This window comes from Pinus tabuliformis, chromosome 1_2 (genome assembly GCF_031772625.1).
Source record: "Pinus tabuliformis cultivar Carrire ecotype Pingquan chromosome 1_2, CPIR1, whole genome shotgun sequence".
Lineage (NCBI taxonomy): Eukaryota > Viridiplantae > Streptophyta > Pinopsida > Pinales > Pinaceae > Pinus > Pinus tabuliformis.
The window spans coordinates 1,097,173,510-1,097,245,598 of record NC_142298.1 but is presented as its reverse complement, the minus strand read 5'-3'; positions in this window follow the sequence as shown (position 1 = coordinate 1,097,245,598).

Here is a 72,089-nt window from a genome sequence, read left to right as displayed (position 1 = left end):
GAGGCATTATTACTTAAAACCTTTCTCTCTGTGTATCTAATCAATGGTTTTCTGTTAATCGAAATTATGTATGCATGTCTCGGCGAAACCCATTTTTCTGTGTTTCAAAGTTGATGAATTTTCCTTAATTTTACCGCATGGTGCTTGATTTAAGCATTTAGGGTCGTTTTCCCTTTCACTGCTGTTTCCGCAGGCTCTCTAGATCCTTTTATAAAGGCCAGTGGATATTTCTGTTTACATAGAGGATTAATGATATTTCCCTTAAGTGGGACAGTGTAGTGGACATGAATTCTTATTAATGTTGATTCTTACACTTATCGGTTCCGAATCAAATATCGTGTCGGAGGGCGAGAGGGCCTTTAAAGTGCGAAAGCTCTGACGTATCGGAGCTGAAACATTATACAACAGAGTATAACGGGTTTCAGGTCCGCAGGGCCTTAATTTGTGCGCTCCGATAGCCGGAGCCGAAATATTATAGAGAACAGTTGAAGGGGTCGTTGGGTCCACAAGACCCATTGCATTATAAACCCATTGATAGGGAACCACCGATAGGCCAGACCCGAAATCCATATAAAAGGGAGCATAAGGTGTGTCGGGTCCGCGCGGCATATTGTAGGCATTGGAATCATAGAATCCGCCGATAGCGATTGCCGATATCGCATCGGGGAAAAGGGAAAGGGATTGTATAAAGCGCCAATTGTATTATAAAGTAATTCTTTTAAGAATTACTGTCCCGATAGCATAAAGCCGCAATATTGGGTTTTGGGTGTATAATGCCTCTTAAAAGTCTCTGATAGTGTTTGGGGTAATTCTTTTAGAATTACTGCCCAATAGAATAGTAAAGCCATTTTTATATAAATTAACAAGGTTTGTGGGTTCAGAGGAATAAATGAAGCTATCAGTTAATGACTGATACGCAAAAAGGAGCAGAAAGGGAAATTGAGGCTGATGTAGAAGAACTTGCTGCCAGATTGGGAAGGTTATCCCTAACGCCTGCACCCACACCATCAAAGTCCCATTATGAAGATCATATATATAGAATTTGCCACGGTTTTGTTTTACCCGTCCATCAGGCCATATTCAACAGACCTGATCCTCGGTTATCCGATGAGGCCAGCATTGACCTAACATCAATCAGCAGTTGGTTCAGTAAAGAAAAGTTCACCTATGTCAGACTTTTTGGAAGCATCATAGATCCACATGTTCTCCCATTATTCATTCTTGATAAGCTATTGGCCAGAGAAATAGCTTACCAAACAATGGAGAAAGGAATGTCAAGGAATGTCAAAGAATCCAAGAAACAATTGTGGCCTACATTTCCCCTGTTCTGTGGCACTTACTCACCGCATGATTTCAAACATGCAGAGAAAGAGGCATAGAAGATAAAAATTCTAAAGTTAGCAGTCATCCCTAAGAGACAGTATGACCCAAACAAAGTGGCTTACAACTTTACCACTCAGGTGAAAGTTGCCAAATTTGAACATGAGGAAAATGACTATGATGACTTGTTCACTTCGGCTGAGTTGTTTTCACAGGTAAAACATCTAGCACAGATCAAATTGGAAGCAGGGAATATAAATAAGTTTATGCATTTCAGGACACAGTGGTTATAAACACTACCTCTGGATTTATTGAACACTACCCCTATGGTGCAGCAAGAAGGCCACAGTGAAGAACACACTACTAAGAAGATTACCGAAAATAAGTAGACAAATGAAAAGACCAGTGAGCTCCTAGATACCGATGTGCATATTGATTCTAACTTAATCAATGAATGGGAGCAATTCGATCAGCAGATCAAGAACTAGAATGACTCCCAAAACATCATTATACCAAAATTGCTCACAACACAGGAACCTATTGTTACTAGTATTACAATTGAAGGGCAGTCGGTACAGTTAACACTCAACATGATATTGAAATAATTCCAGAGAATCCTTCCAAAGATATTGTATTGAAGGTTGAGGAAATACCACCCCTGGATGTATTTTATAGTCCAAAGCATAGGGCTGTGGTCAAAAGACAGAGGAAAAAGAGGAAAATTGACCAGGGACCATTCTCAACTCCTCAAGCTGAACTTATGAATGTGGTATGGAAAGACTTAGAAGTCAATCCTTCTGAGGATTTAACTAAGTTATCTCAATATGCAAGTGCCTATATAGCTGCTACAATGGACAAGGCCTCTGAAGTTAGCCAATTGATCAAAGAAAGGGATATAATGATCACCCAGCTTGAAGATCAAACTATAGTGGAACAACAAAATATCGATCAGCTTGAGCGACAATAACGTATCAAAAACAACAAAATGAGAAATTGAAATAACTGTTAATTCTGGAGAAATAAAATATCGATCAGTAGGCTCTCCAGAAACAACAAAAGTTGTCTCAAGAACTCAGCAAGCTTCAAGTGGCACTTCAGTAGGAAAAGAAGGCCAAAGAAGAACAAATCACACAGCTGCAATTACCAGTAGAGAAATTCAAAGCTTATTCGAAGATTGATGAATTCAAGAAAGAAGCCCTGGAAATGAATAAATCCTTATCTTGGAAACTGAATATCCTTTGCCATAAAATATCATTGGTTTACCCATTATGCATCATCACTGCATCACTCATTGAACAGGTAGTTAACACTAGGTGTTATAGACATATTTGGGCACATCAACCACAAAATTATATGTCAATAAACTATGGCTCATCAACCCATAAAAGAGTTGTTTCATACCCTAAAAGAGCTTAGTCATCTAATTACATCATTCCACAAAAGTTCCACCTGAGAAACCATCCAGAAATGGCCTAAAACTGAACCGTACTGACTGTTCCACTGGCAAAGTACGATGCATACTGAGTGGTACACTGCCAGGGTGCGATGAAAACTATTTGGGCATTCTATAGGGTACGATAGGTGAGGATGGACAAATGTCTGAGACAATTTGCTAGGTGGTTTCTCATGGAATCTTCTAGAAACTTCTCCTATTACACTTGCTGAAATCTCCAAGTGGAACCAATTGTAACAATTAGAATGACACTAATCAAAACCCTAGAGATGACACACACCCTTGTACACATCTATAAATGGATCCGTCATGTAAGAGATTTGGAGGCTGGAGTATTACTAATTGCAAGGAACTGATGATAGTTTGTAATTGAGGAAAGAGCATTGTATTGTTGGTGTGATCTTGCTATTTCATGAGGTGAAGAGGGATTAAAGCTAGGAGGATGATGCTTGATCAGAAAACTGGGTTGTAATTCTCCCTTCTATTAATAAATTTCTTCAAGTTTTCTTCCATATCATTGTGCAATTGTGAATGCTATCATTTGTTCATTATATATAGGATTCTGTAATGTTTATGCTGTAATAGATCACGATGCTTTGACGGTTCCTTGTTGCTGTACCTGTGCAGGTACTCTCCAAGCAGGTTAAGTATGGGGAGGAGTTGCAAGCTCTGTCAAGGGGGAGAGAGATCAAGTAAGAGATTAAGCAGAAGTTCTAGGTTGGTCCCATTATCTTTCTCTTATCTATTACACATAGAGGAAATCGTTGAATTTCTTTAAACTGTTGTTTCTACGGTAGCTGCCAAACCTAGAGGGCTAGTCGTTTGACAAGACACTAGTCTTCCCAGAAACAAATTGGTGACTCTGCTGGGGAATGAATAGATGTTTGTCTTTTGTTATTTTTTATTTTATAAACTATAGACAGAACTTGAAGTCAACCAGGTAGCCTTCGAACTGCTCTTGCTCTGTAATTGCATAGTAGATGAATATTGCTTCAGTCAATCTTTGGTTTAGTTTATGAATTAAACTTTTGACTTGCAAGCACATCTAGATGCCCTTTTTGTAGCTCGGTAACCTCTCAAGACATTCCTCTATACTTTGCTCTTTACTGTCCATCAAAGCTCAGCTTAACTCATTGAAAACAGCTGCACATCTAAGGCAAAACCCACTTCAGTTGCGCTCTTTGGCCCATCGTACTGTCTATCACTGTAACCTAGTATGCATCGCACCTCCTGAGTGTAGTAAGTGCAATGCATCCCTATTTTTGTGAAGCCCAGGTGTGATGACTGACTGAATCCTTTTTCCATTCTAGAAATTGGGGGTTTTTGACCTTGTTTTCAGTTTTGTTTAGTTGTTTTGCTACTTATGAACAGTGCCTCCTTACTGAATCCTACTTGCATCACATAGATTAGCCTCCATTATATTAGGATTAGTGGATGTTTTTGTGTATTTGTCATCATTTACAATCCTTTGTTGAAAAGTTGCTTAAATCGATCTATCGCTTTGGTACAAAAAGTGTCATAATTGTCGTTTTGTGTCGAAAAGAGAAGTGTTGTGGATTCTTCCTTCCCTTGATAGTAAATTGAACTTTTCTTCATGTATTTGTTGTGATTTGTTTATATTCGAAGTGCAAAAAGAATCTTTATTCAAAATTGAAAAGTGTCGTTTAGTCTTCCTTTCTCTTTTGAGGAAGAAATTGTTGAAAATGTCGCTTTGAAAGAAATATTTCAGATCTTTGCTGCATTTAGTTTTCCTTTTGGGCATTTCTCACATTAAGTAGAATGAAAAGAAATACATGCATTTTCATTTAGCATTGTTTAGATTGGCGTACGAAAAATGATTTAGGAAAATGCACTAGTGTGTGCTCTTTGCTCTTTGTTTGAAAGAATTGTAATCCTCTTTCCCTAGTAGCTAGGATTTTTGTTGCTCAAAACAAACAAAGATTGTTTATCATTGTAGATTACATTTTAGGAATTTCAAAATCACCATCACGCAGTGAACCATTGAAAGGAAAACTTTAAACAAGATCAAATTTAAAATAAATTACAATGAACCTAGCAAAGCTTTGGAACTTAATGCAACATATCTAGAGGTCTAGCCTAGAGATGTGTTCTGACGTCGTAAAAAATAGTAACTATCAATTTCATTGAAGGTTGAGTGATTGCTCGTCCTTGATATGACACGTGTTAGCATGGACTTGTGCTCCCCATATCGTCGCGTATATATTGGGAGACCACAATAGGCTTATATCATTTATCCATAGGAAGCTGACTCTGCTGTCTTATTCATCGCAATGCACTGAACACAACATTCGGGAGATTGACTGCCGTACATAAGTCCTTGGTATTTTCTCTTTAATTTATCACCAAGGTGTATATTGCAGTTTTGCGATTGGTTTGGTAATCCCTCTATCTATGTTTTCCAGAGTAGTCACTCTCATTCCTTTTTGACTCTTTAAAAGAAAAGGTCCATCTAAGCACTTGTCACTTTAGGCTCATTAAAAATTGAAAGAGACTAGAGTCATCTTTAGCTTTTTCTCGACTCTGAAAAATTGAAAAGGCAAAGTTTTGTCAAAGCATCATTAAAATTAATTGAATCTGGAATAACATCCTTGTTCCTTAGTTGATCTTAGGTTGAGATATATGGAGACAAATCTAGAGTCCACCAATCAAGTAATCCCTTTTGAGGGGAATCCTAGTCCTTTTTCTTCTTGGGAAATACTGGTGCTCCTTATATGGCTACATTGTCCCATTTGAGATTTACCATTTCCCTACGAGTATGCTTGTTCTCAACCTCTGTGGTTCAAAATGCCACGATTCCTTTGCAATCGAATTGACCTCTAGTTGATACTGAAATTGACCCTTCGCCTTCTTCTTCATTTGTTTCTCCCTCCCCTTCTTCCTCTTCACTTTGGTGAAAGTAGTGATGCTAATAACTAGGTGGCTAAGAAGAAAAAAAAAGGAAAGGAGAAGAAGAAGAAGCCAATTCAGCAGGAGGAAACCAAGCAATCGTTGCTCTGAATGCATCATCTAGTGAAAATCTGCACATTAAACTTTCCAAAGCCAAATTCCCATGCATAATTTGTGCAGGTGACCATTTTTCTCGAGACTGTCCTTGCTTTCCTCAAATAATGAAAGAATGGTCTCCCCATTCATACCATCCTGTGTCATCAACTTCTAGAGATCATGTTGATAACACACCTTCAACTAGTGATAGTAAAGTTCATGGATAGAGGAGAAATGTTAGGTTTCCATGTAGGTTATGTGAAGGGAACCATGCCCTTCACCTTTGTCCCTTTTTGGATGAAGCGAAAAGAGTGTTGGATAACCATCTTGCTTCACTGCAACAACTTCCATCTAGCTATAGGAAACTCTCCCCATGTCCTTTACTAGTTGAAAAACTGTCTGACTTAAATAAACCATCAGTCGAAACCACTCTCTCTGAAAGTGAATCTTATGAGTCTATACCCGACCAAAGTCAATAGGTTGAGGTGACAGTTGACCCAGGTTCACCTTCAGATAGTCATACCCTTCCTGAAGAGAGTGAGAAAAATACCATTCAAATTCTTTTTGTTACTTCAGATTCTGATGAGCTTGGGAGAAATCCACCTGTTCCATCTAGACAAGAGGAAAACCCTCCAGCGCTCGTAACTCAAGGGGTTAATTCTCCCATTTTTTTGGTACCCCCTCCAAGTAGTCTAGTCACTTCCTTCGATTGGAATCAACTAGATGTTGGCATTATGATAGAAGTGTTGTCCTTGATGGCAAGATGACAGATTATAGTGCAGTAGGTCAGTAGCAAAGAATTGATGATCAGATTACACAAATGAAGAAAGAAGAGTATATACGCAGGTTCACTATATACCAAGTCACGTACATAGGCAGGTTATACGCAGGTTCACTATGTACCAAGTCATGTATATATGCAGGTTCACTATATACCAAGTAGGGTATACACACAAGTTATACTCATAGGTTCTCTATATACAAAGATGCGTATACACGTGGGATTGCCGATCAAAAGTCGCGTATGCATATGCACGCACTTTCATGCATGGAAAAACGCGTACATGTGGGAAAGATTATTTTTGGGTCCGTGGTATTTAGACCTATGGTTTTGGTCCTTGGTATTGCGTCCAAAGTGTTGAACCCAGGTATTGGGTCCCTAGTATTGGTTCTCAATGGTTTTGGACCATGGTATTGAGTAAGGTCTAAGACTATAAAAGGAGAAGAAGATCATTAGGCAATGGTATGAAGAAAGTCTTGAATATTTGATGAAGTAGGAGATCCAGTATGCAGGTTATGGGTTCATGATGCATTGTTTGATTTAAGCTAAGGAGGAATCTCAACGGTTGATGGAGAACAAGATCTAAGGATAGATCAGGATCTAATGGCTTGGAATGAATCATCTCTATATGGTTTGATCTTGTTTAGTCTAGATCTGTATACTGATGCATGTAATGTTTTGTAAATGTTATGATCTGGGTATGACTAATGTCTGGAATAGCTGCAAAGTTCTGAGTTAATATCTGCAGCTGTGTACGCGAGTTAGCTTTAGTAAAAGTGTGTATGTATGCCGGTTTGGTTCATCGTAGTAGTGTATACATTATGAAGCATGATATTTGAAGTTGCAATTGGGTTTGATTGTTATTGGAGAGTTCTGTGTTCTGGTGACTATGTTGTTGACAGGGTTTCAGTGTTTCAGTATTGGGTGATTTAGAGATTAATGATGCAAGTGTAGTTGATGGGTGTATTGCAGTGATGGTTAATTTTGTGCTTCAATGATATTAATGGGTCCAGTATGAAAATTGGATGAAACGTGGCTTCAGATTATGGTGTTGTGCTTCAGGAGTATCCAGTATGAAAATTTATGAAACGTGGTACCTGGAGGAAGAAAGAGAAGGTCGTAGCCTTCTGTAGGTCAACACCTACATACTAGTACATCAGCTAGTACAAGAGAAAATGGGGTGGTAGCTCCCTTCTAGTAGCAGTTGGAGAACAAGTAAAGGTTGGAGCATTTCAGTAGGCCGGCACCTACGTACTAGTAAATGGATCGGCTAGTACAAGAGCTAAGGGGGTTGTAGCTCCCTTCCAGGAGAGTCTGGAGAATGAGAGAAGGTTGTAGCCTTCTGCAGGTAGAAGCCTGTGTACTGGTATAAGACTGCACCAGTACAAAAATATTGTAAAATGAAGTTTCTTATTAAAAGAAGATAGAGACGACTTGCAGCAGGTGGTTTTCACCCACATTGGGTTTCCACCTTATATCATGGTGTTCATGTGTGCTTCTTGTGTGTGATGATCTGTTCTGTTTTACTGCACCTGCTTACTGTTCATATGGTTAATGAAGTTCTGATGCACTAACTAAAGATCAACATATAATGGATTAACTGAATCATAAGTATTCTGGATATACGCTAGTTGCATTAGACATAGTTGCGTATACATGCGGGTTCCATTAACTGAAGTAGCATATATGTATCTAAGTATGGAAATGAAAAAGTTTTATTGATTTGCTAATACAGATTCACCCCCCCCCCTCTCAGTATTATTTCCAACACTAGTAAGATATCGCCTTCCGTCTTATGTACCTTTTCGGATCATAGTACAAATTCATAAAATGATCATGTCTGGCACTATTATAGATGAAGGGGCATCAGTGAGTATCCTTTCCTCAACTGCTTGGAAAGTGCTTGGTTCACAATCACTTATGCCTATTACAAAGAATCTGTTAGGCTTTAACAAAGGAAGCAGTCGACCGTTAGGGATCCTTCCTAAGTTACCGATCACTCTGAGAAGGAAAATTGTTCATCTGAACGTGATGATAGTCCCAGGACCGTTAGATTATAATTTACTTCTTGGGTGTGACTATGTTTATAGCATGGAAGCTATTGTTTCAACACTCTTTCGAGTGATGCATTTCCTGCATGAAGGCAAGATTGTCACCACTGACCAGCTTTCATTTCCCGGTCCAAGCATAGCTCCAAGTCAATCATCATCCCTAAATGGTCCTTTTACATCAACGATATCACTTGAATCTTAATTCTATCGACCCGATCGCCATGAGTAGGCTGGTGAGTGTAACAAAGCTTAGCGGGCATGCACCCTTGTCTATTCTGGACACACCCAGTTGCAAAGTTAAGTTTCCCTGTAGGTTATGTGATTGGTCTAACCCATCATTCACCTTTCTCTATTCTAGATGAAGCCAAGGAGGTGTTTTGTCTATTCTAGACAAAACCATCATACCTAACCACAGTGATTTCCATCTGGTTACAGGAGACTCTCCTTTTCATCATGCTGGAGGCATGCAAACCATTTTTATTCCCATTTTTCAATTTCATTTTAATTTTTAATTTTTTCGTTTCTATCTTTTTAGTTTTGTCATTTCTAGCTTGTGTAAAAATGAAACTAAATCCAAGCATAGTTCCCCCATGGTTGAAGCTTGTCAAAAAATGAACCCACCAAGCATAGTTCTCCCATGGTTCAAGCTTCTCAAAAAATGAACCCACCAAGCAGAGTTCCCCCATGGTTCAAGCTTGTCAAAAAGAAAAATGAACCCACCTTCAACTAAATAACCTTTGTATTTTCCATTCTATCAGCCTTTTGAGCCCTGGTTGTGTACCTCTCATCACCACCATCCCTTTGGCTGATCATACGCTCTCACTTGGTTGTTTTACCCTTTTGAGGAACAGTTGCAATGAGTGGTCTTATTAGCTAGCCTCTTCTTAGAATTCGCCATGTTTTGAGAAGTTCCAAATTCACTAGAACAAGTTGCTACCCTAGACACCACTTGTTCCTCAAAATAGAGTCTCCTTTAAATCCTTTTAAGAATCGTTAAATATGAAAATATTGTCAAGAAATTGGTCGTTCTAGCTCATTAAAGTGATTGGAAATGTCATCCCTCCTGTACGATTTTATACTTTTTCAAGCCCGAGGGATTATCTTACGAATAAGTCGAGTTCTTGTCTTTTTCAGCTCATTAAAGTGATTGGAAAAGTCATCCCTTTGGTATTATTTTATCCTTTTTCTGACCTACGGGATTATTTTATGAAAAAACTAACTTACGGGCTTTTCTTTTCATCCCTTTTCAAACTCTCTAAAAATGAAAAGGACCAAGTTATCCTTGTCATTAAACTCGTTAAAACAATAGTGACAAACTTATCCATTCTAGACGAGACCAAGTTTCACTGTCACTAAACTCATTAAAACATAGCAATAGATTTTCTCAAAGGGCAAATTATAGAACAAGCATATGTTATCCTCCTCAAGCTTGAAAAAAATAAAGAGGTACTGGTCAGCAATAACTGGGGAAAAAGGGAAGAAAACTTGAAGAATTTATGGTAACAGGTCACTCTTGAACATGACACTTTCACTCCATCACGATTATTGAGTCGGGTTGGGTTATTCCGTTCACTGGTCATCTCACCATTGGTCTTTCACACCATCCATATTTTGGGGTTAACGCTACCAATCCATCTCAGTGTTGCCGACATGTTCAAGAGAAGTCATTTAGTTGAAAACCACAATCCAGTTAATGTCTCATCCACTGTAATACCTTCAACCTTCATCTTTCACGACCACCATTCCTGAACGTTGTGTCATCAGTCCATTTTCACCTCCAGAAATCATTTGTTTCGTTTCGTGTCGTAGATGTGGGATACATCAAGGACCTCATACGACGAGTCACTTCTTATCAACATCAGCTCATTATCCAAGAAGTTGACTTAGAAACACCTCTTTTAGTGCTTTGAAGCTTGGATACATCAATGGCAAGTTTCTCACTTCCGGCGACAGGTTGATATCAATGGCCTTCAACTGAAATATTTTGCATGGTGTTCAACATCAAATCATATATTCACACCACGTGAATTGTACTGTAGTACCTTGAGGGTCATTATCATTATCGGTGATTCCTCTCGCGTCTGTTAATAGCTTACATTATTGGCTGGTAATCAGGTGATGTCTTTTCATGTTCTACATCAGAACATCTCTTCACATGGATTGACTTGTACATCGAGCGAAGATTGAACGAGTTTGAAGACCCCAGATCTAGTTTCATCCATCCGGGCTATGAAATATTCAGGGATATAAAAACATCAAATGTACAAAGGTGCTACACAGATGGTCATCCTAACCATGGATGATGACTCTACATCTGAAGAATCACTAGTCTGCATCTACAGACGACTATCTGATCTATGTACATGAAATGAATTTATAAATCTCAGCATGGGAATGCCTATCTCAGCTAAATCACGAAAATTATATTATGATGATATAATGTATTGTAACATATGCAGGTCACCTTCCAGTTCGGAACCTCAAATCCTCATGATAAATCATTTCACCCGACATCAAGATTTACAACTTCGTGCTTTAGGGGGAAGCTGTTATAGACATATTTGGGCACATCAACCCCAAAATTATATGTCGATAAACTATGGCTCATCAACCCCTAAAAGAGTTGTTTCATACCCTAAAAGAGCTTAGTCATCTGATTACAACATTCCCAAAAAGTTCCACCTGAGAAACCATCTAGAAATGGCCTAAAATTGAACCATACTGACTGCTCCACTGGCGAAGTACGATGCATACTGAGTGGTACACTGCCAGGGTGCAATGCATACTATTTGGGCCTTTCTATAGGGTGTGATGGGTGAGGATGGACAAATGTCTGAGATAGTTCGCTAGGTGGTTGCTCATGGAATCCTCTAGAAACTTCTCCTATGCCACTTGCCTCTCTGAATTCACCTAGGGATGAGTAAGAGATCGAAGAAATCTCCAACTGGAACCAATTGTAACAAGTGGAATGAAACTAATCAAAACCCCAGAGATGATTCACACCCTTGCACACATCTATAAATGGATCCCTCACCTAAGAGATCTAGAGGCTGGAATATTGTGAATTGCAAGGAAGTGCTGATAGTCTGTAATTGAGGAAAGAGCATTGTATTGTTGGTGTGATATTGCTATTTCATGAGGTGAAGAGGTATTGAGGATGGGAGGATGATGCTAGATTAGACAACTGGGTTGTAATTCTCCATTCTATTAATGATGTTCTTCAAGTTTTCTTCCATATTATTGTGCAATTGGGAATGTTATCATTTGTTCACTATATATTTGATTCTGTAATGTTTATGTTGCAATAGATCATGATGCTTTGACGATTCTTTTTTGTTGTACTTGTGCAGGTACTCTTTGAGCGGGTTAAGTACAGGGAGGAGTTACAAGCTCTGTCAAGGGGGAGAGAGATCAAGTAAGGGATTAAGTGGAAGTTCCAGGTTGGTCCCATTATCTTTCTCTTATCTATTACACATAGAGGAAATCGTTGAATTTCTTTAAACTGTTGTTTCTAGGGTAGCTGCCAAACCTAGAGGGCTAATCATTCAAAGCATCATGATCTATTGCAACATAAACATTATAGAATCAGATATATAATGAAAAAATGATACCATTCACAAATCATAACATTCACAATTGCACAATCATATGGAAGAAAACTTGAAGAACTTTATTAATAGAAGGGAGAATTACAACCCAGTTGTCTGATCCAGCATCATCCTACCAGCTTTAATCCCTCATCACCTCATGAAATAGCAAGATCACACCAACAATACAATGCTCTTTCCTCAATTACAAACTATCAACACTTCCTTGCAATTCACAATATTCCAGCCTGTAGATCTCTTAGATGAGGGATCCATTTATAGATGTGTGCAAGGGTGTGAGTCATCTCTGGGGTTTTGATTAGTTTCATTCCACTTGTTACAATTGGTTCCACTTGGAGATTTCTTGGATCTCTTACTCATCCCTGGGTGAATTCAAAGAGGCAAGTGGCATAGGAGAAGTTTCTAGAAGATTCCATGAGTAGCCACCTAGCAAATTGTCTCAGACATTTGTCCATCCTCGCCCATCACACCCTATAAAAGGCCCAAACAGTATGCATCACACCCCGGTAGTATACTACTCAGTATGCATCGCACTTTGCCAGTGGAGCAGTCAGTATGGTTCAGTTTCAGGCCATTTCTGGATGGTTTCTCAGGTGGAACTTTTAGGGAATGATGTAATCAAATGACTAAGCTCTTTTAGGGTATGAAACAACTCTTTTAGGGGTTGATGAGCCCTAGTTTATCAACATATAAGTTTGGGGTTGATGTGCCCAAATGTGTCTATAACACCAAGTTAGAATTTTAAGACACAGATGATAAGGTCACAACATTTCTTTGTTGGCAAAGTACACAAGAAGGCATGGCTACTAATCTACCAAAAATCTAAGAATCGCACAAAAAAGTCTTGTTTTTGGAGTGGGAATCATAGTTAATAAAGGCCAAAAGAGCTACTTCCAGAGCTAGGGCTATAATGAATAGTGTGATCGAGTTGGTAAATGACAGCTTATATGGAGCTAACTTAACCTCCGATTTCTCCCCAGGAAAGCTCTCGAAGGCAAAAGTGCTGCAAAATCAATGGGGACAGGATCTAGCTAGAAGAGAAGAAAAAATTGGAAAATGTGAAAAACTTTACTTGGGATGCATTTTGGTTTTTCCTACTCAAGCTGCACAGACAGCAAATGGTCACCAAATGGCTTTCCGACACTGTTAATCACATGGTTCCCAAGCTTTCAGATGCCACATACACAGGTCAACTACATTACAGGCTGAATCATCCTCTGGAAGTTTAGGAAATGCTCTCAATTTTTCAGCTGCAAGTACAAGAGAAGAAGTAGATACAATGAATCAGTTCAAAGGCTATCGCACTGTTATTTTCATAAATCAAATCCCAAATTTTCATGTTGGTAGTTTCAATAGCTCAAAATGATTTTTATTGACAGTTAATTTTTATTTTATTATTGAAACCCTTTCATGTATTTCAGGAAATGTTCCTCAATTTGTATAAAACTTGACTTGAGGAGTTACACTTTTGTACTTCTGAATATATTTCTTATCAGTAGTGGACCAACGTTCTACATTTTTTGTGAAGAAACTTTTTCAAGACCTACACTTTTGCATCTCCTGGAAGTTTTCTCAAATAAGAAAGTGGAATTAGAGTGTTATTTACATTGGAAAGACTCAAATGCATGTGGTATTTCTATCACTATTCTTTTTTCTTGTTTCCTTATGTGATAAAGCATTCCTTTTAAAAGTTTTTATTGTATATATATGTATGCTCTTCAAACAATTCTTTATCATATCATTTCTGAAGATTTAGAATTGTTATACTTTAAAGATATATGTCAGCGATATAAATTGTTATGAATGTGATATGTTTTTATAATTACTTTGTTTAATTTCTTAAACAAAGTAATCATTATCTATGAATGCATATTTCTATCGATGAGTAATTTATCTATATGATTATTTGTTTGTTAGGAATAATTAGAATTCGCATTGTTAATACATTACCCAGGTTAGATAAGTATATTTGTATATTTTTGAGTTATAGATTAAAGCACTTATCATCTTTATTATACATTATAAAACAATCATCCATCAAAGCATTCATTATATGGGAAACTGATCCCATAATATCTAGTCGAAGCCACCATACCAAATGGAAAAGGAGTTGTACTAAGGTCTAGACCGGGTGGTTATCCCCAATGTTGGTGCTAGGATTTTAGAAGCATCAACATTTTTGGCGCTAGAAGGAGGGCATGAAATGTGAATGGTGAGAAAATCCAAATCCATAGGCCATTCTAAGAGTAAAACTCCCTCACCATCTCCTCCAAATTCTCCTTCGCATTCTAAATCTCTTATTTTTAAGTGAGAAGTTGTAAAGGAAAATACAAAATCCACTGTTGAAACCTTAAACACACCTGAAAATTCTTCTCTTGAACCCCCTGAAGTACAGTCCTTGATTCATAAACTCCAAGGGTTTTCGATATCCCAAGAACAATCTGAGTTATCCCAAGGCAGTGTGACTTCACAGTATATTCCATCCTAGCCTCTTACTAGAGCACAAAGTGAAAAGCTTGGTATTCCACCAACTGAATTTCCTCTGCCAAGTCTAAAAAGTGCTTGGAAGACACCTTTAGAGTCTGACAGTGAGACTCTTTCCTCATCATCATCCATTCCATCTAAACCATTGCAAATTCATCCTTCTATTTCGCAACTCCAAATCATAGTCCAAAAGGGTACAGGTACTCCAACATCCTCTACCCAATCACTTTCAACTACCTCCTCACCTTCTTGTACCATTAGCACAACAATGGCACAACCTCAACCAAGGCCATGGACCAATCCAGGAGTTGTCGCAATGCCTGCACCTTTGAGCCAATTACCAGCCCACCCTGAAAAATGGTTACTAAAATTTAATCATGATATTGGAATATTAGCAGAAGAACATATAAACAATTTCATGTTGTCAACAAACTTGAATGGAGTAACACAAGAATATGTTGTTGTTAGAATATTTCCATACACTTTGCAAGGAGCAGCTAGATTGTGGTATTTTTCGTTACCACTAGGATCCATCAATTGATGGGGTGCTTTTCAGGGGAAATTTTTAACCAAGTTTGGAGATGATAGATCCATAGTGACTTTGATTAATGATCTCTCCAATCTGAAATCTGAATCAAAGGAACCCATCAAAGACTTGAACTCCCAATTTAATAAACTATTGAATAAAATTCCTGTAACATCTAAGCCTAGTGAAGAAATCGGAAGCGAATGGTACATCTTTGCCTTGCCTTCAAACATAGCCATCTTCGTTGATAGGGCTGCAAAACCCACATTAGCAAAAAATATGAAGGAAGCAATCGCTATTGAAAAACGTATCATTTCTTTGGAAAAGAAAAACACTCTTGAAGAAAGAAAATCCAAAAAGGTTACTTTCAAAGATGATTCAAAAAAGAAAGAAGTTAAAGACCCATATGACATGGAAGGTTTACAAAAGATTCTGAAAAATATGTCCAATGAAATGGTGGAAATAAAAAAGCAGGTGGCTGAAACTTCTACTAAAAAACCATTTAGAAACTTGAGAAGAAATCAATCAACTGAACCTAAAACACCTAATGTTATATCTAATGCAGAATCAGATCTAGATGACGATGAAGATGAAGACATAGTTTATCATCAGAGGAAAGAGAAGAATATGAAATAGTTGAATGTCATGGAATGTGGGACTTTATCTTGCCCAACTCTGATAATGAAAGTGAACAAGAAACTCTCCAAGTAAATACCAGAAGTAAAAATGTAGCAGACCATATTCAATCAAATCCAAAGAAAAAAATTCAAGCCCTGTTACTAAAGATGAAGCTCCCATGAAGAAAACTCTAGTTGTGCCTACCCAAAATCAACCATCATCCTCTAATCCTCCCTCATCATCTAAAACTTTAGTAGTTTCTAACTCTATGGATTATAACATTGTGGAAGACATGAAATAGACTCTAGAAAATATTTCTTTACATGAACTTAGCAAGCTCAAACATCAAGAGAAGTTGTTACTAAAAGAATTGAATGTGGTACCTTCTTCTCCTCTTCCAACCAGTGTATTATCCAAGGCAGCTAAAGGATCAGGTAAGCCACCATTGGATAAAGTAGATGCTACTGATGTTGTTTTGATCAGAGATAGGTCTAATTCTCATACTCCTCCTTTTCTCTTGACTTATGAGATCTATAATAGAAACCTGCATAATTGCCTGATAGATTCGGGGGCTTCATCAAACATACTGCCAGCCTTAGTTTGCTCCAAGTTAAACATTGAGCCCCAGAAATTTGCAGTCCATATTGTTCAATTAGATCAGACTAAAGTGCAAGTTTTAGGAGAGATTAATTTAGTTATTATTAGGTTATCATCTGATCCCAGGGTAGTTCAAAGGATTGATATATTAATCATTGACATCCCTGAATTTTATGGATTGATTCTAAGTAGGGATTGGTTTGAGAAACTTCATTGTTACATTTCCACTGATTGGTCTCACATGTGGCTTCCCTATAAAGGGAAACCAGATCAAATCAAGATAGATCAGAAAAACATATGACTCATACAGTAACTGAGTTTGAATAAGAAAATCAACCCGTGGCTTTCAATAACAATATTCTCGGAAATTACTCAGCTGAGTCATTTTTGGAAATTTTAATGCTCAACAATTGCCTTTTCTTATTAATAGTTTCACATCACAAATTGAAAATTTCTCTTTGACTGATACCTCAAGATGTGTTAGTATTGTTGATGAACTTGTAAATAAATCTGCAGATAAGAATTTATTTTGGTCTTCATATTTTGATGGATCAAAATCCAATGACGGTGTAGGATTAGAATGTATTTTAGTTAGTCCAGAAGGGTAAAAACTATGCTATCATGTAGACTAGAATTTGAGTGTACCAATAACACTGCAGAATATGAGGCATTGATTCAAGGGCTCTATAAAGCAATAGGCTTGAATATACAATATCTGAAAGTTTTTCATGATTCCGAAATTGCCATCAAACAAGTAGGGAATACTATTTATTGTCTCTCATGTCATCTCAAACATTATTAATCCCTTGTTCAAGATCTGATAACTCATTTTCAGGCATTCAACATTTCTCCTATTCCTAGATCTCATAATGCAATAGCTGATTTATTGGCTAATGTTGCTTCTAAGCTCCTTCCATCTAAGGATTATAGTCCAGATAGGTTTTGAATTGAATTAATTTTTTAGTCATCTATCCCAGACAATGTCACCAATTGGCGGGTATTTAATCATGATGAAGACATCTTAAATTTCTTGACTTCTGAAAAATCTTATGATGATCAGATTATCAATGAAAGAAATAATGATCTTCAACTAAAACAAAGACTAAATGAAAAATATATTCCTAAATCTATGGTCAAGCTAGAAGATCTCTATGATATCAAAGATAGATTCAAAAAGGTCACTAATGCAAAACTTCAAAGTTATACTTTAAGGTTTGAATTAGTAAATCTTGGCACTGAGGCCAAACTGTAAAATGTCAATCTAGGACTTTAACTCACATCAAAAGAAAGATTTTATTTCATCAGATTATTAAACAAATACAAAAATGTTTTTTCTTGGAATTACGAAGATCTGAGAACTTATGATACTTCTATCATTCAACACACAATTCCAATGATTTTTTATGAGAAACATGTATAACAAAAGTTAAAGAAAATTCACCCAAATCTTGAAAGTCAAATCAAAGCAGAGTTGAATAAACTTCTGAAAGCCAAAACAATTTTACCAGTCAGACATTCTAAATGGGTTTCAAACTTGGTACCTGTAAGGAAAAAGAATGGTGATATTAGGATTTGCATAGATTTCCCATTACCAGCAATGGAACAGATAGTTCAATCAGTAGCTGGTTCAGAGTTAATGTCCTTTCTTGATGGTTTTTTAGGGTACAATCAGATACTGGTGCATCCAGATGATAGACTAAAAACTACATTCATAACTAAATGGGGAACATATGCTTATTAGAAAATTCCTTTTGGTTTGATAAATGTTGGAGCTACTTTCCAACAAGCCATGGATATAGCCTTCAAAGGTTTGATCAATAGGTCAGTTGTTGTTTACTTAGATGACATAACTGTCTTTTCGAAAAAATGGTCAATCATCTACATGATTTAAAAGAGATCTTTGAATGTTGTAAATAGTATGGGATATCTTTAAATCCCAAGAAATAATTCTTTACAGTTAATGAAGGCAAACTCTTAGTGTTTATTGTATCGAAAGATGGCATATATATTGATCCTAATAGGATAAAAGAGATTTCTAATATTCCTTTGCCACATAACAACAAATCAATGCAATCACTTTTGGGACAGATAAATTTTGTAAAAAGATTTGTTCCTGATTTTTCTCATACAGTCTTGCCTTTGCAAACTATGATTAAGAAAAATTCAGTTTTCAAAGGGGGACATAACAAAAAAGAAGCCTTTGACTCAATCAAAAAAACAATCATTAATTCTCCTCCATTGAATACTCTCAATTTTTCTAATCATTTTATTTTGTATACTTTGGCTAGTGAAACATATTATGTTATTGTTTGTTAACACAAACCAATGATCAGCAAATAGAAGCACCTATATCCTTCTTTAGTTCCAATTTGTAGGGTGTCGAGCTTAACTATTCTAAATTAGAAAAACAAGCTTTTTCTGTGTTTAAATCTATCAAAAACTTTAGACCATTTCTCCTAAAAATACACACAAAAGTAATAGTCCCATTCTCTGCAGTGAGGCAATTGCTAGTGCAAAGGGAAGTAGGAGAAAAGAGAGGCTAATTGGGTAACAACCTTACAAGAGTATGATATTGATATTAAACCAGCAAAAATTGTGAGAGGGCACGCTTTTTGCAGGTTATTAGCAGGAGCTTCTAAAATTCGAGAACATGAAGATTTAGATAAAACTCTTCAAGTGAACGAGATAAGTATCATAAATTTTGAATCTCAGTATGTTGATTTGATCTTTTACTTGAAAAATGGATATGCTCCCCGTGATTTCAATTAAAAAAACAAATGTGCCTTAATATTAAAATAAAAACATTTAGAAATCATTGATGGTTTGTTATTTAAAAGAAATTATGATTCAATTTTATTAATATGCCTTGAAAAAACTAAAAGGCAAAAGGTTTTGCAGGAATCCAGTAGGTGGACATTTTGGAGGAGATAGTATAGCTCATAAGATAATACATGCTGGATATTATTGGCCCACTTTGTTTAAAGATGCCCATGACTATGTAAGGCGATGCAAGATATTCCAAACTGCTAGTGGAAGACAAAGAAAACCAGTCTTTCTTTTACAACTAGTAAAAATTGAGCAACCATTTGAACAATGGGGGCTTGATATCATAGGAGAAATTGTTCCACATTCTTCCAAGCAACACAGATACATCCTTATAGCCATGGACTACTTCAAAAAGTGGGTAGAAGCAATTCCATTAAAGGTAGCCAATAATGATGCAATCATTAAACTCATTGATCAATTCATCATTACCAGGTTTGGTGTACCTAATGCCCTTATTTTTGATAATGCGTCTTATTTTTCTGGAAGTAGTATAGTTGAATTTTCTCTTAAGAGAGGTTTTAAATTAAAATATTTTGCAAATTGCTATCCTCAAGGTAATGGTTTGGCAGAGTCAACTAATTAGAATCTCATTAAGATTATTAAAGAATCGTTGATCAAAATCAAAAGAATTGGCATAAATATTTAATATTTTCAATATGGGCAGATCGCATAACTTAGAAGGCCTCAATAGGTACTTCTCCTTTTAACTTAGTGTATGGGAAAGAAGCTGTAATACCTTCAAATTTAGCACTCCCATCTCTAGCCCTAACACAATTCATAGAAGAAACTCCTACTTCCTCTATCCAATTAAGATTTGATAAAATCCTGAAATTAGATGAAGAAAGAGAAAAGGCCAAAATCACTCATGCTAAACATCAACAAATTATTAAATCTTCTTTTGACGCAAGTTCTGCTGGCTCAAAAAGATTACAAATTGGTGATCTCATATTGAAATGGGACAAAGCACATGAAGACAAAGGTAAACATACCAAATTTCAAAAGATGTGGCTTCGACCATTTGAAATCATTGAAAAGATAGGCTCATCAACATTCATACTGCAAGATTTAATAGGAAAGAGAGATTCTCTTCCTGTGAATGGGCTGAACTTAAAGAAATTATTCTCTTAAGGAGGTAACCCCTTCTTACCTGTATATATTATTTATGCAAGTTTGTTTATTTTAGAAAATAATGTTGTAAATAGTCTTCCATTTGGCCTTTTACTATTGAAAATCTCTTTGAGAGAATATTGTGAATACTTGCTTTCAATAGGTGGAAACTTTTAAGGAAATGATTACAGTTTTGGAAAGTTAAATAAAACATGAAACTTTGAGAACCTTTTTAAAGTTTGTAAAATCTTACAAAACCTTGAAAATACTGTAAATCATTCTAAGTTTTATAAAGTCGAGAAAGGTTATTCATAAAAAGTAAAGACTTTTCCAAGCTTAGCATCCATAACTCTAAAAATGTCATCCATAAACTCTTAAGGAGAAAGTCATTCACCCCATCCACTAAGTTTACAATTTTTCGGAGTTTAATTTTAAAATATGTCTGATATAAAAGATAAGAGGTCTCATCATGAGCCTGCTTACCATGATCATAGGGAACTAATTAAACTGACATTACCAATACTACATATCAAAACAGGGTAATGGCTTATAAACATAAGACAAGGCATCTCATTACGAGCTAGCATATTCAGTTCACTTAAAAACAATGAATGGGATTGTTATAAGCTGGCTCCCAAACCAGGAAAATGGATTTTTATCTTAAAAAATTAAAAGAATATAAAATCAAAAAATATATATGTAAATATATCTTTATGTATTTATCTTTCAAAAGTTATACTCTTATATGGATGGGACAATGAATGATTGCTGGTAAAAAGACAACCCTGTTGAGACTGTAGATGTTTGCTAGTAGCAGGGGCACTACTTGTGACAAAAGAGTAAATTTAAAAGCTAAGTTGGGGGATCCCCCTACTTCATATTTATCAACCAATCAAAGCTTGAAGAAACCAAAAATGCTTTTATTTTTAAGGGATTGTAAAAGAAATTGCAAAAAAAACTTATTTATTCAAATTTAATTTTTATCTAGATATTCTTAGATAGTTTTCTTTGCCCTCAATTGTTTCCAATTAAGAAAGTTTAAGATATTGGATTATTTTTCATAGGTAACTGTTTCTCCCAGTGAATCAACAATTGTTGTGCTATACAACAGCCCTACCCATTTCAAAAAGTTTGATATAAGACTTTAATAAGAAATGTGTCCCCTTTAGAAGATAAATAAAATCAACAAAATGTTTGAAAATAAATTTTGATAATAGGTCATATAAAAATTTTCTTGTAGGGTAGGTTAGATCGCAATCGCAATTTGCAAAACTTTTGAACCCATGGAAGTCCTTTTAAGAAAATCCGATCCGATTTGAGTCATAATAAAACCTTATCGTAAAAGGATTTATCAAATGAAATAATTATAAAGTGAATTGTCACATCACACACATCCTTTATCTCAACGGTGGACTTACAATGCTCCATTAAGATGCGCCAATGCAATAACTCTATCGGAAATCACATATCACTACTCCTTAAGAAACCGTCCCAAGTGTTCCATGGAAAACCTCCAATGCGATAAGCCGATCATAATCGCGCATCACTAAAATCACAAGACACATCCCAAAAGCTCCTTTAAAATCTTCCGATGCGATTTCATTATCGTATAGCATGCTTTCGATAAAGGAAAAACATGAAGTATTACGAACATGTGCGGTTTAAAGTGATAAATCAATTATAAAGGAAAATTTAGATGATTATCAATTTTAAAGCATGTTGCTTCCCATGCTAGCTCACCACTGATCGCAATCACAACCATGCAAAGGAACCATTTAAGAATGGCACTTGTAACTCCCGATCTGCGATATGCGATCATCGCTAATCGCAGATTGAGGAGTCATGACATCCGTTCTAAAAATGACCATTGTAAATTTGCAATGCGACATACCATTACGACATTAAAGTTTCACATTGGAAGTTATAGGGAAATCATTAAGGAGCAGTTATGGTTGAATCCTTCAAAGATTTCATCCGTGGTGGCTTAATATATCCTAGACTCGTAATATCTATTACACTTCATTGATGTTAGTCTTGTATGTTGTGTATTAGCTTTTAACAAGTTTTTCCACTGTTACACCCTTATGTTTCATTTTGCAGAGCTAATTTGAAATCGTCAGTCCAACAAAAATGTCTAAGAAATCTCAGAAAGTAAAGGTCCCCGTCATAGTGAAAGATGAACTAGCAAAGTTGGTGCTGATAGCTAATACTACCTATCTAGGCCTTAGCAAGACTTCATGGGAGGGCATATATAATCTACTCAAAGCCGAGGATCCAACCAAAATTCAAGAAGAAGGAGGAATGGCTGATTCAAGTGATAAATCAGAAAATACTCTTAAGGATTTAGCTAGCTCCTTCCTCCACAAAATAGCAGCCCGTGCAAAAAGGTTACCAGACAATGACCTAGCGAGATGGGTAATAGACAGTATCAACATAACTGATAGATCATTCTTTACGACCGATGGAAGGATGTTCAGGACATTCAAGGTAGAAGATGTCAAAAAGATTTATCATTTTCCAGAACCCCAGAAACATTACAAAAAGGAATTTTTAGAAGCTTTCGCCAAGGAGAACGAGGTAGAGTCATACCCTATCAAGCAATGGAGACATTTCCCAAACAAGAATAAGCACGAATCCTCTAGTATGTACTCCGTGGAATCCTTAGCATCTCCCTATTGTTATGCTAGTGCTATAATATGTAGACTCTTTAGAGCCTCTGATTCAGCTAGATTTTCCATAGAAATGTTGCCTTTAATGGAAGCAACAATTAATTCTTTTATCATGGATTGGGCAACAACTTTATTAGATAAAATGGCCAACCAAATACTTGATTATAGAAGAAATAGGCATGTAACTACCCGGATAGTACCCCCATTCTATATGAGCACCTACATTATGGATACCATCTGTTTCAATTCTGACTTCCCCATTCTAGGTTGGAAATGGACTCCTCAAGACCTAAATCCTATTCACATTTATCATAAGTATTTGTGGAAGACCCATTATAAATATCATATATATAGAATTTTCCATGGTTTTTGTTTACTCGTCCATCAGGCCATAATCAATAGACCTACTCCTCAGCTATCCGATGAGGCCAGCATTGACCTAACATCAATCGATGGTTGGTTCGGTGAAGAAAAGTTCACCTATGTTAGACTTTTTGGCAGCATCACAGATCCACATTTTCTCCCATTGTACATTCCTAATAAGCTATTGGACAGAGAAATAGCTTACCAAATAGTGGAGAAAGGAATGTCCAGGAAGCTCAAAGAGTACAAGAAACAAATGTGGCCTACATTTCCCCTCTGTTGTGGTACTTACTCATTGCATGATTTCAAACATGCCGAGAAAGAAGCAAAGAAGATAAAAATTTTGAAGTTAGCAGTCATCCCTAAGAGACAGTATGACCCAAACAAAGTGGCTTACAACCTTACCGCTCAGGTGAAAGTTGCCAAATTTGAACATGAGGAAGATGACTATGATGACTTGTTTGCTTCCACTGAGATTTTTTCATAGGTAAAACATCCAGCAGGGATCAAATTGGGGGCAATGGAGATAGATAATTTTATGCATTTTAGGACACAGAGGTTATAAACACTACCTCTGGATTTATTGAACACTACCCCTATGGTGCAGCAAGAAGGCCACAGTGAAGAACACACTATTGAGAAGATTCCCCAAAAGGAGCAGACAAATGAAAAGACTAGTGATCTCCTAGATGCCAATGTGCATATTGATTCCAACTTAATCAAGGAATGGGAGCAATTTGATCAGCAGATCAAGAACTAGAATGACTCCCAAAACATCATTATACCAAAATCGCCCGCAACACAGGAGCCTATTGTTACTAGTATTACAATTGAAGGGGCAGTCGGCACAGTTAACACTCAGCATGATATTGAAATAATTCCAAAGAATCCTTCCAAATAGATTGTATTGAAGGTTGAGGAAATACCACCCCTGGATGTATTTTACTGTCCAAAGCATAGGGATGTGGTCAAGATATAGAGAAAAAGGAGGAAAATTAACCAGTGACCATTCTCAACTCCTCAAGCTGAACTTATGAATGTGGTATGGAAAGACTCAGAAGTCAATCCTTGTGAGGATTTAACTAAGTTATCTCAATATGCAGGTGCCTATATAGCCGCTACTATGGACAAGGCCTCCGAAGTTAGCCAACTGATCAAAGAAAAGGATATAAGGATCACCCAGCTTGAAGAGAAAATGGCAGTGAAATAGAAGAAGATTGATCATCTTGAGCAATGGCTAGCAGAGAAAAAACTGCAGAATGAGCAATTGAAAGAATAGTTAAATCTGTAGAAACAAAATATCAATCAGTAGGCTCTCTAGAAAGAACAAAAGTTGTCTCAAGAACTTAGCAAGATTCAAGTGGCACTTTAGCAGGAAAAGAAGGCCAAATAAGAACAAATCACACAACTGCAATTACAGGTAGAGAAATTCAATGGTTATCCAAAGATTGATTAATTCAAGAAAGAAACCCTAAAAATGACTAAAGCCTTATCTCAGCAACTGAATATCCTTTGCCATAAAATATCATTGGTTGACCCATTGTGCATCATCACTACATCACTCATTGAATAGGTAATTAACACTAGATTAGAATTTGAAGACACAGACGATCAGGTCACAAGATGTCTCTCTTGGCAAAGTACACAAGAAGGCATGGCTGTTAATCTACAAAAAATCCAAGAATCGCACAAAGTAGTCTTATTTTCAGAATGGGAATCACAGTTAATAAAGGTCGAAAGAGCTACTTCCAGAGCCCGGGATACAATGAACAGTGTGATCGAGTTGGTAAATGATAGCTTATATGGAGCTAAATTGATCTCCGATTGCTCCCCAAGAAAGCTCCCGAAGGCAAAAGCTCTAAAAAATCAATGGAGACAGGATCTAGCTAGCAGAGAAGAACAAATTGGCAAAGTGAAAACTTGACTTGGGATGCATTTTGATTTTTCCTAGTCAAGCCTCATAGACAGTAGATGGCCACCAAATGCATTGCTGACGCTATCAATTGCATGGTTCCCGAGCTTTCAGATGCCACATACACAGGTCAACTACATTCCAGGCTAAGTCATCCTCCAGAAATTCAAGAAATGCTCTCAATTTGTCAATTGCGAGTGCAAGAGAAGAAGTAGATACAATGAATCAATTCAAGGGCTATCACACTGTTATTTTCATAAATCAAATCCTAGATTTTCATGTTTGCAGTTTCAACAGCTCAAAGTGATTTTTATTGACAGTTAGTTTTTATTTTATTATTTAAACCCTTTCATGTCTTTTAAGAATGGGTCCTCAATTTATATAAAACTTGACTTGAGAAGTTACACTTTTGTATTTATAAATATATTTTTTATCAATAGTGGATCAAGGTTCTACATATTTTGCGAAGAAACTTTTTCACGACCTGCACTTTTGTATCTCCTGGAAGTTTTCTCAGATAAGAAAGTGGAATCATAGTGTTATTTACATTGGAAAGACTGAAATGCATGTGGTATTTATATCATTGTTCTTTTGTCTTATTTCCTTGTGTGAGGAAGCATTACGTTTAAAAGTTTCTATTGTTGATATATGTATGCTCTTCAAACAATTCTTTATCATGTCATTTCTAAAGATTTAGAATTGTTATACTTTAAAGATATATGTCAGCGATATACATTGTTATGAATGCGATATGTTTTTATAATTACTTTGTTTAATTTCTTAAAAAAAGTAATCATTATCTATGAATGCATCTTTCTATTGATCAGTAATTCATCTATATGATTATTTATCTGTTAGGAATAATCAGAAATCGCATTGTTAATACATTACCCAGGTTAGATAAGTATATTTGTATATTTTTGAGTTATAGGTTAAAGCACTTATCATCTTTATTATATATTATAAAACAATCATCCATCAAACCATTCATTATATGGGAAACTAATCCCATAATATCCAGTCGGAGCCACCATACCAAACGGAAAAGGAGTTGTACTAAGGTCCGGACCGGGTGGTTATCCCTAATGTTGGTGCTAGGATTTTAGGGCCATCAACACATACCTACAACATTCAAGCATTTCGAAGTATTTGGAAGAAAATGATATATCAAAAGGAATGGTAACAAGTTTGGTAAGTTCACTACAAGGACTGATGAAGGTATTTTTATTGGATACTCTCATAATAGCAAGTGTTATAGACGCTACAATAAGAATACAAACAACATGATTGATTGCATTGATGTCAAAGTGGATGCGCACATTGAATCTGAAGTATATCAACTAGTAAATGCCAACTCAAATGATTCAGTCAACAATGATGATAATATTGATGAGCTAGTTTTAGATTAAGACTTTGAAGAAACTCTCATTCCTCAATCCAAGGATCCTACAAAATATGTGCAAAAACACCATCCATTTAACCAAATTGTTGGTAACTTAAATATAGTTGTAAAGAAAAGAAGAAGAATGTTAACCCCCCTAAAAAAGTGCATGTAGCTCTTCTATCTATGATGGAACCAAAGTATTTCTCCTAGGGAATCAAATATTATAATTCGTTAAAAGACTTTAATGATGAGCTTGAATGGATTGAGAAAAACCAAACATGGGATCTTTTTCTTAGACTAACAATCAAGAATGTTATTGGCATGAAGTGGGTTTTCAGGAATAAATTGAATAGGCATGGTTTAGTGGTAAGAAATAAGAGATATTAGTTTCCAAAGGCTATGCACAAATTGATGTTTTGGACTTAGATGAAACCTTTTCACCTGTTGCGTTACTAGAGGTGATTGGATTTTACTTTTTATTTTTCTAGTTTCAAGAAATTCAAGATATATCAAATTGATTTTAAAAATGTTTTCTTGAATGGAGAATTGTGGGAATAAGTCTTTATTGAGTAGCCTGATCATTTTAAATTGTTAGATTATCTTGATTACATTTGCAAGCTGAAGAAGGCCTTGTATGGTCTTTAAAAAGCCTCATGGGATTGGTATTCCAATTTGGATAGTTATTTGCTCAAGTTTGGTTTTAAAATAGGTGCATTTGATAGTAATTTGTAAGTGAAATCTAATGACGGAAATTTTTTAGTGGTGTTTTTCTATGTTGATAATATTATTTTTTATAGTGGTTCAGATCAACTAACTTGCTAGTTTGTAGCTGATATGAAGGTTGAAATTTAGATGTCTATGCTTGGATACATTTAATATTTCCTTGGCTTTCATATTGCACAATCTTCCAAATGAATATTTATCTCACAAAGAAAGTATATAATGGAAGTTCTGAAGAGATTTGGCATGGAGGAATGTTCATTGAAAAGAACTGCAATGATTACTGGATGTAAGCTGAGCAAGACTGGTGAATCACTAGAGGTGGATCCAACCTTATACATATCTATTATTGGTATCCTCCTATATTTAACAGCCTCAATATTTTCCATGACGCAATAAGTTGGTATTGTTGGAAGATTCCAAGAAGCCCCCAGACAAACCCATATTCTAGTAGCCAAGATGATTCTCAAATATCTTAGAGCCACAATGGAGTATGACCTATGGACTTTCGTACCGCAAAGGTGAATATTTTTCACTAATTATTCTTATTGATGCTAATTGGGAAGGTGATGTAGATGATCAAAAGAGAACTAGTGGTGTTTATTTCCTTCTTGGTGAATGTTTGGTTTCAAGGTTGAGAAAAAAACATGTTTCAAATTCCCTCCCTACTGCTGAAGTAGAATGCATAAGAACACCTTCTTGTGGCACTTAGATTTTATGGATGAAGCTTAATTTATAGGATGTACAAGTATACTATGATCATATTATCCCTATCATATATAATAATACAAGTTCCATGAACATGTCCAAGATCCCTATTTTCCATTCAAAGACAAAGCATATTCCAATTAAGTACCATTTCTTAAGAGAGAAAGTTGCAAATCAGATTGTCAAAATGGAGTACGTAACTAGAAAAATGTAGGTAGATGATATATTCACCAAACCTCTCAAAAAATATCAATTTAAGTATTTGAGGCACAGATTAGGAGTAGTTCCTCTTTCCTCCCTCCTTTAGATCTTCCTTAAGAGGAAGAAATATATCTAGTAAGAAATCAAAATATCATATGAAAGATGTCAGGTCCAAAGGATCAACAAGACATGGGGAGCATGCTAGTTTCTTCGCTATTGATATTAACAGGGGAGAGGGACCTCAAAAAACAAAAAAAGATAACAAGTACATAAAAGGAGAAGTGAATGATAGTGGGAGAAGCATTCATAAGGGGTGAATAAATAGAAGTAAGAAGTACATTTCTCTTTTGTTGGTACTTATGTTTGTTGTTGTTGCCATATGCCATATGTTTTAGGTGTTGCAATCAATGCCAAAGGGAGAGAATTTAAGATATATGTTGTAATCGATGATGGCGGTATGGAATATGATGGAAAAGGTGAAGAGAGTGATGGAAAAGGCATAGGTGGTTGCAAGAAGAATAGTCAAGGTGCGAAGACTTTAGAGCTAAATTCAGGTCAACAGATTGCCTTAAATGCTATTGAAAACTGCTTGAATGAGTATAGCTCTAAAAGTGATTTCCAGTGGTATAAAGAAGTTTCTAAATGACCTTTTAAATCAAAATTTATTTCCATTGAAAGATCAGAGACCAAAAGTCCAATAATATAGAGTTAAAGTTGCTTCCAGTTTGGTGTTTGGTCAAACATTGCAGATCAACTAATAGAGTAGTTGGTGGAGAATTCCATTTAAATCTTGTGAAAGTAAAAAAGAAGATGCACACCATATTTTAACTATCATAGCTATGTGTTAGGAGGAAATTACAAAATGATCGATCAGAGATTGATAGCCAATATCTCAGTGGGACCTCCTCCACCTTTTCCACAAACTAGACTTGGGAGGTTTGGGTAAAACCATGGCAGTTAAAAAAATTTACATCAAAGTGGTGTGGCGACCATTAATTGATAGGAGTTGGAGTTTTGTCAATGTTTCTATCCAGATATAGAAATATCAAAAGGAACTCATTGGATATTTCTATGAGATAAGCCTTGATATTTCATTAATATTTTTAGCAGGTCAACATATCAGGCTTAAATCCAATGGTTTTTTCATTAAACATAATGGAGAAATTCAGAGAAAAACCAAGGCAGGAGACCCTCTTTCTATCATACTGGTGACTTGTAGACTTGACAACATGGACCTATGCAGACAAGACATATGGAAGCTTTTTTATTGGCTCACAAAGATGACATGGAGACACAGTGTCACAATGACATTAACATGATACATGGCACCTATGAGAGAATGACATGTGGCATTTAGATTTTGAATTTTTGGGTGGCGAAGTGGGCCAAAAATGGGAAACATGTGGCATAATTATAGAGGTGGCAAAAAGAAGGAAGATACAAGGCATCGTTGTGGCAATGACACATCATCCCAAAAGAAACGACCACAGAAGAAATGAATCATGTAAGAAAATATCTCGAAATTTTTTCTAAGAATGCACAGGTAGAATGATCGGAGAACTAAAGTATGAGAAACTAGTTTTGAAACATGGTGGCATTGAGGTGGTTAGACACATCATATCATAAATTTTGAGATTGGTCCAGAGAAGACACGTAATATTGGAATAAATTACCCCAAAAGAAAATATCTTGGAATATTTCCATAAAGTTTCCATTAAAAAATTTCGAGAATATAGAAGCTGAGAGATTTGAAGGTTGATGACAAGAGACGACAATATTTATGTTCTAAGAATGATGTGGTTGATATATCATCATGGTGATTATTTGATTGGTGAAAGTGGAAGCATGGTGGACTTGTAGGAACAACCCCTTGGAGGAAATGATCTAGACGATAATGTAAGGGAGTACACTAAGATTTTTTCATGAGATGTTTTCCTGAGAAATAAAAATCAAGAGATAAAAACTATACATGGAAGCACTATGATAAACGCAGACATAAGACCACAAAAGAAAAATGTTTTCACTAGACGGTGGATAAGGCATTTAGGGCTGGAAAAAAGCACTCGGGCCTATATGATGTGTGAAAGAATCAATAGTGCATAAAATTTGTGTTTACGCCATATTTGGAGGTTTGGAACCAAAAGTGCATAAAATTTAAAAATGAAGGCATGAACGAGTTGGTAACTAGGATGGTAGAATGGAGAGGTTTCTAGGTTTCCTTGGGAAATTTGTTAAATTTGGAGTCAACCAAATTTAGAAGAAACATTGCTAAAACTTTTAAAACTCCATAATGGAGTAAGACAAAAATTAATATTAGGTTTTCTTACATAGAAAAAAGATCATAGATTGAATACTGATTGTCCACATCAAGAGGACATTCCTAAAACAGAAATTCAAGAAGTTAATGGTATCAAACCTCTGATAAGTGAATATCAAGTGCAAGTTCCTATAACTAAAAATATCACTACAAATTCTATATCAGCATAATAAAATTTACAAGAGGGTTGGTTGAAGAAAGAGTTGGTGCATTGGTTATGGATTGATGCTATTTGTGTGTATGGTTAATTGATAAATAATGAAAGATTCATAAAGGATATTTTATGATGTTTGTGGTTATTTTTATAGGATAGAAATTCATATGTTTGAGAAAGGAAGTGGCCTTCATGATTTGAGTTTGAAATTGGTATGAAATATGTATCAAGGAGGTCAAGCATGTAGTAACTTTCATATTAGGGGTTGTATCTCCTTCTAGTAGTGGTTGGAAAATAGTTAGGACTTGGAGCTATGTTTAGTGGTTGCTTATAAAGTAGAGTTTGTATCTCCTTTCAATTGTAGTTGATAAATTAGGGAGTTGCAGCTTCCTTCTGGTTGTAGGTATAGAACTTTGTAACGACAAGTAGAACTTTCCTTTATGGAAATAATTGAACATAAGTTTGAAGAATTTCTGAAATCTATTTTTCCTTTTAATGATTGATTCTTGTGATGCACATATAAGTTGTTATAGTTATATTCATTGGTGTCCTAGTATATTTTACAAGTAAAAGAAATTTTTTATATTCCTACAATATTAAAACACACCCATTAGTATTGTTTTGGTCTCTAACAAATGGTGCTCACCATGTCATAGTGCCATAGTCCCATTGTCCCCCTTCCGTTCTTCCAAAATTTACCCCTATCAACCTTTGTGACATGTCGAGTTTTGAACATTAAATTATGTAACGTAGAGGTTCACATTTTGTTGCTTTCATCTATCACTTTCTGATACAATATGCACTACAAAATACCACTGCGGCTCTAAGGGCCATGATAATGTGGCACCTAGCCATGCCTATGTCCACCTCAATACCATGTTGCATTCCCTAAGCTAGATGTTACAGTAAACTCAATCCAACATGTCTCTTAAGAGTCACATTAGCCTAACCTCCATGTCACCCACTCCTACTGAATCTTGTTGACATTAGGCTGACATCATCTTGCCATGTCGAATCATCTATTGGTACCATGTGTCATCCAAAAACTAGTCACATGGTCATCCCAAAAGGCCATTTTTCCTGCTACATGTCACACTGAAAATTTACCACATTATCAACCTCACCATGTCACATGTACATGTCATCCTATGTCATACGTGAGTTCCACAACCTTAGCTCAGGTTCGGGGTCACACTAGGTATCGGACCTCCATGCAAAACTATAATTCCCTATTTAAGGATAGAAAAGGTTTTCGGTGGCTCTCTCTATAAACAACGCCAATGTGTTATGCGTAAAGAAAATCACTTTCACAACTCGAAGGTGTGATGGAAGCACTTCAAAGAATATTATAAAAAATTTCCCACCCTGCTCCTTCTATTGATCATACCCACTTCCACAAAATCATCTTGGTACATAACATACCGCAATGGTTGAAAGTGGGTGAATTTCAAAGGAATGGCATGGGGCACAATGGTGCTATGGTATTATGATGTGGTAGGTGTGACATTAGATCTCTTGTGAAGTGGCAGTGTGATGTGGGTACAACATGGTATGCCCTTGCTAATGTGGCAGGCATTAAGGGGCCCAAATTTTGGCATAGATTTCAATACAAAGCGAATATTGAGGGAAAAAGTTTCATTGGAGAGCTCTACATGAGTTAAACATGATGGTATTATTTGAATTTAATTCTAATAAATTTGGGAAAGGAAATATTTTGTAACCCCATTTCCATAATGGGACCATTGAAGTTGGCTTAATTAAGAGTAACTTATCCCATTTAGCTGAGATTAGTTGATGCGGGAGCATCGGGACTAAGCTAGCAATGTGAAAACTTGTTCACATGTTGTGGCTAAAAGAGGTTGAAATTCATTGACCTGGTTGGTAAAAATCAGTTTTGACTGAGAGGGTTGGATCTCTCAAGAAATTTATTATAATTCATTATTATAATAAGTTAGAGACTATCTTATTTTAGATTCAGAGATAGATTTGTTAGCATAGGTGTGAAGAAGAGCTAGGAATTAGAAGATTTCTATTAGATCTATTAAAAATAGCGATTTGTTGTTAGATATTGTTAGAGTGTTTATCGATTGATAAAAGGAAGCAAAATGTAATGAGCAAGAGGTTGAGTGGAGCAGAGCATAGAGAGAGTGTTTGGAATGCATTTTTTTTGAGACAGAGGTCTCTTCCCCTATGTAATCTAGCCTAAGGCCGATACTTTGTTATTTTTATTTTGAAAAAAATAGTATTGTGTGCATCATTCTATAACTAGCCCGTGGAGGCCGCAAATGCTTGGTTTTCCTTTGAATTCAGATAATATTGATGCTGGCCTATGTTTTTCATATATTTTAATGGAGATCTTGTGTTAAAGGATCAATTGGTGAGCACATTACATCGTTTTGATTTTGTAGGTAGAAAAACCCAAATACACTAAGTATTGGGTCCAAAACGCATTTAAACAGAGAATCCGAACTTCAAGTCATTATAGACAGGAGTTTTATTACTATGGGGTCCATAGAACCCCAAATCACATCGCCCTATGTATTTCCTTGTCCCATTTTCAAAAGCCATTTATAAAGGGAAATCACACTAAAACACTTAGCGGATTCAAGAAACGGACTTGAAATATTATGCATTGGAGTTTTGGATCCTATCGGATCTGGGACATATATCGCATCAGTACATTAGGAGCGGAGTATATTAAGTGTTAAGCTCCCACTGCAAATCGCTGATAGTGATCAGTGATATCGCATCACACTGAGGGATAGCATTGATATAAGAGCCTTGCACCTGCCGATCACCGATATTGCGATTGGATCCTGACTGTCTAATCGGTCAGATCTGGATCTGCAATAAAAGTCAGATCTGGATCTGCAATAAAAGTCAGATCTGGATCTGCAATAAAAGCCCATATAACTATGTAAAAGGCGGAAAATTTTGGTTTTAACCTTTTCAAAGGTATTTTGGATCCCAAAAGCGAAAACCATTGTTTTTAAGCTTTTTCAAGGGTTTTCGGTTTCGATAGGAGAGAGGGATTATATTTGTGTGAAAGGGGCGATTGTTGGTTTTTATAGATCCACTTGTGGGTTTATATTAAAGCCATTGTTTTCGCTGCACCATTTTTGGTATCAGAGCAGAAGGAAGAGTTGTTTGCAACGAAGATGCCACCAAGGAGAGGAATTGGTTGACAAAGATCAGATCCAAATGCAATTATATTAGAAGAGGTGTAGAGTCTGCATGCACGAATGGAGACAATTGAGACTGCTCAGAGAAGAGTGCCTGATGAAGGAGCTAAGAGCTTTTCAGAAGAATCTGAGCAGAAGTGGAGGAGGCAGAGGAAGACAATGAGACTACCAAGGTCATCAAGATGCTGGCAAAAGTAGGAGGAAAACCCAAGGTGTAAATCCCTATGTATGAAGGGAGTCTGAACACAGACGAGCTTATCGATTGGATCATATCCATAGACTAGTACTTCGACTATGAAGAGGTTGAGGAGAAGAAGATGGTAAAGTTTGCAGTCACCAGATTGAAGGGTCATGCAGCCATCTGCTGGGACGAGGTACAAACATCAAGAACGAGGAAAGGGAAATCTAAGATCAAGAAATGGGAAAAAATGGTAAGCAAATTGAAAGCCAAGTTTTTACCTAAAGATTATCATTTGAATCTTTTTAAGTAATTTCAAAATTTAAAACAGAAAGGAATGTTTGTTAAGGAGTATACAGAAGAATTATATAGATTGAGTATTAGAGCAGGCCATGTAGAAGATGATGTGGAAAAGATAGCTAGATATATAAATGGTTTAAGGTATGATATACAAGATGAGATTAGCTTGTTAAGTCTGAAAACTATTGAGGATGCCTATCAAGCAAGTTTGAAGGCAAAAGAGAAAATCTTGAGGAAACAGAGTCAAAGGAACAAAGGAAAAATCTTAGCAAGAGGTCGAGGAGCTACCAGATCCAGAGGACAACAACATCAGCATGAAGTAGGAAGCTCAATTAGCAGACCACCACAGAGGGGTGAAGCTAACAGAGGAAGATTCATTCCCAAAGGAAGAGTGTGAGGAAGAGATGTTCGATGTTGTACATGTGGAGAATGAGAACATATGTCATGGGACTTTCCTCATAATAAACCAACAAATCAAAGGAATGCAAATGTGGTTGAGGCAAAGCCAGAACCACCTCGACTTGTGGAGAAAGAAGAACCCCCTGAAGAAGGTGAATCACTGTTATTAAGAAGAACTTTGCTGAGAGCAGAGAAGAAGACTCGAGAGCCTGCGCAGAGGAAGAACTTGTTTAGAACCACCTGTAAATCAAAAGGTAAGTGTTGTAAGGTAATAATTGATAGTGGAATCACTAACAATCTTGTGTCCACAGAGATGGTGGATAAGCTTGGGTTAGCAAAGACAATACATCCTGCACCCTACAGAGTGTCTTGGTTACAGAAGGGGCATCAAGTCATTGTGATAGAACAATGCAATGTTGAGATACAATTGGTATGTATAATTAGGTGATTTTATGTGATGCAATGCCCATGGATGTATGTCATATATTATTGGGGAGAGCATGGCAGTTTGATTGGAAAGTGTTGGCATTATGTTCTCTGGTATGGCTATATGTTACAGATGTTGTACTTGATGGCAACTCCCATGACAAGGCTCTCAATTTATTGAAAAATTAAGAAGGATGCAGGAAATCAGTTCAGAAGGTGCGTACCTGCAGGTACACCATGCAGTAGACGCGTCCAGAGACGCAGGCCAGCCATTCAGGAGGTGCGTCCACCCAGTGCACAGTTTTCAAGGTCACGTGGGGGTTTCTTGTGTTTTACTCTTGGTATCTAGCCGACGGTATTGTGTTATTATGGTGTCGGCTCGTGGTATTGTTCCATGATTTGAGGAGGAGCTTGCCTATATAAAGCAAAGGAGATCATTTGGTTTGGAATATCTTTGGTTGAATATCTTATGAGGTTAGATCTGGTCTAGATCTAAAAAGGTGAATCTTCTGAAAGACTGAGATCTCTTTGGCACATGATCAGATCTGTAGATCTGACTGTTTGGGTTACTCTTAAAGTCTTGAAATCATTCATACCCGAAGGTACGCAGGTTCAGTGAAAGGCAAGTGCGCCGGGACGCAGTGCAGTAAGAAGAGACCTGCGTGGGGACGCAGGGCAGAGCAAGATTTCGGTGCGTTCGGGACGCAGTACAGTAACAGGCGCACTGCGTGGGGACGCGAAGCATAATAAGGATCAGGTGCGTCTCTGAGCAAAAAGACGCGGCGCGATAGTATTTCTGGGTGCGTCCCTGCAGCAAAAGAACGCGGCGCGACAGTGTTTCTGGGTGCGTCCCTGCAGCAACAGGACGCAGTGCAGTTGAAGGAACAGTGCACGGGCACGCAGCGTAGCAGAAGGATCTCTACGTGTGGACGCAGGGGAGAAGAAGGTTAGCTGCGTCTGGTCACAGGCCACAGAAGGGAAAACTGTGTCTCTGTCTTAAGATGTTCTGTTGATTGAATTTCTCTGTTGATAAGGTGTTCTGGGTTAGTTCTGTTTTTACTGATCTGATAACTGTAGTGGACTGTAACTGTTATGTACTTGATGATCATTTGATGCTTTATGAAAAGAAGTAGGGGGTTGTAGCTCCCTTCCAGGAGAAGACTGGAAAACGAGAGAGAGAGTTGTAGCTCTCTGCAGGTTGCAGCCTGCGTATTGGTAAAGGACTGCACCAGTACAAAATCATTGTAAAAGGAGTTTCTAATTTGAAAGAAGATAGAGACATATTGCAGTAGGTGGTTTTCACCCACATTGGGTTTCCACCTTACATCTTGTGTTCTTTGGTGTGACTATCTGTTTTCTTTGTTCATGCTCATTATTTTATGGTACTGACATGCAAAAATAATTCAAAGATCAAATAAGGAAGATTTATTAAATTGCTAGATAATATTGATTCACCCCCCCTCTCAGTATTATTTCCAACAATTGGAATCAGAGCAGGTCCTTCGGAGAAGCTTGATCGCTTGAAGGTAGATCGTTCATCATGAGCAACTACGAGAGAGAAGCATCAATCAGGCCACCAGTTTTTGATGGGACAAACTTCAATTATTGGAAGGTAAGAGTTACTGCATATCTTCAATCTCTTGGTACAGAAGTTTGGGACATTGTAGAAACAGGCTACGCTTTTCCTTCAGCTACTCCTACAGATCCAGCAGAGAAAAAGAAGTATGAAACAAATGCAAAAGCAGTCAGTACTCTGTTAGGATGTATATCCCAAATGGAATTCATGAACGTAATGCACTACAAATCTGCAAAAGAGATATGGGACAAAATTGTCACAAGCTATGAAGGAGATGAACAGGTAAAGCGTGCTAAACTTCAAACTCTCAGGATTCAGTATGAGACTCTCAAGATGTATAATGATGAAAGTGTGGCTAACTATTTTCTTCGGGTAGATGAGATTGTTAATTGTATGAAAAATTTGGGTGAAGAAATAAGAGAGGCTATAGTGGTTGAAAAGGTTCTAAGATCATTGTCCCCCAAGTTTGAATCTAAAGTATCTGCTATAGAAGAAAAGGAAAATCTACGAATTCTCACTATGTCTCAGCTACATGGAATTCTAACTGCTTATGAAATGAGAAAGGGAGGTCCATCAGACAGAAGAGAAGCTGCTTTCAAGGCATTAGGTAAAGAAGATTATTATTGAGCAAGCCACGTCCCAGAAGAAGAGGAAGAAGAATCAAATTTTGTCAGAAATCTTCAAAGAGGTTCTGGAAGGTTCAGAGGTAAGTTACCTTTTAAATGCTTTGCTTGTGGAAGAGTAGGTCATTATGTTGCAAAATGTCCTTATAAGGATAAAGGAAAGGAACCTGCTAGATGGAACAAGAAACAAAGTGCAAATAAGAAAAGCTACTACACCCATGAAGATAGTGATGATCTATCAAACAGTGATGAAGATGAACAAGGTAATAAATATAAGTTGTTAATGGCATTTGAAGATGATGATTATATGGATGCTGTAGATGTGGATAACCTTTATGATGAAATTACTAGACTCAAGAGATGTATAGAAGAAAAGAACATGATCATTGATACTCTACATTTCAAATTGATGAAAAGGAAAAACATCTTGAAAAATTAGAAGGTGAAATTGTTGGTCTTAGAAAAGAGATTGAGAAAACAAAAGCTATTAATCTCAAGTTTGTCAAAGGATCTGAAACTTTGGATGAGATTATCAATGTGTAGCAATCTCCTCTAAACAAGACAGGTCTGGGATATAATGGAGAAACTTCTCAAGCATCCACCTCAAAAAGTTATCTTGATGCAGCAAGAAGAAATGAGCAAAAGCAAAATGAAGATCATCAGGTAAAGCAGGGACGAATTACAAACAGAAACTATCAGGGGCAATCCATCTTAAGGGTGAACAAAAGCTACAACCAGCCACAGGTAAAATCTTCTCAATTTGGTTCAAGAATGGATGACAATAGAAGTTACAATCATTTGGCTGGTAGATTTGATAACCGCAGAAGTTTCTTCAATGGACAATGCTTTTCTTGCCATAACTTTGGTCACAAAGCAGCTCAATGTGTTGCATATAAAACAATCATGACTAGGGAAGCTCAAAAACAAAGAAGTATGACAGGGATTACAAAAAGGACCTATAACAACTTTTCGGTTCTTGAAAATGAAGTTGAATGTTCTATTTGCAATAACTTTGGTCATGAAGACTCTGAATGCAGGAGCAGGTTCCAACAGAAAAAGGAACAAGCCTCAAGCACCAAAACATGGAGAATAAAGGAACCTCAAATAGAAAGATGTGGGATAGCATTTTATGCAGAGGGACAGGAAAATCTATGGTACATTGACAGTGGATGTTCGAAGCATATGACAGGTGATAAAGAAAAACTTGAATCTTATTCTGCTCTAGAAAACGGAAAGAAAGTCTCTTTTGGAAATGATACTCCTGCAACTATAAAAGGAAAAGGCATTGCTCAGTTAAAAGAAAAGGTCAAGGCTGGAAATGTTTTGTATGTTGATGGATTGAAGCATAATCTTCTAAGTGTCAGCCAGATGTGTGATCAAAGAACCGAGGTTATATTCAGATCGAATGGATGTCTTGTTCGTGATCTTGATACAGGTAAAACAGTGCTCAAAGGCAAAAGAACTCCAAATAATCTATACATATTTGAAGAAGGACAACAACAATGCTATCTGAGCAAGGATGAAGAGCACTGGTTATGGCATCGAAGGTTGGGACATCTAAGCTTCTCACAAATAAGGAAAGCATGCAAATATCAGGCAGTTCGCGATCTTCCAGATATCAAAATTCCTGACAACACCATATGCAAATCATGTCAGTTTGGAAAACAAACCAGAACTAACTTTCCAGAGAAAGAAGGATCAGCTAGCATGCCTCTTGAGCTAGTACATACAGATACATGTGGTCCATTCAGGAAAAGAACACCTAGAGGAGAGGAATACTTGATATTATTTATTGACGATTTCTCCAGGTTTGTCTGGTTAGGACTTATGAAGCACAAAGATGAAGCATTCAAAAAATTCAAATCCTTCAAAGCCTTGGTTGAAAATGAATCAGGTCAGAAAATTAAGTGCCTCAGATCCGACAGAGGTGGGGAATTTACTTCAAATGAATTTTTCGATTTCTGTGATGAACATGGGATAAGGAGAGAATTCTCTACAGCTAGAACTCCTCAGCAAAATGGAGTTGTTGAAAGAATGAACAGAACAATCCAACAAATGGCTCGTGCTATGCTTGATGAATCAGGAACTCCCGCAACTTTCTGGGGTGAAGCTGCACATGCTGCGGTTGTTATTCTCAACAAAACAAATGTCCGGGTGAACAACACTCAAACTCCTCATGAGCTTTGGAGTGGCAGGACTCCTTTGGTAAAGCACTTCAAAATCTTTGGGAGCAAATGCTATATCAAGAATAGTGATGAGCAGCTTGGCAAACTTGAACCTAGGGCAGATGAAGGCATTCTTCTTGGTTACTCTCCATATAGCAAAGCATACAAGTGCTACAATAAAAGACTTGGCAGAATTGTTGACAACATTGATATAGTGGTTGATGAGAAGGGATACATTCCTAGGCAAGTCCATCATGAAGACATCGAAGAAGATGAAGGCTACCCTCAAAGACAGAATGATGAAGAAGAAGAACCTCAAGAAGAACCTCAAGAAGAGCCAGAGGAGCAAACAAGAATAGAAGAAAAGACTCCATCCAGATATGTTCAGAAGAATCATCCAGAATCTCAGATTGTGGGGCAGAAAGAAGCAGGTGTACAAACAAGAAGAATAGTTGCAGAAGCCTCAAGCTATTTGGCATTACTCTCCTCTACTGAACCACAAAATGTGAAAGAAGCATGCAAAGATGAATGTTGGGTGAAAGCAATGGATGAAGAACTTGAGCAAATCGAAAAGAACAACACTTGGGAGCTGGTTCCTAGACCAAAGGATAAGAATGTTATCGGAACAAAATGGGTCTTCAAAAATAAATTGAATGAAAATGGAGAAGTAATTAGAAACAAAGCCAGACTTGTTTGTAAAGGGTATGCGCAGCAAGAAGGAATAGACTTTGAAGAAACCTTTGCTCCTGTTGCAAGACTTGAGGCCATCCGAATGTTCCTTGCTCTCTCAAGTTTTCAAAACTTCAAAGTATTTCAAATGGACTTGAAATCAGCCTTTCTGAATGGAGACTTGGAAGAAGAAGTGTACATTGAACAGCCAGATGGGTTCATTCTTGGAAATGATCCAAATCTTGTATGCAGATTGAAAAAGGCTCTCTATGGTCTCAAACAAGCTCCAAGGGCTTGGTACTACCGTTTGGACAAATATCTTCATCAACAAGGTTTTTCAAAAGGTTCAGCAGATAACAATCTTTACATGAAAGCTGAAAATGACAAATTGCTAATACTTGTTGTGTATGTAGATGACATTATTTTTGGCTGCAATGAAGAAGCTATGAGTCAAAGCTTTGCCTCGGTCATGCAGAAAGAATTTGAAATGTCCTTGCTAGGAGAACTGACATATTTCCTTGGTTTGCAAATCCAACAAAAAGAAGGAGGAATCTTCTTATCTCAAACCAAGTATCTCAAACAGATTTTGAAGAAATATGGCATGGAAGATGCAAAACCAGTATGTACACCCATGGTCACAGGATGTAGTCTCAGTGCAAATGATGAATCTGCAACAGTACATCAACCAACCTACAGATCTATGATTGGAAGTTTATTATATTTGACAGGTACCCGACCGGACATCATGCATGCAGTTGGAATAGTTGGAAGATTTCAGGCAAATCCGAAGGAGACTCATCTTCAGGCAGTGAAGAGAATTTTCAAATATATTCAAGGAACTCAAAATTATGGCTTATGGTATCCTAGAGATACGGATCTTACACTTCATGCTTATACAGATGCAGATTGGGCCAGAAGCGTGGATGACAGGAAAAGCACAAGTGGTGGTGCGTTCTTTATGGGTTCCAGACTGGTATCTTGGTTCAGCAAGAAACAGAGTTCGATTGCCTTGTCCACAGCTAAAACGGAATATGTTGCTGCTGCATCTTGTTGCACTCAACTTCTTTGGATGATGTAGACTTTGCAGGATTTTCAAATCACTTGTACACCACCTATCCCCATCTTATGTGATAACACAAGTGAAATCAGCATCTCAAAGAATCCGGTTATGCATTCAAAAACCAAGCACATACCAATCAAGTATCATTTTCTCCGGGAACAAGTGCTTGAACAGAAGGTCAAGTTGGAGTATGTTCCTTCTAAGGAACAAGTTGCTGATATTCTCACCAAACCATTGCCCAGGGACACTTTTGAATACCTCAGGCAAAAGCTGGGGGTTGTTGATGCATCATCCTATTATTGAATCTTTTCTGATTGATGGTACAGGTTCAGGGGGAGCATATAATGCATTGTTGGCATTATGGAGGATGGTCAGAAGGAGATCTTGGAAATAGCTGCAATATGTCTCTATCTCTTTCATGGTGGATTATGGTTCTTTGTTACAGATCTGGTTCTTTTTCAGGGGGAGCATGATCTTAGGGGGAGCATACCCCTTTGCCCTTGATGTCAAAGGGGGAGAATGAAGCTAAAGATTGTAAGGTTGCCATCAAGTCCAAAGGGGGAGATTGTTGGCATTATGTTCTCTGGTATGGCTATATGTTACAGATGTTGTACTTGATGGCAACTCCCATGACAAGGCTCTCAATTTATTGAAAAATTAAGAAGGATGCAGGAAATCAGTTCAGAAGGTGCGTACCTGCAGGTACACCATGCAGTAGACGCAGGCCAGCTGTTCAGGAGGTGCGTCCACCCAGTGCACACTTTTCAAGGTCACGTGGGGGTTTCTTGTGTTTTACTCTTGGTATCTAGCTGACGGTATTGTGTTATTATGGTGTCGGCTCGTGGTATTGTTCCATGATTTGAGGAGGAGCTTGCCTATATAAAGCAAAGGAGATCATTTGGTTTGGAATATCTTTGGTTGAATATCTTATGAGGTTAGATCTGGTCTAGATCTAAAAAGGTGAATCTTCTGAAAGACTGAGATCTCTTTGGCGCATGATCAGATCTGTAGATCTGACTGTTTGGGTTACTCTTAAAGTCTTGAAATCATTCATACCCGAAGGTACGCAGGTTCAGTGAAAGGCAAGTGCGCTGGGACGCAGTACAGTAAGAAGAGACCTGCGTGGGGACGCAGGGCAGAGCAAGATCCCGGTGCGTTCGGGACGCAGTATAGTAACAGGCGCACTGCATGGGGACGCGAAGCATAAAAAGGATCAGGTGTGTCTCTGAGCAAAAAGACGCGGCGTGATAGTATTTCTGGGTGCGTCCCTGCAGCAAAAGAACGCGACGCGACAGTGTTTATGGGTGCGTCCCTGCAGCAACAGGACGCAGTGCAGTTGAAGGAACAGTGCGCGGGCACGCAACGCAGCAGAAGGATCTCTGCGTGTGGACGCAGGGGAGAAGAAGGTTAGCTGCGTCTGGTCGCAAGCCACAGAAGGGAAAACTGCGTCTCTGTCTTAAGATGTTATGTTGATTGAATTTCTCTGTTGATAAGGTGTTCTGGGTTAGTTCTGTTATTACTGATCTAATAACTGTAGTGGACTGTAACTGTTATGTACTTGATGATCATTTGATGCTTTATGAAAAGAAGTAGGGGGTTGTAGCTCCCTTCCAGGAGAAGACTGGAAAACGAGAGAGAGAGTTGTAGCTCTCTGCAGGTTGCAGCCTGCGTATTGGTAAAGGACTGCACCAGTACAAAATCATTGTAAAAGGAGTTTCTAATTTGAAAGAAGATAGAGACATATTGCAGCAGGTGGTTTTCACCCACATTGGGTTTCCACCTTACATCTTGTGTTCTTTGGTGTGACTATCTGTTTTCTTTGTTCATGCTCATTATTTTATGGTACTGACATGCAAAAATAATTCAAAGATCAAATAAGGAAGATTTATTAAATTGCTAGATAATACTGATTCACCCCCCCTCTCAGTATTATTTCCAACATAAAGTTGTTCATGACGGGAGGAGAAACACCTATACCATAGAGAAGGATGGAAATAAGCACACATTGTTGCCATTGAAGAATGATGCTGATAAAGGAATGCCTGGAAATAGTATTATGTTGATAAGTGGGAAAGAATTGCTACAGGAGGTAGTGAAAAGCAAGGAGTTGTATTTTGCTATTGTAGGAAGGCCAAGGTGATCTTAACCTCCACAGATTTAGATGATCTTCCTGAAGAAGTTAAAGTTCTGTTAGATGAATTTGTTAATATCATTGTGGATGAATTGTCGAATACCTTACCACCGATTAGAAGTATTAGCCATCACATCGATCTAATACCAGGGGCATGTTTACCAAATAAAGTTGTGTATATACTAACTCCTCAAGAAAATGCAGAAGTTGGATGGCAAGTATAGGAGCTGATGGATAAGGGGCTGATCAGAGAAAGTCTTAGCCCATGTGATGCACCAACAGTACTCAGTCCGAAGAAAGGAGGAGAATGGTGAATGTGCACAGATTCCAAAGCTATCAACAAGATCACAATCAGGTACAAATTTCCTTTTCCAAGAATGGATGAGTTTATGGACTGTCTGAGTGGATCAAAATACTTTACTAAAATAGACTTGAAAAGTGGATATCATCAAACAAGGATTCAGGAAGGTGATGAATGAAAATCTGCATTGAAAACAAATAGTGGACTGTATGAGTTGTTAGTGATGCCTTTTGGGCTCACTAATGCACCCATCACATTTATGAGGTTAATGAATGAATTTTAAATGAGTATGTAGGTAAATTTTCTAATGTGTACCTTGATGATATTATGGTTTTTAGTAAAAGTGAAGAGGAGCATTTGGAGCATCTTAAGTTGGTTCTAAGAACTCTACATAAGGAGAAACTACTAATCAATTTGAAGAAGTGTAGTTTCATTCAGGAGGAGATGGTGTACTTGGGATTTGTAGTTTCCAAAGAGGGCATGAGGATGGATCTAGAAAAGGTCCAAGCAATCTGGAACTAGCCTACTCCCAGAAGTATATTTGAGGTAAGAAGCTTCCATGGACTTGCAAGTTTTTACAGAAAGTTTATAAGAGGTTTTAGTCAAGTTTGTGCACCAATCCTTGAGACAATCAAGGAGATCAATCAGCCATTTCAATGGACAAAAGCAGCAGATAAAAAGTTTAATTTGCTAAAGAAGAAGATCACAGAGGAGCCAATTTTAGCATTGCCTAATTTTAAGAAAGTCTTCCAAGTAGAAACAGATGCAAGTGGGGTAGTAGTTAGCACAGTTCTGAGTCAGGAGAAAAGGCCAATAGCATATTTCAGTGAGAAACCAAATGATTCAAAGAAGAAATATTCTTCTTATGATAAGGAGTTTTATGCTATTTTGCATGCTTTGAAGAAGTGGAGACATTACTTGTTGCCAAAAGAATTCATCTTATATTAAGACAATCATGCTTTACAATTTATCAATAACCAGCCGAAGCTGAATCAGAAGCATGCCAAGTGGGTAGAATTTCTGGAAAGGTTTACTTTTGTAATAAAGCATACGAGTGGTAAGTCTAATAAAGTAGCATATGCATTGAACAGGGTAAGTTTTATTATGCAAGAGTTCAAAGTGGGTGTTGTAGGATTTGAGGAAATGATAGAAATGTACAAGGATGATTAAGATTTTAGAGATATCTACACAACAATTCAGAATCCAATGAGCCATAATAGAAGTCAGTGGATGGACTACCTCATTTAAGGAGGCCTATTATGTAAAAGCAACAAGTTATGTATTCCCAAATGTTCCATGAGGGAGAACATAATCAAGGAGAAACATAGTGGAGGATTATTTGGTCATTTTGGACAAGATATGACCTTCACGCAAGTGAATGCTTTTTATTATTGGCCGAAATGCAAACTGATGTTAAAAAGTTTGTTGAGAAATGCAGGATATATCGGCATGCCAAAGGAAGGAGTCAGAATACAGTGCTGTATCAGCCGTTTCCAATAGAAAATCGACTGTGGGACGTAGTCAACATGGACTTTGTTCTGGGTTTACCAAAAACTCAGAGAGGAAATGATTCCATTTATGTTGTAATAGATAAATTTTCTAAAATGGCACATTTCATTGCCTGTAGGAAAATTAGTGATGCAACAGACATAGCTAATTTATTATTTTTAAATATTGTAAAATGGCATGGTTTACCTGTAAGTATTGTATCAGATCGAGATACCAAGCTCATAGGGCCCTTTTGGAGGACACTTTGGAAGAAACTAGGAGCTAACCTCAGTTTTAGTTGAGCATACCATCCTCAAATAGATGGACAAACTAAAGTAGTGAACAGGAGCTTGGGAAATATATTAAGGAGTTTAGTATATTAGAATCGCAAACAGTGGGATTTGGCATTAGCTCAAGCTGAGTTTACTTACAATGATACACCAAATTGAAGCACTGGAATGAGTCCATTATAGATTGTCTTTGGAATACATCCAAGAGGAGTATATGAGCTCAGGGATTTGGGAAGACAGCAAGCTAGGAGTGCAAGTGCTGAAGAATTTGAAAAACAAATGCGGAGATTATAGGAATAAGTCAAAGGTAAATCGAAGGAAAGCAACAACAAATACAAGCAGAGGGCAGATCTGAAAAGAAGAGAGAAAGAGTTCCAAGTGGGAGACTTAGTGATGGTGCATTTGAGGAAAGAGAGATTTCCTACTAAAACTTACAACAAACTAAAAATGAAAAAGGTAGGATCTTGTAAAATTATAAGGAAATTTTCAGCCAATGCATATGAGATTGAGTTGCCAGAAGGGATTGGAATATCCCCCATTTTTAATGTTGTAGATATATATCCATTCAGAGAGGCAGAGATAGAGTTGAATAAAGAAGCTACAGGTGATGAAGTTCAAACTGTGAACTGGGAAGAGCAGGTACCAAAAGTAGTCAAGAAAGAAGTTGAAGCTATTTTAGATCAAAGAGTATCTAAGAAAACCAGAGGGCATACTTATTTCTAGTGTCTAATCAAGTGCAAAGAACATCCAGTGGAAGATTCCAGTTGGTTGACAGCAATGGAACTACAAAAGTATGGAGGAAGTCCTAAAAGTTTGAAGGACAATTCTTTTCTTCCCAGGGAGCCTGATGCAAGAGCATCGAGACTTAGCCACCAATGTGAAAACTTGTTCACATGTTGTAGCTAAAAGAGGTTGAAATTCATTGACCTGGTTGGTAAAACTAGTTTTTACTGAGAGGGCTGGATCTCTCAAGAAATTTGTTATAATTCATTATTGTATTAAGTTAGAGACTATCTTATTTTAGATTCAGAGATAGAGTTATTAACATAGGTGTGAAGAAGAGCTAGGAATTAGAAGATTTTTGTTAGATCTATTAAAAATAGATATTTGATGTTAGATATTGTTAGAGTCTTTATCGATTGATAAAAGGAAGGAAAATGTAATGAGCGAGAGGTTGAGTGGAGCGACAGCATAGAGCGAGTGTTTGGAATGCATTTTTTTCAGATAGAGGTATTTGTCCCTGTGTAATCTAGCCTAAGGCTGAGACTCTGTTATTGTTATTGTGAATAAAATAGTATTGTGTGCATCATTCTATAACTGTCCCGTGGAGGCCTCGAATGATTGCTTTTCCTCTGAATTCAGATAATATTGATGATAGCCTATGTCTTTCATATGTTTTAATGGAGATCAAGTGTTGAAGGATCAATTAGTGAGTGCATTCCATCGTTCTAGTTTCGCAGGCAGAAAAACCCAAATACACTAAGTATCAGGTCCAAAACACGTTTAGACAGAGAATCTGGACTTCAAATCATTATAGACGGGAGTTTTATTGCTATGGGGTCCGTAAAACCCCAAATCACATCACCTTGTGTATTTCCTTGTCAGATTTCCAAAAGAAATTTATAAAGGGAAATCACACTAAAACACTTAGCGGATTCAAGAAACGGACTTGAAATATTATGCATTGGATTTTTGGATCCTATCGGATCCGGGATATATATCACATCAGTACATCGGGAGCGGAGTATATTAAGTATTAGGCACCCATTACAAATTGCTGACAGTGATTAGCAATATCACATCGGACCGAGGGATAGCACCAATATAAGAGCCTTGCACCTGCCGATCGCAGATATTGTGATTCTGGATCTGCGAAAAAAGCCCATATAACTATGTAAAAGGTGAAAAATTTTGGTTTTAGCCTTTTCAAAGGTATTTTGGATCCCGAAAGGGAAAACCATTATTTTTAAGCTTTTTCAAGGGTTTTCGATTCCGATAGGAGAGAGCGATTATATTTGTGTGAAAGGGGTGATTGTTGGGTTTTATAAATCCACTTGTGGGTTTAAATTAAAGCCATTGTTTCTACTACACCATTAATCCAAGGGGGTGGGAGGAAGAAATATAGAGTGGTATCAAAATGAGGGTTTTACACTTGACTTTTAGAGATAAATTTTGGATTTATGTAATAGAGTGGTATCAGAGCACCCAGGTTCAAAAATTAGACTGAATGGGCCTAGGATGATATATTTAGAGCATTTTTACAAGGTGTAGTACTTAAAGGATGCTTGTTTGTTGTGTGTGTTGATTGTATATTTTGTGTTGTATCCCTATATGTGTTAACACTGAAATGATGAGATGATAAAATTATTGGAAGGAAATATTGCTAACCTATCATTATTTTTAGTGACCACATTGTCTTGAAATTCGATGTTTCAAATAGCCTCAAATCAATATACTTATTTCATATTTTCAAAGGAAATGGGTAGGAATTATTGTTTATATATAATTGGTTAATAGTTATGTGTGTATGATAGCACATAAGAAGAAATTAGGGAAGAGTGAAGAATAGAAATGGATGAATAGTATAATTGAGTAGTATGACACTAATAAAAACCTACATGGCCAAGAAGAAAAATCATTTGAAGAAAAGAGAGAGGAAGGATCCCTTAATTGGATGAGTACTATTATAAGGATAAGACATAAACTAAGAAGTTATAAGACTGAAAATGAAAGGATTTTATTGGCTCAAGAATATTAAGGAAAAATAAGCATAATTATATTTCAAAGCATTTTAGATTTATAATGTTAGAAGCAACTTGATATAGGTGCTAGCTAGATAGGAAAGGATAAATGAAAGTGAAGTCCATCAAGAAGTTGAAGTCCTGAATTGAGTGTTGATGGAATCGAAGGCAAGAAATTTAAGAAAGGGCATGAGAAAATTAGTCAATACACAATGAGAGGTGGAACTCCATTAAGTACTCCAAAGAGGAGGTCAGGTAGTCATGAGTGCTTGTCCAGTGCTTTAAATAGAAGGTATTATTACCATAAAATGAAAGGAGAAATCTTCATGCTATAATAATTTAAGAAGGAAAATCCTGCTACATTTGATTCAGAGGTGTATAAATATAAGGAATAAAAGGAATGGCTACTAGGTATGAAGAAGGATATTACTGTGCATGATTACTGTAAGCATTTGAAGGTGATGGTAACAATTTTCAACTTGAAGGGAAATCCTGATATCTTGTGGGAAGATTTGAGGAATGCCAAATATATCAAAGAGAAATAACTACATTGGAAGATATTTGAGAGGTATGTTTGGGAAAAGTAACTATCAAAATTGTACTATGACATTAAGGCCAAGGAATTCTATAAGCACAAACTAGGAAAACTGATAGGTGATTAATATGTAACTAAATTTTTGGAGGTCCTAAGATATGCACCTTAACTCAAGGATGAGAAGATAATGATTTAGAGACATATTAGTGGATTTCCTCAATTATTTAGGGACAAAATATAATTCTAGGAGACTAAAACATTGGAGGATGCCTTCAGGAAAATGATTTTTTTTACAACTAATTCAACCAAATGTTTGATTTTACAGATGATTGGAAAATGAGAGAAAAAACTAGTTTTGAAGGGAAAGGAAAAAGGTCAATGAGACATTAGCTAGGAAGAGGAAATACAATGTTTACCACTCTTTCCAAGGGACTGTTTCAGCAAAAGATCGCTACTATTGAGAAGGACCCATTCTCTAAACCTGCTAGATCAGGAGTTGAAAGGTTTAGAGGAGAACCTATGTCATATTAGATGTGTGGAGAAAATCACCGACAGAGAGACTATCCTAAAAAATGATGGAATGGTACAGGAATGCACAATGTATAAGAAGTAGATACTGTGAAGGATTTAGCTCAAAATGTGCAACGGATTATGTTGTTTTGGATAAAAAGTAGGTTTCTCACTAAGAATTAGTAATGGAGATGGAAGGTATGATCCATAACTAGCTTATTTTGATTCTAATAGACCTACGTTCTAAATTTAGTTACATTAGCCCTGTTATGGAAAAGGGGTGTGCATTGTAGTAGATAGCCCATGAAAGATCATGGAAAGTGGAATTAACAACAAGGAATAAGAGGCGATTCGAGAATGTCATTAGGTCATCCCCAGTAGTAATAGGTTACATGCTTGGACCTACAAACCTAAACTCATTACTTTGTGTTGGATTGTGTTACATTCTTTCCACAACTAGCCGACGTAGTTAACCGGGGTGCTAGAGGGGGGGTGGAGCCCCCCATTTGTTGCATTGATTAGGTAGTAGGGGGGTCACAAGGGGGTTTAAGGTGCGCAGGTAACCCTACTTTATGGGGTTCGTGGCAGCGCCCCGGAAAGTTTTGGTTTCAAAACCTACGTTAGGTTGGGTGGACCCACCTATGGTTTTGTGCATGATTTTCGCACATGTTTTTGGATGCGATGGTTTTCGGTCCATGGTTTTGGAGGTGATGCTTTTCGGTCCATGATATTGGATGCTTCAGCATGTATAAATATGTATTATAACATTGAAAGGAACATAATGAAAAATCAAGCTGGTAGTCCCGATTTTGGGATCAAGGGGAAAATCTCTATGTATATGTGTTTTTTGTGTTGTGCTCTCGCAATGTTTATTTTCGATGTTTTAGAATTCATATGCAGGTAATTTCTGTACGGGGTTAAAGCCTGCATTTGGTATCAGATTTGTTTTGGCTTCAAGGGGACGCCTTTGTTGCTAAGGGGTTTCACTCGGGCCTGTGCTAGACCCTGTTTAGTGGGAGATCTACGAGATCGATTTTGGTGGTGAAAGAAGATAGTGAGCAGTGGAAAGATAGAGATTGAGAAATTTAATGGTCAGATTTTTAAGTTATGGAAACTCAAGATGGAGGATCTATTGGTGGATAAAGATCAGTGGATCATGGAAGATCTAGGTACTAAACCAATGGGAGTGTCTGATGAAAATGGAAGAAGTTGGATCCAAAGGCAAAGAGCACAATACGATTGTGTGTCTCAGATTCAGTATTGCTGAATATATCAGGGGAAGCTATGGTGAAGGCTTTGTGGGACAAGTTAGGGACTTTTTACCAATCTAAGTCTCTCGTGAATAAACTATTCCTATGGAAACTCGGTGATAGAACATCTAAATGTGTTTAATACTGTGGTAAGTCAGTTATCATATGTTGATATTAAAATTTTAGATGAAGATAAGTGCATCAATTTGTTGTGTTCTCTACTAGATTTGTGGGATAGTCTGGTTATTGCAATAAGTAGCAATGCAATTGCCTTGCAGTTTGATGAAATAGTCTCATCCTTGTTGATGGAGGAGATAAGACGAAAACATATGGAAAGCCAGAATGATGATGCCTTGTCAGTACGAGGACGGTGCTAGAATAGAAACAAAACTGAGTCATCAAGTGGGAGATCTAAATCTAGAGGGAGATCTAAATCTCTAGGACAACTTGTAAAGGTGGTGTGTTGGAAATGCAGAAAGGAAGGGCACTACAAAAGGGACTATAAATCTAAAGATCCTGACAGAGGAAAGGGATCTGATGATGCTCCTTCTGCAGAGGCGAGAACCACCTAAAATGAAGGTGGGTATGTGTACTTGGCTTCTTCAAGTACACATGTAGATCATGAGGCATGGTTGATTGACTCAGCTGCATCCTTTCACTTCACTACCCATACAGAGTGGTTCTGCGAGTATGAGAAATACGATGGTGGTGATGTCTTCTTGCTGGATGAAAGGAAGGCTAGAATTGTTGGTCATGGAAAAGTAAAGTTGATGTTGCAAGGTGGAAGGGTTAGAACACTTCTGGGTGTTTTGCATATTCCTGCATTAGCCAGAAATCTGATTTGAGTAAGCAAGCTCGATGATGCAGGTGTAAAAATAATGTTCGAGAAGGATACCTCCAAGATGGTTTGGGGAGCATTGGTATTGATGCATGGAGTTTGGATTAGAACTTTGTACAAGCTGCGAGGTAGCATTGTTGTTGATGGGTGCAACAGTTCTGTGGTTCCTTCAAGTGGAGCAGAAAATCTAGTGCTCTCTGGAGAGAAGACCATGCTATGGCATCAAAGGCTTGGACATATTGGAGAGAATGGCCTTCGAATACTTCATGGTAAAGGTATGGTAGAAGGTATGAGTAATAGCTCTCTGGATTTTCATTTCTATGAAAATTGTGTCTATGGGGAGCAGGATCGGGTGAGTTTCCCCTCTTGTGGTAAGAGGGCAAAACAGATATTAGAGCTTTTGCACAATGATGTGTTTGGTCCTGTGAAGGTTCCATCACTGGGTAAGTCTATGTACTATGCATCATTTATAGATGACTTCTCAAGGAATAGACGAATATATTTCCTTAAGAAGAAATCTAAAGTCTTTCATAGGTTTAAAGAATTTAAGGCTTTGGTGGAAAACCACGCAGAGAAGAATACAAAGGTGCCGAGGATAGATAATGGTGGAATGTTTTGTAGTAATTAATTTGAAGAATTTTGTAAGAAGTGTGGTATAGTAGGCAGAAGACTACTCCATATAGACCTCAGTAAAATGGAGATGCAGAAAGAATGAACAAGACGTTGATGGAAAGGGCAAGAATCAGGCTGAGTGGTGTTGGGTTAGGACACGAATTCTGGGCAGAGGTAGTGGAGACAACATGTTACCTAGTCAACAAATCACCTTCATCAACATTGGAGGACAAAACTGCACAAGAGGTATGGACTCGTAAGAAACCCACTCTTTAACATCTGAGGGTATTTGGATGTGATGCATATGTACTTGTTCCAAAGGAGAAATGAACCAAGTTGGATAGTAAATATGAAAAGTGCATCTCTATTGGGTATAAGGATAGATTAAAGGGTTATAAGCTTTGTTACCTAGTAACAAGGAAGGTTGTGTATAGCCGAGATGTGGTGCTCAGAGAGGTGAAAGATGTTCTTAAACATGAATTCCAACAAAAGGAACCTGAAAAGATAGAGTTTGAGCTAAAGGAGGAAGAATCAGACTCTACAGCAGAGCAGGAATCATAAGATGAAGAGCCAAAAACTTCGGGTGTAAGAAGATCAGTTCGAGAAAGAAGGTAGCCAAAAAGGTATAGTCCATCTGCTTTCTGTTCAAATTTTGCTTTATGTATTACTGATGATGATCCCAGAACTGTGAAGGAAGCAATAGATTCAGAGGATGGAAAACTCTGGAAAGAGGCCATGGTTGATGAAATGGCGTCTTTGCACAAAAATGAGGCTCGGGATCTAGTGGCGTTTTCGGCTGGAAGGAAAACCATTGGAATAAAATGGGTGTTCAAGAAGAAGACAAATGCAGAAGGAAAGGTGGAGAAATACAAAGATCGGATGTTAGCAAAAGGTTATTCCCAGGTGCCGAGAATTGATTTTGGTGATATTTTTTCTCCTGTTGCCAAGGTAACTTCTACTAGATTACTTTTATCTATTGCTACTGCTTTTGATTTTGAGGTAGAACAAATGGATTTGACGACAACATTTCTTCACAGGGATCTGAAAGAGGAAATCGACATGAAGCAACCTGAAGGCTTTGCGATGAAGGTTAAGAAAGAACTGGTATGCAAGTTAAAGAAGCCTTTGTATGGGTTAAAACAGTCACCAAGGATGTGGTATCAGAAATTTGATACATTTATACGAGGACTTGGCTTCACTAGAAGCAAAGCAGATCACTATGTGTATTTTAAGTTGATTGGTGACTGTGTTATTTATTTGGTCTTGTATGAGGATGATATGTTGCTGGTTGGAAATGACAAAGAAATTATCCAGGATTTGAAGACCCAATTGTCCTCCAAATTCGACATGAAAGATCTTGGTGCTACAAACTATATTTTGGGCATGGAAATTAAAAGAGATTGGCCAAAGAGGAAGCTATGGTTAAACTTGAGGAAGTATGTCGAGACAATATTGCAGAGATTTAATATGCAGGATAGTAAACTGGTGAAGTTTCCTATTCCTATAGGTGTAAAGTAATCTATTGAATAGTGTCCCAACACAAAAGAAGAGGAAGAGGACATGTCCCATGTTCCATATGCAAGTGAAATCGGTAGCCTAATGTATGCAATGGTCTGTACTAGACCACACATTGCACATGTAGTGGGAGTATTGAGTAGGTCTTTGTCAAAACTAGGAAAGGAGAATTGGATAGTACAGTGAACTAGGTTTTCAGGTATTTTCATCGGACTAGTGATTATGGCTTGTGCTACCAAGGAAGACCAGGATTGGATAGAGTGTTGGATATTCGTGGCTTTGTTGATGTAGACTAGACTGGAGATTTGGATCAGAGAAGATCTACAAGTGGGTATGTGTTTAACCTATTTGGAGGTTCAGTTAGTTGGATGAGTAAGTAACAATCTGTAGTGGCACTATCAACTACAAAGGAAGAATACATGGTAGCCAGTCATGCAAGAAAGCGAAGCAATTTGGTTGCAAAGATTGTGTTCAAGTATGGGGTTAATACAGGGAGTTATATGGATAGACTATGACAACCAAAGTGCAATTTTATTAGCAAATAACCCTACATATAATTCAAAGGCAAAGCACATTGATGTTCAGTATCACTTTGTGAGGGATATGATAGAAGACAAAAAGGTGTTGCTGGTAAAGGTGGACACTCTGAAGAATACTGCAGATGCATTGACAAAATCTGTGAGCTCTGAGAAGTTCTCTTCATGTAGAGAAACAATGGGTGTTGCAGGGTTGGATATGTTACTAAGCTCTCTTGTGGCACCTTGTGGAAAGAAAACAACAAGTGGGAGAATGTTGGGTTGTGTTATACTCTTTCCACGACTAGCCCACGTAGTTAACTGATGGGTTAAAGGGGGGGTGAAGTGACCCCTTCATTGCACTGATTGTGTAGCGAGGGGGTAACAGGGGGTTTGAGGGGTGCAGGTAACCACACTCTATGGGGTCCGTGGTAGCACCCCGAAAAGTTTTGGTTTTGGAACCTATGTTAGATTGGGTGGACCCACCTATGGTTTTGTGCATCATTTTCACACATGTTTTTCGATGCGATGGTTTTCAGTGCATGGTTTTGGATGCAATGGTTTTCGGTCCATGGTATTGGATGCTTTGGCATGTATAAATATGTATTATAACATTGAAAGGAACATAATGAAAAATCAAGCTGGTAGTCCTGATTTTGGGATCAAGGGGAAAATCTCTATGTATATGTGTTTTATGTGTTATGCTCTCGCATTGTTTATTTTCTGTGTTTTAGAATTCATATGCAGGTAATTTCTGTACGGGGTTAAAACCTACATTTGGTATCAAATTTGTTTTGGCTTCAAGGGGATGCCTTTGTTACTGATGGGTTTTGCTCGGGCCTGTGGTAGACCCTGTTTAGTGGGAGATCTGCGAGATTGATTTTGATGGTGAAAGAAGATAGTGAGCAGTGGAAAGATAGAGATTGAGAAATTTAATGGTCAGATTTTTGAGTTCTGGAAACTCAAGATGGAGGATCTATTAGTGGATAAAGATTAGTGGATCGTAGTAGATCTGGGTACTAAACCAACGGGAGCATCTGATGAAGAATGGAAGAAGTTGGATCAGAAGGCAAAGAGCACATTACGATTGTGTGTCTCAGATTTAGTATTGCTGAATATATCAGGGGAAGCTATGGCGAAGGCTTTGTGGGACAAGTTAGGGAACTTTTACCAATCTATGTCTCTGGTGAATAAACTATTCCTATGGAGACTTGGTGATAGAGCATCTAAATGCATTTAATACAGTGGTAAGTCAGTTATCATCTATTGATATTAAAATTTCAGATGAAGATAAGTGCATTAGTTTGTTGTGTTCTCTACTAGATTTGTGGGCTAGTCTGGTTATTGCAATAGGTAGCAATGCAATTGCCTTCCAGTTTGATGAAATAGTCATTCTTGGTAATGGAGGAGATAAGATGGAAACATATGGAGAGCTAGAATGATGATGCCTTGTCTGTATGACGATGATGCTAGAACAGAAACAAAAATAATTCATCGAGTGGGAGATCTTAATCTCCAAGAAAACCTGTAAAGGTGGTGTGCTGGAAATGTGGAAAAGAAGGGCACTACAAAAGGGCCTGTAAATCTAAAGATCTTGACAAAGGAAAGGGATCTGACGATGCTCCTTCTGTAGAGGCGAGAACCATCTCAAATGAAGGTGGGGATGTTTACTTGGCTTCCTCAAGTACACATGTATATCATGAGGCATGGTTGATTGACTCAGGTGCATCCTTTCACTTCACTCCCCATTCAGAGTGGTTCTACGAGTATGAGAAATACGATGGTGGTGACGTCTTCTTGGGGGATGAAAGGAAGGCTAGAATCGTTGGTCATGGAAAAGTAAAGCTGATGTTGCAAGGTGGAAGGGTTAGAACACTTCCGGGTGTTTTTCATATTCTTACATTATCCAGGAATATGTAGAACACTTGCAAGATTTCAGTAAGCAAGCTGGATGATGCAGGTGTAAAAAACGTGTTCGAGAAGGATACCTGCAAGATGGTTCAGGGAGCATTGGTATTGATGTGGGCAGTTCGGATTGGAACTTTGTAAAAGCTACAAGGTAGCACTATTGTTGATGGGTGCAACAGTTCTGTGGTTCCTGAAAGTGGAGTAGAAAATCTAGTGGTATTTGGAGAGAAGACCATGCTATGGCATCAAAGGCTTGGACATATTGGAGAGAACGGCCTTCGAATACTTCATGGTAAAGGTATGGTAGAAGGTATGAGTAATAGCTCTCTAGATTTTGATTTCTATGAAAATTGTGTATCTGGGGAGCAGAATCAAGTGAGTTTCCCTTCTGGTGGTAAGAGGGTGAAACAGATATTAGAGCTTGTGCACAGTGATGTGTTTGGACTTGTGAAGGTTCCATCACTGGGTAAGTCTTTGTACTATGTATCATTTATAGATGACTTCTCAAGTAATACATGGATATATTTCCTTAAGAAGAAATCTAAAGTCTTTCACAGGTTTAAATAATTTAAGGCTCTAGTGGAAAACCACAAAGAGAAGATAACGGTGTTGAGGACAGATAATGGTGGAGAGTTTTGCAGTAAGGAATTTGAAGAATTATTAAGAAGTGTGGTATAGAATGGCAGAAGACTACTCCATATACACCTCAGCAAAATGGAGTTGCAGAAAGAATGAACAATCTGACGTTGATGGAAAGGGAAAGAAGCATTCTCAGTGGTGCCGAGTTAGGACAAGAATTCTGGGTAGAGGCAGTGGAGACAACATGTTACCTGGTCAACAGATCACCTTCATCAGTGTTGGAGGATAAAACTCCATAAGAGGTATGGACTGGTAAGAAACCCTCTCCTTAACATCTGAGGGTATTTGGATGTGATGCATATGTACATGTTCCAAAGGAGAAATGAACCAAGTTGGATAGTAAATCTGAAAAGTGCATATTTATTGGGTATAAGGATGGATTAAAGGGTTATAAGCTTTGGAACCCAGTAAAAAGGAAGGTTGTGTATAGCCGAGATGTGGTGTTTAGAGAGATGAAAGATGTTATTAAAAATGAAGTCCAACAAAAGGAACCTGAGAAGATATAGTTTGAGCTAAAGGAGGAAAAAGCAGACTCTACAGTAGAGGAGGAATCATAAGATGAAGAGCCACAAACTTCGGGTGTGAGAAGATCAGTTCGAGAAAGAAGGTAGCCAGAAAGGTATAGTCCATCTTTCTGTTCAAATTTTACTTTATCTATTACTGATGATGATCTCAGAACTATGAAGGAACCAATAGATTCAGAGGATGGAAAACTCTCAAAAGAGGCCATGGTTAATGAAATGGCATCTTTGCACAAAAATGAAGCTTGGGATATGGTGGAGTTGCCAGCTAGAAGGAAACCCATTGGAAGAAAGTGGGTGTTCAAGAAGAAGACAAATGTAAAAGGAAAGGTGGAGAAATACAAAGCTTACATGGTAGCAAATGGTTATTGTCAGGTGCCAGGAATTGATTTTGGTGATATTTTTTCTCGTGTTGCCAAGGTAACTTCTATTAGATTACTTTTATCTGTTGTTGCTACTTTTGATTTTGAAGTAAAAATAATGGATGTGAAGACAACATTTCCTCACAGGGATCTGGAAGAGGAAATTTGCATGAAGCAACCTGAAGGCTTTGTGGTGAAGGGTAAGAAAGAACTGGTATGCAAGTTAAAGAAGTCTTTGTATGGGTTAAAACACTCACCAAGGATGTGGTATCAGAAATTTGATACAATTATATAGGGACTTGGCTTCACTAAAAGCAAAGTAGATCACTGTGTGTATTTTAAGTTAATTGGTGACCGTGTTATTTATTTGGTCTTGTATGTGGATGATATGTTGCTGGATGGAAATGACAAAGAAATTATCCAGGATTTGAAGACCCAATTGTCCTCCAAATTTGACATGAAAGATCTTGGTGCTGAAAACTGTATTTTGGCCATGGAAATTAAAAGAGATCGAGCAAAGAGGAAGCTCTGGTTAAACCAGAGGAAGTATGTCGAGACAATATTGCAAAGATTTAATATCCAGGATAGTAAACCGGTGAAGGTTCCTATTCTTGTAGGTGTAAAGTAATCTGCTGAACAATGTCCGAAGACATAAGAAGAGGAAGAGGACATGTCCCGCGTTCCATATGCAAGTGAAATTGGTAGCCTAATGTATGCAATGGTCTGTAGTAGACCACACATTGCACATGTAGTGGGAGTATTGAGCAGGTTTATGTCAAAACGAGGAAAGGAGCATTGGACAGCAGTGAAGTGGGTTTTCAGGTATTTGCATCGCACTAGTGATTATGGTTTGTTCTACGAGGGAAGACCAGGATTGGATAGAGTGTTGGATATTCGTGGCTTTGCTGATGTACACTAGGCTGGAGATCTAGATCAGAGAAGATCTACAAGTGGGTATGTGTTTAACCTATTTGGAGGTGCAGTTAGTTGGATGAGTAAGAAACAATCTGTAGTGGCACTATCAACTACAGAGGCAGAATACATTGTAGCCAGTCATGTACGCAAGGAAGCAATTTTGTTGCAGAGATTGTGTTCAAGTATGGGGTTAGTACAAGGAGCTATAAGGATAGACTGTGACAGCCAAAGTGCAATTTTATTAGCAAATAACCCTACATATCATTCAAAGGCAAAGCACATTGATGTTCAGTATCACTTTGTGAGGGATATGATAGAAGACAAAAAGGTGTTGCTAGTAAAGGTGGACACTTTGAAGAATACTGCAGATGCATTGACAAAATTTGTGAGCTCTAAGAAGTTCTCTTCGTGTAGAGAAACAATAGGTGTTGTAGGACTGGATAAATGACTAAGCTCTCTTGTGGCTCCTTGTGGAATGAAAACAAGTGGGAGAATGTTGGGTTGTGTTATATTCTTTCCATGACTAGCCCAAGTAGTTAACTGGGGGTTAAAGGGGGGGCAGAGCGACCCCTTCGTTGCGCTGATTGTGTAGTGGGGGCAATCACAGGGGGTTTGACGGGTGCAGGTAACCCCACTCTATGGGGTCCAGGGTATCACCCTAGAAAATTTTTGTTTTGGAACCTATGTTAGGTTGGGCAAACCCACCTATGGTTTTGTGCATGATTTTTGCACATGTTTTTGGACGCGATGGTTTTTGGTCCATGGTTTTGGACGCGATGGTTTTCTGTCCATGGTATTGGATGCTTTGGCATGTATAAATATGTATTATAAAATTCAAAGGAACATAATGAAAAATCAAGCTGGTAGTCCTGATTTTGGGATCCAGGTGAAAATATTTGTGTATATGTGTTTTATGTGTTATGCTATTGCATTGTGTATTTTATGTGTTTTAGAGTTCATATGCAGGTAATTTATGTACGGGGTTGAAACCTACACTCTGGGGCTCATAAAACATGTTGGTTAGCATGCATTGGCTACAAATACATAATACTAAATTTGATTACTTCGGTAAGTCAATTGAATGAATTCAAAAAGGGTGAAATGGTGGAACTACAAGGAAAAATGAAGTTGGTGACCGTTCAATAATTATTCACACTAAAATGGAAGTGGTGAAACTAGAAGATATGTGAATTGTACATTTTCTAAATGACCAAAGACACAAAAATTAAAATAAATAGTTAGGCGGAGCACCTGATCTTAAAGAAATTTGAGGAGTTATTTCCTAAAGAAATTCCAAGACTCCAACTAAGAAGGGAAATTGATTTCTCGATAGAAATTGTTCTAGTAAACACACTTGTGTCAAGGGTCCCATATCACATGAGTACACCAGAGTTAGTGGAATTGAAATTTCAATTAAAATAAATTTTAGATAGGGGATACATTAGACCCAACTTGTCATCCTAGAGAGCACTTATGTTAATGTAAAGATGAAGGATGACACTTTGATACTTTGTATTTACTATAGGCTATTGAATAAAGCCATAATAAAAAATAGGTACCCTTTAATAAGGATCAATGAGTTGTTTGAACTACTAAGAGGACATGTGTTGTTCTTAAATATCAAATTGAAGTTTGGGTACCATCAAGTACTCATCAAAGATTAACATATTTATAAAATTATCTTTAGAACCAAGTATGGGCACTATGAATTTGTGGTTGTGCCTTTTGAACTAAAAAACATCACAACAACATTCATACATGAATAATTCTCTCAGTACATAACTACATAAATTTTCATTTATATTTGTTGTTGACATTAGGGTTTATTAAAAAACTAAGAAAGAGAATGAAAAACATTTAGCAATAGTGCTTCAATTACTGAGAGAGCAGAAGCAAAATGCCAAACTCAGAAAAGGTCAATTCTTCCAACCACAGATTTAGTACATGAGACATAATGTATCTAGGGAAGGAGTGGCAATAGCCCCGGATAAATTTAAAGCCATTATGGAGTTTCCTACTCCACAGTTTGTGACAGAAATCAGATCCTTCATGGAAATAATCAATTATTAAAAGTGGTTTATCTAGAATTTCTCTAAGATTTCCTATCAAATTAGAACATTAAAAAAGAAAGGAATTAAATTCCAATGGACAATAGAATGTGTGGTTTTCTTTAATAAATTAAATGAGCTTCTCACACATTCCCTAATATTCAGGATAAAAGTTCAAAAAAATGATTTCATAGTTTGTATAGATGCTTGGAAGGAAGGGATTGGTGGATACCTCATGCAAGAAGGATATGTGGTATGTTATGAGTAGAGGATGGTCAATGAGCATGGGATAAATTATGTTACTCATGAATTAGATTTAGAAATGATAGTGTGTGGCATTGAAAATGTAGAGACATTATCTCCTTGGAAGCTAAAATATTACCTTGATGTCACATCATGGAGGGTCCAGGTCTCATTTGATCAGCCCAAGCTTAATGTAGCATAAGAAATGTGTCTAGCCTTGATTAGTGATTTTTATTATGAAATCAAATACATGAAAGGAAAAAAATAAATAAATTAGTTTATGCACTTAGAAAGAGGCTACAAGTGGCTCATGTGACAACCATGAGTAGGTATGAGCTTTATATTAAGGAAAATATAAAAAAAGTTAATGCATTAGGATGAATGCTACTAGCAAGTGAAAGAACACTTGCAACAAGAGCCAAAAGGGGCATTGAGCAAGAACTACTCCCTCATGGGGGATGGACTATTAAGGTTCAAACGGATATGGTATATACCTTGTATGGGTGACTTGAAGAATCTCATGTCTGATGAGTTCCATAAAAACCATACTCAGGTTGTCTTGGTTATCAAAAGATGATAAAAACCATGGAAAATTTATATTATTGCACAGACAAGAAAAATGATGTGGTTGAGTATATTTATAGATGCTTGGGGTGGCAACAAGTAAACTTACATGTACAAACTCAACAAGATTTTCACAAACAAACCAAATTCATGAATGAATGTGGGAAGTGATCTTTATTAACTTGATCACATTACTTCCATGAACATATAGGAAGTATGATTCCATAATGGTTATAGTAGATAAGCTGAGCAAGGTGGCTCACTTCATACCTATTAAACACACTTATAATGAAATTTATATTTCTCATATGTTTATGAAGTATATATTTAGAATACATGATATTGGCAAGAAGACCATCTTAGATCAATATGCCAAATGTACCTTGAAACCTTGGAAATTGTTGTTTACTAGTTTTTGTATAGAGTTAGATTTCAACACAGCGTAAAATCCTCAATCAAATGGATAGGATAAAAGAGTTAACTGTGTAATAGAGGACATGCTCATCATGCATGGCATGGATCAGACTAAAAGGTGGGAAGGATTTCTTCCTTTGGTAGAGTTATCATACAACAACAATTACCAAGAATCATTTAAAATGAATCATTCTGAGGCTATGTACAGCAGGAAATGTAAGACACCCATTAGTTGGAATGATCTAGTGATAAATATATTTCTTGGGATTGATATGCCAAAGGATATTTAACAAGGAATAATTCCTATCATATATAATTTAAAAAGAACTGAAGACAAGAAAAAGTGTTATTCGTATTGGAAAAGAATGCACAGAGTCCAAGTGGGGGAACATGTTTGTGTCTGCATTAGATCAAACAATATTTTACTAAAAAAAGTCTTTTGCAAACCTAGCACCCATATTTTGTGGACAATATCACATTATTGAAAGAGTGGGGACAATGGCCTATGAATTGGCCTTGCCACCCCCAATGAATATACATGATGTTTTTCATATTTATTTTCTTAAGAGGTATGTTCATGATGCTAATAATATTTTTTATTGGTATTTGATATATGTCGAATCCAAAGGAGAATTCCAACCAAAACCATTGTTCATTCTCGATCAACGGTAGATCCTTCTCTAGAATCAAGTAATCAAGTAGTCAAGGTGTAGTGGAAACACATTGGACCAAAGCAAGCCACTTGGGAAATGGCTAAGAAAATGAGGGTATCATACACATTTTTATTTGTTGTGGAAGAAAATGTAAAGGGAGTTGTTTATACATTAAGCTTGTTGTTAACTTTTTGTTCGGGTATAGAACACAGAGGACAATGTTCCTTTAAGGGGGAAGGGTTTATAATAATCTCTTTTGTCACCCGCATGTAAATATTTTTATATGAATTTATAATTTAAATTGGTGTTGTTATCACCCCAAGAAACTCTCCTAGGTTGTATCTCAGAGATGCTCGAGAACATTACAAACTCAACAAAATGTTGGAAATGGATGAATGGAAGGAATGATGCAAATTCAAGCCAGATAACCACTTCTACTATGCTTAACCCCAGACATGGGTGAACACCCCCATACTAGAATGCTTTAGACCACCAATTACTCACAGTTTGAGGATTAGATGAACATGGAGAATATTGACCACACCAGCAGATGCACAAGACCATGTGATGGCCGGCTACAACCAGTAAAAGAGGTCTACAAATCTATTTCGTAATGCACAAACAGGATAACAGCTCTCTGGCACTAAGTAAACAGAAACCTGCATAGCATATTCAATGATACATACCAGATTATAACACAGAGGTGGGATGACAACCCCTCTAATGCTAAACATCAAGAGCACATGAAAAATACATAACAGGCACAACCTAGAACAGAGTAGAAATGGAAAGTGAGCAATTAACAACAAAACAAGGTTGTATTAGCTGAAAATGAAGACCAGATGTTGCAGGTATCACATTAATTACAGTCTCTAGAAGTTAAACCTTACATCAAAACAACAACCATCAACACTCATCACATATGTGTTCTGGGTATATATAGAGTTTGTTTACAAAGATATTCTGTTGTTCTAGGCGTGGAGGGGTCATAATGGACCACCAACCACCTTAACTCTCTGATAGAGTCTCTGCTACAATCTGCCTGTTTTAATGAATGGATTTGATCTTTCTGCTACTCAGTCGTCCTTCCTGAACAAGTGGAGTGTAATATGAAACAAGCTCCATAACTGATAAATACATTTAACTACTCGAAGCTTGTCCTCTCGTTCTTCGGCCACTCTACTCTTGAATGCGGTGGTTGAGGATTTGGTGCAAAAGGTACCGAGAATTGGTTATGCTCGTCATTCTCCCTCTCTGGTACACAATGTGTTGAATGTAGTAGTTGAAGTAGTAATGCACCAGACACTGATAGATGGTTGCTTTTGTCCTTCGGGTGCACAGAGTAGTCAAGGGTACGAAGACTGCATGGCGGAAGCATGAGCATGACGGGAATAGTCATCGACCATTGGATCGCGTAGATGAATGGCTGAGATCATTGGTAGGAGGAATCGGGTAGAAATGGGAGGCAGACAGTCGTGAGCTGTTAGATCTCGGGCAGATAGATCTGACAGTGATCAGGCAACAAAGATGCATGGGAGATAGTGCGCGGGGATGGGCGGGACGGCGGTAAGTGGTATTTATTGCACCACCTTTGGAGCCGCGACAGTATTCGTACATCGGCTCGCGATCCACTAGAACTATGATGCGTGGTAGGTGCGACAGGCGGGAAGCCGCTTTCCCCGCGAGTTAACAAGTGGGCAGCTCGTGCGATCGGGAAGTGTGAATGCTGTTGGATCTCGTAGTAAGCGATTGGACGGCAAGGAACAAGTGAGCGGGTTATGTGTGGCATGGGACTATCAGATTGAGGCACAGAAAATCGATGGTTTCGAATGCGACGGAGGGTTATATGGGAACAGTTTCATGGGTTAAGCGCATGGGGACTAAGGAAAAGGGGCTAGCTAGGACTTTGTTTGATTTGGGAGGAGCGATCAACGGTTTTGATCAACCGATGATGACGGGTTACGGTGAAGGCTTAAGGAGGTGTATAGAAGTGTGAGCGTGGGTTATATGGGTTTATAAAGGATTTTGAAGGAAAACAGGGACAGCGAGAGTCAAGAGAGTATAAGAAAAATGGAAGGGGAAGAAGGAAACAGACTGCTGCGAGCTCCCTTTTAGCATAGTCACACAGCCAAGCTAGTATTTGGTCCTCCAAATGCTAAAGCATGTAGCAGAGCTAACACTGGCTCCTTCTGGGGATGAGGTCCTCCCTGTGAGGTCTCAAGAGCTGCAGACCAATGCCCTCATGCAAAACAAGCTTAAAAACAGTGCCTAGCATCCATTGGGAATGGAGTCAAATTAAGTCTACGCTAAAAACTTGTAAAATAACATGCTTATGATCATTAATGCCTGAGAACCTTAAACAACATAAATCTTCAAAAATTGGCCATCTGCTGGGCCGTCAAAACTATTTCTCCCCCTCTTGACTGGTTCATCATAGATGAGCAAAATTGGGTTGATTTGATCCTCTACCTCAAAGAGTTTAGGGCATTTGACCTTATCTGGTAGATATGGATCAAATTTCATCCCCTTTCTGTATACTCTCATACTTGGATGTTCTTCATGGGAGCCTTTGTACACTTGCTGAATAACCATGGTTGTTGTGTACTTCTCTGTGTCATTCGTCGCCTGCACAACTAATATGAATGGTGAACCAATGTATTCTTGTGCGAGGGACACAGAGACATCATTTGCTCCTTCATTTTTCTTAGAACAGTCCACATCCAAGGAGGAGTCCCAAAACTGTGCATCCTCTTCCTCTGCCATCTAACAAACTGCCCTTTCAATCTGTGTGGAGGCTACCTGAGCAGACATCAGAATATCAAGACAGATATTGTCCATATTAGCCTTGAGCATTGAATTTTGTCCTGCCTCAGTGCCTAGTGGGCAGCTGTGAGGGATTCTCACTTGAGCAGACAGAGGGGCAGAAGATGATGGGGAGCTTTCCTCTCTCTTTTTGATCACTATGCTGGGGATAAAAGCAGGCTGGTCAATTTGCAGATCTGCATAGCCATTAGAAGCTGAGCTGGCTTTGGGCTCAGATTCTTTGAGGATGAAGGGATCTGCTACTACTTACTTCTGCTGATGAGCTTGTTGTTCTGCAGGTACAACAAACCGATGAGCAGTGTCTTTGGATAATGCTTCTTCATAAGCAGCTCTAGTTAGGAAAGGGGCACTACCCTTGTCTTCCAAACCATGGACCTCATCCTCCTCTTCAAACAACTCTTCTTCCATGACTATATTCTGAAAAAGGGTCCTCACCCTTTGATCTTCGTTTACATTGTTGTTTCTTTGCAAAATCTGCAATTGCTCCTGTGCTCCTCTATATGGCTTTGGGTTTGGAGGAGAAAAGGCACCAGGAGCTCCTACTTCCTTAGAATACTGCTCAGCCTCTAATCTGGAAACGTCGGAGGCTAATACCTCTATCATCCTGGCTAATTCATCGATCTTAGGATCAAAGGATGATGAGGACTCACCTCCCTGTCTTCTCCTTTCAGCATCACCTTCGAGTCTTTCTGCAGCAATGATGTTTGCTTCTACTTCAAAGGCTGCATTTTGCATATCAGCCAAAGAAGTACATCTTCTTTCTCTTAATAGCAGGCAGAACTGAGAATCGAAGGCATTGGCATAAGTAATCATAGTAGAAGTAGGGGTGGGCTTTATTTCATATGGTATTCTGCGGTACATATGGTTGAATCTCTTGTTGAAATCAGATAGCAGCTCACCATCTTCTCTCTACAAGTCCCCAGTCCTTTAGGAACACATCATCAAAGGCCTCAGTATCTACTATAGACCTAGGGGGTAATTCTCTAAACCATTTTCTAGCTTCCCCATCTAGGCTTTGGACAAAAGCCCTCATCAACACATCCTCTTCATTTATATCCAGGTTATTAGCATAGCTATAAAAGGCCTCCAGGTGCTCTTCAGCTGTTACTCCTTCTGTACCAGTAAACTTAGGAATAAATTCTTGATAATATCCTGTAGGCGTGACATTCAAAGGGATAGGCAAGACCAAGGGTCCATACCTAGCAGCAACGATTCTTTCTATCTTTGTAAGAGCTTGTTGACCTGCCATGACTGGGGTATATGAAAGGATACTAGTAGACAGAGTGGAATGGATCAATGGAAAGGATGACAGAGACATAGGAATATGATGGACAACATGGGATGCTTTCTTTGGACTGAAATCCGAAAGGAGAATGAATGAACAGGAGCTTTGTGAATCTCTGAAGGTAACTTCTTCATTAGCAGAGATACACAGGATTTTTAAGGCTTACCTGACCCTGATGCCCCTTTCTACAAAATTTTCCTCTGCTTAATGATCTTCTCAGGGTTAGGCACTGGTTCAGCTGGTGATTCCTGAGGATTTCTTCAAGCATGTCTCACAAACTGAGCCAGGACTGCAATGTGGAGTCGCCAAAGGTTGGTCTTCCTTTAGTGGAGTCACCAAATAGATGATTACAACCAGAAATGTGTCCAAACTTTGTCTATCATCAAAATCTGGAACTGTGTCATCTCCCAGGAAAGCTGAGCTTCAATGTCCTCTCCTCGGGAACGACACCATTTTATGTTATCACCCCAAGAAACTCTCCTAGGTTGTATCTCAGAGATGCTCAGGAACATTACAAACTCAACAAAATGTTGGAAATGGATGAATGGAAGGAATGATGCATATTCAAGCCAGATAACCACTTCTACTATGATTAACCCCAGAGACGGGTGAACACCCCCAGACTACAAGGCTTTAGACCACCAATTACTCATAGTTTGAGGATTAGATGAATGTGGATAATACTGACCACACCAACAGATGCACAAGACCATGTGATGGCCAGTTTCAACCAGTAAAAGAGGTCTTCAAATCTATTTCCTAATGCACAGACAGGATGACAGCTCTTTGGCACTAAGTAAACAGAAACCTGCATAGCATATTCAATGATACATACCAGATTCTAACACAGAGGTGGGATGACAGCCCCTCTAATGCTAAACATCAAGAGGACATGAACAATACATAACAGGCACAGCCTAGAACATAGTAGAAATGGAAAGTGAGAAATTAACAGCAAAAGAAGCTTGTATTAGCCTAAAATGAAGACTAGACACTACAGGTATCACAGTAGTTACAGTCTCCAGAAGTTGAACCTTACATCAAAACAACACCCATCAACCCTCGTTACATCTGTGTTCTAGGTATATATGGAGTTTGTTTACAAAGATATTCTACTGTTCCAGGCTTGGAGGGGTCATAATGGACCACCAACCACCTTAACTCTCTGATAGAGTCTCTGTTACAATATGCCTGTTTTAATGAATGGATTTGATCTTTCTGCTGCTTGACCATCCTTCCTGAACAAGTGGAGTGTAATATGAAACAAGCTCCATAGCTGATAAATGCATTTAACTGCTTGAGGCTTGTCCTCTCGTTCTTCGGCCACTCTGCTCTTGAATGCAGTGATTGAGGATTTGCTGCAAAAGGTACTGAGAACTGGTTATGCTCATCCTTCTCCCTCTTGGGTACACAACGTGTTGAATGTAGTAGTTGAAGTAGTAATGCACCAGACGTTGATATATGGTCGCTTCTGTCCTTCGGGTGCACAGAGAAGTCAAGGGCGTGAAGACCGCATGGTGGAAGCATGAGCATGACGGGAACAATCATCGGTTGTTGGATCACACAGATGAACGACTGAGATCGTCGGTGGGAGGAATTGGGCAGAAATGGGAGGCGGACAGTCGTGAGCCATCAGATCTCAGGCGGTAAATATGCACATGAGATAGCGCACGGGGACAGGCGGGATGGCGGTAAGTGGTATTTATCACACTGCCTTTGGAGCCACGGTGGTATTCGTACATGGGGTCATGATCCACTAGAACTGCGACATGTAGCAGATGCAATAAGGGGGAAACCACTTTCCCCATGAGTTAACGAGTGGGCAGCTCATGCAATCCGGAAGTGCGAACGCCGTTGGATCTCGCGGTAAGCGATCAGACAGCAGGGAACAAGCGAGCGGGTTATGTGCGGCATGGGCCGTCAGATCACGGCGCAGCAAATCGATGGTTGTGAATGCGATGGAGGGTTATATGGCCGCGGTTTCGTGGGTTAAGCGCCCGGGGACTAAGCAAAGGGGGCTAACCAGGACTTTGTTGGATTCGGGTGGAGCGATCAATGGTTGTGATCAACTGACGACCATGATTTACGGTGAAGGCTTATGGAGGTGTATAGAAGTGTGAGCATGGGTTATATGGGTTTATAAAGGATTTTGGAGGAAAACAGGGACAACGGGAGTCAAGAGAGTATAAGAAAAATGGAAGGGGAAGAGGGAAACAGATTGTTGCGAGCTCCCTTTTAGCATAGTCACATGGCCAAGTTAGTATTTGGTCCTCCAAATGCTGAAGCATGTAGCAGAGCTAACAGGTGTTAAATAGAAATGATGAGTTGATTTAAAGTGGACATAGATTCAAACTTCGTGGAAGAGAAATTTCTTGGTAATATCTTGGGAGAAAATCCAAACTCAGAATTGTTGAATTTTGTAACTATGGTTAGTCTTCACAATTTATATTTTCACCATTGATGTCCTTATATTGATTATTTTAAATAATTTTATTCATGTTGGATTCAAAAGAAAAATTCAATTTTGAATCATGTCCTTAAGGAATTTTAAAAGAGAAAAAATTGAATTTTTGAACTTGAATTTTTGGCTCCAAAAATATTAAAGTCAACCTCACTTCAAGTCATGTTGGCCCAAGTAGAAGACACAACCATTCAGCCTAGTAGATCACTATATAATGACAATTCGAACTCGTCCACAAGGAAACACTTAGATCTCTCTCAAGGAAGAATCTTCTAGGAATTCAAATGAGGTACAAGAAGAATGAGGATGAAGAAGAAGGATGAACTCATATATTTCTCTCTCTATCTAGATCACATGTGTGGAAGCATTCTCTCTCTATAGTTCACATCATTTTCTAGGAATTTTTTTATTGTAGCATCAAAATATTTTAGGTAGTTGCAGGGTCAAAATTCTGGGATTTTGGGTAGTTCCTTGGGAGGCCAAAATTCAGCCTAGGGATGAACAAAAGAGTGAATTTTAGGATCAGATTAGACGCTTGACTCAAAGGTTGCTGACCAAGTATGACCATATATTTGCTGAAGGTAATTTTTTCCTAGTTGTTGATTAGAGGTATAGGTAGGTTTCTTGTTGAAAAGAAGAATTTCTCTATTGAAAAGGTTGCTGGGTTTTTCTCGAAGTGGGTTTTCCTAGGGTAACTATTATCTTTGTTCATTGTAATCTCTACTATCCTATTTATTTTATATGGTTTAATTTATTAATTATAATTTCTTAATGATATACTAGAAAAAATTAAAATAAGGTCAACATAATTAGAAGTAATTACTTGTTTTTATAAATATTGTGCATGTATCTATTGCACTAGAAAAATCAACATGGTATTAGAGATTTGGTGAAGCAAGAGACATTGAGATAACTCTTGAAGAAACCTACATTGAGATCACTATTACTGAGACCTTATTTATTTTTTATCTACATCCATGGATTCCTCTATTCAGTTACAAAACAAGTTAAAAGGGGCTTCAAACTTCAAAGTTTGCAAAACTAGGAGTGATGTTATTCTTGCAAAGAATAAAGTTTTGGATATTGTGAAAGGAAAGGTTGTAGAAGCAACATATAATGTCGCAAAGTAGAAGTTAAAGTAACATGACATCAATTCCATGAGTATTATTGTGTATTCCATTAGATATCACCTAATCCCCTATATTACAAAGCATGAAACTTCAAAGGCGATGTATGATGCCCTAACATGTCTATTTACAATGAACAAGATTGGTGAAGTCATGAGTTTGAATAATGAGTTTCGTGATGTGAGGATGGAAAATGATGACACCATGGAATACTATTTTTTAATAATATCTCAAATAAGAGACCAACCTTAATCAATTTATGAAGTCAAATATGAGAAGGAACTTGGCACTACAACACTTAATGAAGTACCTAAATCATGGGATGCATTTGTAGCTGATATAAGAAGTAAAAACGAAGTTCCCTCTTTTAAAGAACTATGTACCTCTTGTTCTCAAGAAGAATAAAAGAATATATTAAATGATAGAAAGGAAGAAGACTCTCAATCATTTTCATCACGTTTCAAGAAGAGTAATGGAGGAAAGAAGAAGTTTGGTTTTCAAAATAATGTTGAAGGTGTAACTATGTCCTGTCTTCATAATGTAAGTTCATCATTCATGTATTTATTATTATTTTGTCAAAGCATGTTATTCATTCTTAAAGAGTCAAAAATAGTCAAAAATAATTTATTATGAGTCAAAATAAAATGTATTTGAGTCATGTTCCTATTGGATGCCTAATACGTTAGGGTTACGATGAATAGCTACGAATAATCGAAGAAACCATGGAGGTTGAATCCAATGATTTTTATGTTGTGTTTATATGTACAATATTCTTAATGAAAGCTGAATCCATTTCTAATAGTGACTCCAACATTGGTATCAGAGCATATGTAAATTTGAGAATGAAGATTTAAGAAGATGGCTATCAAAGATCTGTGAGTGGGGATTTTTATTCTTGGTTGAGAAAAGTTTTGAACCTCAATTGCATGTGGATGCTCCTTAGTGAAGAAGAATATGGAAATGAATTTTTTTTCTCGTGGATAATGGCATCTTTGGACGTACATGAGTTTGGGCATTGACTAAAACATGTTGAAAACTGTAAATTTTTTATTAAAGCCCCTTGTAAGTGAATCCTAATGTCACATGAGAAATATTATTATATGATCAAATAAGAATAATGTAAATTCAATAAGAGATTGTTGGTTTGATATTTAAAATTAGCTAAGATTTCCTAGGATTTAACTCTCACAGTTAAGAGTTTGAAGTATTTTTGTGGAGTAAATTATTAATCATCTTTTCAAATGTTAATATCTTTTCATATTTGGTATTTGATTTAATCCATATATTATTGGCAACTGAAAAACGCCAAAAACTAGATGAGAGCAAAAATATTTTAAAAAAATATCATGTGTTTTTTTTCAATTGTATACAAAGATCTATAAAATTGAAGTGGAAATGGACAGTAACGACAGTTTCCAAAATATAGTATGTTGACTAACAAGGTGAGTATACATTATTGATTTTAGATATCACTTCCACAAGAAAAAATATTTGTGTGGGAATAAGTATAGTGAGAAACATACATAAAGAAAAATTTTAGGGGTTAATATTCGTAATTGGGCTAATTTTCCATGTCTTTTCCAAAAAAATTATCTAAATTCGATTTTTTCTAAAAATTATTCGCCAAAAGTTTATAGTATAAAATTATTTTATGTTAAAATTGCCAAAAATTTATATAAAGGCTACATAAAAGATTATAAATTTGAATATTTTTACGAAAATATTGTCAAACATTTTAGATATTGCATGTTATGGAGTGGTTAGATTCACCAAGGATTATAAACTTTAAAATAAATTTCCATCCTTAAAATTTTCCCTTGTTGGTAAGAATCAAGTTATTGAGAGTTGCATCAACTTGTGGTGGAAATTTGAAAGCTATTCAAATACTTATATTGGTTTTGGTAAAGAAAATATTTCTCATTTCTTAAAAAAAATGGTAGAAAAAAAAAAATGAAATGTTATTTTCTGAATTAAATTAAAGAAAACATTGAAAGAGAATTGAAATGAGAAGGTAAAAGTA